Genomic DNA, 72,089 nt, shown 5'->3' with positions numbered 1-72,089 from the left:
CTTATATTTAGCTTCATTGTTCGTCGCTGAGAAGCCAAGCCTCAGAGACTTTTCCAATGTGGTCCCTTCAGGCAAGATTATCACGATACCAATTCCTGACCCTTTTTTGGTTGGCTACGCTGTTGACAAATAATTGCTAAGTCTATTGAGTGGTTACCAAGTTGATTCTAGTTGCCTCTTCAAGTGTTCCTACTTCTTCGGGACCACCTTGAACTAACTTCTCAGTGAATTATGCTACCTGGTCTGCGAGGACTTTTCCTTTCACAGCCATGTGAGGCAAATACTTGATATCAAATCCACCCAACATGGTTCCTCACTTTGCCACTCTTCCAGCATAGTTGGATCCCCGAAGTAATGCCTGCAAAGGCAGTTGAGTAAGGATGACCATTGTGTGAGCTTGGAAGTAGTGAGGAAGCTTTTTAGTGGCATGAGTGATAGCCAGGACAACCTTCTCAAGAGGAAGATACCTAACTTTGGCCTTTTAGAGAGATTTACTGACATAATACACTAGTTTTGAATCCCCTCCTCAACTCGTACCAAGACTAGACTTACTGCATGTGGTGTAACGGCTATGTAAGCATACAAAATCTCCTCTTTTTCTGGCCTAGACAAAATTGGAGGATGAGCCAGATATGCCTTCAAATCTTCGAAAGCCTTATCACAATATTTGGACCAAGAAAAATATTTCCACTTACGCAACAATTGAAAAAATGGAGGATGCAAATTGTGAATAGCTCTAATCTGGTTGGGGTTAACTTCAATTCCTTGATGGGTGATCATGTAACTCAGGAATTTCCTAGACCTTACACCAAAAGAAAACTTGGAGGCATTCAAACTTACATTGTGTCTTCTCAATATTGCAAAAGTTTCGTTAAGGTCTGTCAGGTGCTCGGACACTTCTTTACTTTTTACCACCATGTCATCAATATATGCCTCCACATTTTTTCCCAACTGGTTTTCAAACATCCTTGTGACCATTCTTTGATAAGTAGACCTAGCATTCTTCAAACAGAAGGGCATTACTTGGTAATGGTAGTATCCTGTTGGGGTAAGGAAAGTTGTTTTATCCTAATCAGACAATGCCAAAGGGATTTGATGATATCCTTGAAAAGCATCCAGGAAAATCATTCTAGGGTGTCCAAATGTTGCATCAATTGATCGATCCTTCAAACTAGGAAAGGATCTTTGGGGTAGACCTTATTAAGATCTGTAAAATCGACACACACTTTCCACTTCCCTGATTTCTTCCTTACTACTATAGTATTGGCCAACCATTCGGCATAAAACACTTCCTTGATTGCCCTTGCTTGTTTAAGCTTCCAAACCTCCTCCTTCACTACCTCGACATGCTCTTTAGAAGACCGCCAAGGTTGCTGCTTCCTCGGGACCATTTTGGGATTAACATTCAAATGATGATAGATAAATTCTAGGTTAACTCCCGGTGTTTCATACGCACTCCAAGCAAAAATATTTGAATTTTTCTTTAGGAAATCTATTAATTATCCTTTCTTGTCAGGTGGGAGTTCAGTCCTGACATAGAAGTACATTTCCTCACCCTCTCCAATAACAACTTTTTCCAGCTTCTCACATGATACTGAATAATCCGAGGAGACCGTCAGCTCGGGCTGTGATTGCTATAAGGTTGGACTTATTTCCGAAGAACCCACCTCAGACACCTGGTGATTAATCGCTGCTACCATACATTGTCTGGCCACTGCTTGGCATTCCGACAGTTCGACTATTCCTTCATCAGTGAGGTATTTCAACTTCACGTGTAAAGTTGAAGATACAACCCCCATCGCATGCAGCCATGGCCTAGCAAGAGTGGCCGTATACGGGGAAAAAGCATTCACTACTATAAAGTCCACGTTTACCACTTTATCTTTCGTCTGTACCGGTAATCGAATCATCCCCATCGGGTTGGTAGTGTTCCCATAAAACCCAATTAAAGGGGCATCATACTTGCTTAGGTCGTCTGGTTTAACCCTTAGACCTTTGAACAAATTAGGATACATGATTTCAGCCCTACTTCCTTGATCGATCATTACTCTCTTGACATTGGTGCCTCTCCCTCACTTCCCCCTGACTATGAGGATATCATCATTACTCCACGGACCCAGCTGGAGTCCTTCCTCAGAGATGCAAAGATAACATTTATTTTCCCCAAGGAAGACCGAGAGGCTCCACTTCTCTGGGATCCCGTTGTTGGCTGTCCTTCTTGACGGGTAGGCTAGTGCAAAAATTGTTTCAACTTTCTAGCTTTTACTAACTGATCAAGAAAGACTTGTAGGCTCTTGCAATCCTCAGTAGTATGACCTCGGTCCTGGTGGTACTGGCAATATAAGTTCTGATTTCTTTTGGTGGGATCTCCTCCCATTCAATTTGGCCATTTAAAATAAAGCTTGTTCCTAATTTTTTCTAGCACTCAGTATATTGGCTCCTTGAATATCGAGTTTACTGTTTGGAGACCAACAGCGTTATGAGGCATCTGATTAAAAAACTCCCTCCTCGATTGAAATGGCATAAACCGACCAGCTGAGTTATCTTTTCAGTCTGGGGTAAAAGCCTTTGCCTTTCCCTGTCCCAAATTCTAGTTGTCCTCAACCTTCTTATGTTCCTCTATTCGATCCATTAACTGATGCATGCTTCGATGTGGTTTCATGGTAAGCGGCTTCTAAAGGTTGGAGTGTGTAGGGAGGCCCACCTTGAAGGTTCTAACAGCAACATCTTCAAAATCACCATCAATCTCATTATAAGTCTCCCAATATCTATCAGCGTAATTTTTCAGGGTCTCACCTTCTTTCATTGACATCGAGAGTAAAGAGTCCAAAGGCATTGGAACCCGGCTGCATATCACAAATCTCACCCCAAATGCCCATGTTAATTCTTCAAAAGAGTGTATGGATCCCTCTTCAAGACCATCAAACCATCTCATGGCTAGTGGGTCGAGGCTCGAAGGGAAGACTTTGCACATCAAGGCCTATTTCTTGGAATGGATGGTCATTCTTTAATTAAAATAGCTTACATGTTCGAAAAGGTCGGTCCTGCCATTATAAATGATAAAAATAAGCTAGTTGAAAAGACAAGGGAGCTCGGCTTGCTTGATACATTGAGAAAAAGGGGAGCGAGATATTTGGAGGAGAGCTTTTCCCATGGCATCATTTTTTTGGCCTCTCCTTGGTGGGGTCTTAGACCTCCTATGATAATGTTTTCTTCTAGAGGTGTGGTATGATGATGATGTGAACGATTCACTATGTGGAGTTCTACTCCAAGGTCGGTAACTTCCATCACTTTCTGAGCTAGAACTTTGATCTGGGGTAGGAGTCCTTCGCTCCCTTATGTGTGTTTTGCGACAAAGTCGTTGGCACAATCGTTCCACTTTCTTCTCAAGATTATACACTTCCCCATCTTGTGAGTTATGACTAGCTTGATGCTGGCTAGTTCGCTCAGAATGGACAGGTAGTGCCCTTTCACTATGAGTATGTGTTGCGTGACGGTCCTTCCTTCGCTCAAGATTAACAAAGTGGTCCCTGCGTTGGGACCCCATGGACTCCAGTGATCCACTTCGCTTGGGACTGGCCATGTTATGAAGTCTTTCAAGGGTATTTAGGGGAAATTTCCCACAAATGGCACCAATTATGGCGGGCAAAAATTAAGTAATGTACAGATGCCACTACTTTTACTCTCACAATTAATTTTTAAGAGGTAAGATGCTCAACCAACCATAAACACCTTAAGGAAAGAAGAAATATTTATAAATAGTGTGTTAGACTTGATTCCAAATATAGACAAAAGGTCTTAAGTAAGAAACATTTTTTAAATGTTGATTATTGGGTCCTTAGGTTTAGTTTGAGGAAGAGATTACAGAGAGTTTCTAAGTTCTCAATCCAAAAGTCCCCTAGATCCAGGGACTTCTTAGCTTTATATAATCAGTCAAGATGCATCTGAACTCTACATTTGAAGGGTTAGGATCGGATTTCCCTGATACTTGTCCCATCAAGGCCTTGCCAGAAGGTTTTTACACTAAGGTATGAGCTGTGTGGATACTGTTCACAAGTCATTTCCTTATTAATATGACCAGCTAAGTGGTTGCAGTGCATTTAATGTGGAGGGGATTATCCCTCTCCTTTATTTTCTTCTTTGCTTTGCACTGAGTAACCCTTTTCACCCTCGATCCACATCCAACTTCCTTTAGCTTTTGTTCTCGGCTTACAGAGGGTAAGTTGGTGTCCTCGGAGTCCTTGTTTGCTGTAATCTTTCTGCCTTCGCACAAGGTCGCTAGTATCTTTCCAAGGACATTCTGCTGATCCTTCTCAAGATTCGCTTCCTTGGGAACGTCTTTAATGATTTTATTTGTATTCTTGGATCCTCATCCCCTCACAGAAGATATCGTTGCAATAACTTGACCCAAGTTATTTTTGCTAATTATTTTCAATCTATTGCAATAAATTTTGTGAAATAATAGCCTATTACTACAAGCTATTCGAGGTAATAAATTGTTTATTACAACAACAAATATATTATTACATCAAAATTGTTATTAAAATATTTAAAGTTTATTTCAACGAAATTTTTTGTAGTTGTGAGAGACCAGGGAACTTGGGTATTCTCAAAAAAGAGATTTGGGTACTTTAAGGCACCTCTCTTTTTGGGTAAGTGGTGTGGAGTCGCCACTTATTTTTTTATACAAAAAAATAAGAAAAAATAAATACAATTACATATGCAAAATACTTCAAATGTCATTGATTGAATAAATAAAGTACAATTTGGTAGATTAACCTTACAAGGCTTTGGTCCTAGTTACAATCCATGCAAAAAAGGAAAATACAAAGCTTTAGTCCTAGTTACATTCTACCAAAATTAAAGACAAAACACTAGTCTACCTATCCAAAATCCTAAGTTCAGGGGCTAGGTTACGGAATGGGAAGGTGTTAGGCACCCATTCCACCCAAACAGAGTCTGGTCTTCTAGACTCTAATGACCATTATATACCCTTTTTGTATGATGTTGAATGATATGTTATAATACACATGACAAATACTTGACAAAATTAATTTAAACAAATTTGTCTTATGAACATGTCCTCTTTTTAAAGAAAAATCAGACATGTCATGAAATTTTTTTTTAAAAAAAAAAAAAAGATTTGATTTGTAAAAATCAGATCGGTTTTTGTAAATTAAAAATAAAAAGAGAGAGAGAGAGAGAGAGAGAAAGAGAGAGAGATTTGGTTTGTAAAAATTAGATTTGTTTCGAAAAGTTAAAAAAATAAGATTTAATTTGTAAAAAAAGATATGTTTTGAAAAAGTAAATAAAAAAAAGACTTTTAAAAGAAGATTCACATTCATGAGACAAACTTACTATGCATGCATCACATATTAAAAGGAAAGACTTTAACCTAACTCTTAATTTCTTCTTTGAGATTTCAAAATCTGCAATTTTATAAAAAAAGAAAACTTTTTCAGGAAAAAAAAATCAAATCAGCTTTATGACCAAAAAAATACAGATTTGTATCTAAGGAACATACAGATCAGTTTTGTGTTTGAAAAAAATTCAGATTTGCATCTAAGGAAGAGACAGATCTGTTTTGTGTTTGAAAAGAATTCAGATCTGCATCTAAGGAAGATACAGATCAGTTTTGTGTTTGAAAAAAGGGTTTTGATGATCATTAATAGATTTTGAAATCAAAGAAAAAATTAAAACAAACAATCAACTAAAGAACATGTCAAAGAAAATTTCAACTAAATATCTAAGCATAGCAAATATGAATTTAGAACAAGGCAAAATAAAAATTAAACATATTAACTACATTCATGCAACAAACAATCACAACATATTAACTAATGGAAAAGAAAAAAACATATAGAAGAATGAAACTAGATACCTCTTGCATGAGCGTGCTCTTTGACAGAAGTATATTTTAGAAATCAAAGAAGTTTTCACCTCTTTAAGGTCTAAAATACTTTTCTTACAAAAAAGAAGTTTTTAAAGCCAAAGCCTCCAGAACGTCTTTAACGTAAGGGGAGCAAAGAAGAGCCCCTAATTCTGATCTTTTTCCTCTATTTATAGAGGTTGGGATGCTTAAAAAATAAGCTGAATGAGAACATATACGAATTGGAACGTGTCCTTATCTCTAAAAAGTCGAAAAAGATAGGGTTTATCTCAATTAGGAAGCTCCCAAGCCGGAAAAGATAGGTTTCCTCTTTTTCGAATTCAAATAAATAACAGATGATAAAATATTAGAGATGGTGTACTTTGATGTTCCAACTCCGCTAGAGGCATTGGTGGTAAACGGAATATCAAGCTAATAGCACCAATCAACAAAACAGTGCTGACAAAGTGACTAGAGGTTGATCTAAACACTGATGAGAATATCTAAGTTGTTGGACAATTGAGAAAGAGAGAGACAGGGAGATCATGTCACAACCGTGTCTCAGCCATGTCTAAAATAACACTTTGATGAGACTCTCTTTATTTATTTATTTTTTTTGGTTTAGTGTTTTAATTTTTCATTCATCTCAATTTGGGGTGTCATATTTTTCGATCACAAAATAGATTCCCTTATTTTTTACTGATGTTCAAAGGTTAATAATTACACAATCATTGAATTAAAAATTTGAAATTAGCTCGAGTGACAAATCTAATCAAAGTAGCCGTAGCATAGTTAAGAAATTAATTTCCATAGTGCTAAATAACTAAACAGAATAATCGTTGATGGACAGCGAGGGTAAAGTTCTTATGCCTTCTTTTTAAATCTAATCAACAACATTCAAAGGAAAATATAATTCTGAAAACTATTAAACTAAAACTTTATCTAAGCAAATACGTCGAAGTACAAAAAAAAAAAATGGCCAGTGAAGTACTAAGAAAAAACAATGGATCTTTGAAAAGAAATATGAACAAATTTTGATAAAGACAGAATATTAAAAACCATCCAATGAGTGTTTGTATTGTTAATTATCTCATTAGATAATGACATTAATAAAAAGAAATGTTTTATTAAATACCTTCAAATTCTATTTGCGTTGTTGCCTCAACTCATTCTTCTCATTACTTTGTGTGTTTTTTGGAATTTGCAGGAGACTTGAGGATAGATATTGGACAACATTGTAACTTCTTGATGATAATAAGAAATTTGAAATTCTAAAAGAGTGGAAGACTGAACATTTAAATTTCAATTTGTAAACTGATGGGAGAGTACAATAGTCAGACATTTTTTTGGGGGGGTGTTAATAGGTGTATTTTTACTGCTTTATCCTCAATTATTTTCATTCATTTAAACATTGGATGCAAATGTATTTTTGAACCACAAAAAAATATAATTCGAATAAGGAAATCCTGTTATGAATAGTACAGATACATACTTATACTTTTTCCTATTTGCATATTAGCGACATGCAATTGTAACATGCAATTGTGTCTGCAACATACTCAGTGTCCGACATAGACACAGGAGATTTTGCCATGCCCTTGCTTCAAAGCTTTATTTACATGCTTTACATGCTTCCCGTTTAGTCAGTTAAAACCATCTTATTAGTCCATTGAAGACCCATAACTGGCCCCAAAAGTTTGGGGGATTAATACTTTGTTGTTGTTGATGCATACCTTACTGCTTCAACCAATTGGTGCATCAAAGATGAAGATCCAGAATATCAATTGGTGTTGCTTCCCTCATAACTAAATCATTTAGAAACTTAATTTTCTATAACTAGAAATAAATTAAACAACTAGATAGTATCATTTTTTTTTTTGGGGGCTAATTTAGAATAGTGTCATTAACAATATAAAAAAATATTAATTATAAATTCTTAAAAAAGAAAAGTTGTATTCTAATGCTTTTAATACAAACACGAGCATTTACATCAGTTCGTCAAAAGTTTTCCATCTATTTTAGCATAAAAACCCACTTTTTCTATTTTACACACACTTTTTAAAAACACCTACATCAGTTTATCTATTATACACACTCTTTAATTTAAATAATATTTTTTTACTTTTGTTTTAATTTTTTCTCACCTACTCCCACCTCACACTCTTTCTCCCTTTTTTCTCTGAACACTCTCTTTCTTCTTTTCCTTATCTCTATTTTCCCTGAACGTGCCTCTCTTTCTTCTCCTCCTCCTTTTGCAATTTGGGTTTTATTATAGAGGATGATTTTGGCCTCTCTTTCTTCTCCTCCTCCTTTTGCAATTTGGGTTTTATTATAGAGGATGATTTTGGTCTGCAATTTGGGTTTGATTATGGGTAGTGATTTTGGGCAGAGAAAGCAAAGATATTGGGTGGAGAAAATGGTGATGGGCAGAGAAAGCAAAGATTTTGGGCAGAGAAAATGATGATTTTGGGCGGATTTGCACTTGCTTCTTCTTCTTCGGCATCTTCTACTTTCTTTCTTCTCCCTCTCCTTTTTTTTCCAATTTGGGTGTGATTATTTATATGAATTTGATGAATTTGGGTCTAGATTTAGAACGATTTTGATGATTTGTAATAACTTGCTGTTGCTAGATTGAAGAAAAGGTAAAGGAGGAAGAGGGTAGAGGAAGAGAGAGCATTGGAGGAGAGAGAAAATAAAGTAAAATAATCATTTAGAAAGCTACAGTAACCGTGCATATTTGCACAGTTACTGTAGCAATATTAGATATAAACAGTAATATAAATGGACTGATGTAGCTAGATTTTGAGCAACATGTGTAAAATTATGCACTTTTTTTATTTTACACCTACTGGTGCAAGAGCTCTTAATTTTTAGTTTTAACATGAATGATGAAACACAGTTATCTTACATGGCAGGATGTGGTACTCTATGACAAACAAATAGACATAGCAACAGTTACAAATAATATAATCCAATATGCAAGGATCAGGTAAGCTTAAATGCAAGAGAACATATGCAACATGCTTAACAACCAGACCATTATAATACTCCACACTGCTGCTGCTAGTCTAACCTCTTAACAGACTAGTCCAACCCAGGAGCATCATTCTATTTGCAAAAAATTGAAGAAATCACTTAGCCTCAAACTAATTTCAAACCGAAAAGGTAAAGATAAAGAAAACAGCTAAACCATCCATAAATTGAACAAACAGAAAAAACAAACAAAAGTCCAAAGGAAACTGCAATAATGCAAAATTCCTGAGTTAAGATTTTCAAATGCTTTTGAGGGGTCATATCCTCCTAGAACCTAGTGGATGACCAGGCCCAATCCCATTAGAAATTAAGTACTTCAACTACTGAGAAAAAGCACAAAATAAAGCAAAAACTCATTCTCTCTAGTAACCATTTGACATGTTGGTCCAGGTCCCATTTTCACAGGTCTTGCACGCTCAAACCTGCAAACAAGAAAGCCAGGAAAAGTCAGCTAATTGTCAATAGAAATAAGGTCTTTCAGTACCCAAAGATGAAAGGTAAGAAACCAAAATAAGACACCAAATGCACCCATCATGCCCATTAATAAAAAATAATTGTTTCATACTGACCGGGAGGGAGAGATTGCTTCAACTTTTCAGCCTTCTCTGCATCAAACACACAAAGTGTGTACAGGTACTTGGAGCAACGGACCTTGAACTTGACAACATCCTTGCCCTTCTTGATTTTCACAGAACGTGCATCTTTCCTTCTTGCAGTGAGAAGGAAATCTTTAATCTCGTGGATTTGCTTAGGCTGTGTATTGGAACAGATAACAGAAACAATTAGCGAAATAATTGACAAGGCAATCAAATAAGTAAATGAAGAGTTGGCAACTCAAGAATAATATAAATCACTTTGAATTGCATCAAAAGAAGGATAATCAGATAACAAAAGATATGGTACAATATCTTACGCCTCTCAAGCATTCATTTTTTTTATTAGTACGCCTCTCAAGAATTCATTAGAGCAAGATGTATTAGTAAATATCGCCATGATCAAGATATAATTTAAATTTTAAAATCAAAGTTCTCTTTCAACTTCAAGATAATTTGACACTAAAATTATGACTTCTGTGGTTATGAGTAGAGAACATCCTAAGCCTTTAAGAAGGAAATTTTGATAAGAGTGTAACAATTTCAGCAATTGGACATTGATCCCAATGCAAAATTTAGAATCCAACTGAAATCAGGAAGATTTGAATTGTAGGATAAAATTCACAGCAATAAGAGATAGGTGATGTCTTCTAAATTAAAAACCACAATTTCAACCTGTTAGAATGCTCCACTATGTCTAAACCTCAGAATAGGAACAAAAGCTACTGCTATCCAGCAGATATATCTGGAAAGATGTAGTAGATAGTGCTCGAACTTAACTTCAGATATCCCTGCATCTACAGACTCTATTATACATTTGTGTGACGGGAAGTTGTATATAAGAAAGAAAAACCTCTCTGTATCACTCATCAAGTTTCTTTTTACATTACCAAGCACCCATCTACGTCTATCCAACAAAACAATACAGGGAAATAGAATTGATTAGTCAAAGGATGATGACAAGAAAGTGTGAGGTAACGCAAGAGCACAACACAAGCATGTGCCACTTCCCTCTTTGTCTCGTGCCTGTAACCACACCACACAAAAGAAGAGCCCCACTGACCAACAAAGAAAGACAATGCGCTATCCTAGGAAGCCAACACTCGTTCATACATCTGTAAGCATCCACCAACATATGCCTGCCTAAAAAAATTAAAACATCCATACAATTTTCCTATAGCACTCTGCTCATTGGAACAACAATCCTCTAATAATCCACTACTCCCACTATTTATTGTAATCTACAGACAGAGTCAAGGTATTCAGATTATCCCAAGAGACTAATTTGTTAAGTTTATCTTGCTTATAACTAGACTTCTTCTTCTTTTTTCATAAAGATATTTTTGGAACAACTAAATCAGTCTCCATTTTTGTAGTTCAATTTATGAATTTTGAAATTTTGACCTCTGAACTACATCAATCCTAGCTATAATATTTAAGACTTAGATCTAATTTTTTATTTTAACTGAAAGAAATTAATGGGTCTGAATCCCACACACAAAATCAGCATAACAAAGCTTCCAATAAAATAAACCCAAAACAATAACTACTAATCCCAACCAATACCCATGCTTTCATTTTCCACACTTCAAATCACAAATCACAAAAACAAAAACAAAAACAAAAACAAAAACAAAACAAAACATATCAAACCAAAACCAATATGACAACTGAAACATCATACAACACAAGTTATTATTATGATTGACAAAAAGAAGAGAAGATAGAGTAGAAAGATACCATGTTGCTGTGAAGCTGGGACTAGGGGCGCCGAAATTGAAAACCCTAGTTCGGAGATATTGAGGCAAATAAAGACACAACGATATGTACATATAAGCTGGGCTATCTGTGTTTTTTGCTTGGGCTGGTGTGGCTTTTCGTGGGCTGAGTTCCATTTGATACGTGTGTTAGTGGGCCTCTTTAAATTATTCTCGTATTAGGGTCCGTTTGTTAAAAACCTTTACACGAAAAACTAATTAAAAACCCGATAAAAGGAGAAATATGGTGATGTTCGAAACCACGTAGATTGGTAATTTGTATCACAAAATATAACCATTAATGGGTCTATGAAACTCATCAAACATCATGAACACTTTACTTTTTTTTTTCTTTTTTTCTTTTTTTAATTTAGACAATTCAAAGATCGTTTATTGAGCTCTAAAAGTAAAAATAAACATTTAGTTAGGAATTGAAATAGATATACGGTCCCATGTGACTTACTTTTTTAGATAAATTACAACTTACTCACTTGTGATTTGACCAAAATTTAAATTACTTACTTATGGTTTGAAATTTAACACTTTATCTACTTAAGATTAGCTTAGTTAGAATTTTATAACCTATTTATGCTAAAAATAGGGCAAATATATAATTTTGCTCCACTTTATGTCTCTCTCCTCCAAAAACACAAAAACATAAAAATACAAAATCAAATAAGATCAAAAATAACTCAGCAGAACACTTGCATCATGGGATTTCAAATCACAAATAGACAACTTAAATTTCAATCAAACCACAGACAAGCAACTTAAATTTCTGTCAAATCATAAGTGGGATGCGAGGAATTTTCCAGAGCTTGGATCGTGAGGAAAGCGAGTGGTGGTGGTTGAAGATGATAACAACGACAGAGACGACGTCGTAGTTGGGTCTTGTTGAGGGTCCAACATGAGAGATTGGATTCGGGTCTTTCATTTCATTTCGATCTATCTTTGCCTTCAGTTTTTCTTTTTCTAAGTGTAAGGAGAGAGAGAGAGAGAGAGAGAGAGAAATCTATTCGTGCTTCCCACCAAGTATATATATTCACTTCTTTTTTTTTTTTTGGTACATCTTACGTGTCTTTTTTTCTTTTTCTTTTTTTTTTTTTGGGGGGTGGGGGGGCCTGAATCTGTTTCTAGATTACAGACTACAGAGACCAAATAAAGCAATGTTGGGCCTCATTTGCATGGAAAAGTATCCTCAAAGGGAGAGAGAGCTAATCTTAAAAGGAGCTTTATGGAGAGTGGGAGATGGAAAGCAAATAAAATTTGGGGTGACAACTGGTTACCAACAAAAATCCAACCAAAAATTACCTCTCCGATGATATTTGGACAACAAAACTCATCAGTGGAGGTCTTGATAAATCAATCTACCCAAAGATGGAGAGAAGAGGTGATTGATTACTGTTTTGGCACGGTATAGGCAGCAATAATAAAAAGTATCCCGTTAAGCTCATCATCACAGCGAGACACACTTACCCCTACTGGGCAGTACTCTGTCAAATCTAGATTCAGGTTTCTTTATGAAGGAAGTAGCATAAACTCACTCACAAATCACGCCTCAACACAACTCTCGGGTTGCTGGAAAAAGTTGTGGAAGATGGAGTTCCCCAACAAAGTGAAGAATTTTGTTTGGCGCACTTGCAGAGAAGCACTCCCAACCAAAGTCAATCTGTGCAAACGGAAAAACCATGTGTGTGTATATATATATTCCCCCTAAAAATCGGATACTTTTTTTGAATAGAAAAACCACATGGCATACCTACACTTTAGAGTTTAGACCCACATACATGAAATGACCAAAGATTAGTGTACAATGATTTTATTGATTTGCTTGAGGTCCTACGCAACTCTCCACTGAAAATAAAATAAAATTTCTAATTGAAGAATTTATCTTCGACAACAGTGCTATTCGCACTCCACATTTTAATCATTCCACCGTGTGATGTGAATCGATCGAGTCACTCGATAGATCATAGATCAACTCGACTTGAAGATCAACACTATTATTAAAAAAAAAAAAAAAATTCATATATTTTATATGTATTTTTATTGATAATTTATAAAAATAAAATTAATCGGACAAGATTTCAGTGGGGCTAAAATACAATTTAATCAGTCAGAAGTTCATACAAGTTCTTATATAGAAGAGTTTCATTTTTGGAGTTGCTTTATATATATATATATATATGTGTGTGTGTGTTTAATAGATTACTATTTTTTTTTTTTTTTGATTATTTAGCTTTTTCTATAATTATTTAGCTTGGTCCTTGCAATTTTTTTTTTTTTTTTTTTTACTCCACCAGTGCTTTTGAAGAACATGAAATGGCTCTGACATAGGGTGAAAATTCTATAAAAAGACGTAACATAATTTGCTCAAACTTGACTCATTTATTAAACAAAACTAGAGAGTAAAATAAGTTGATTTTAGAGATGACAATGAAGAAGATATGGGGCAGGCTTTCTCTTTCCCCTCTCTTAGTCTCTTCGTCTTTGAGGGTATGCCACATTCAAGTTATATATATATATATATATATATATATATATACATACACACAAACTAAAAGTTTATTTTGAATACATTGAATTAAAACTAATAAAACATTATAAAAAAAAAGTTCTAACATTATAAAACTTTCTCAAATCACAACAATATAACAATTAAAAAATATAAACGATTTAAATTTTAAAACATAAAATATAAGTTCAATAATACAACATAAAAAATAAAATAAAAAAGTCATAAATTTAAAGTTTGCGGGCTAAAGCCACACACACACACACACACACATATATATATATATATATATATTCCTTATTAAAAAAATCACAAAAAATAATTTTTCATGGACTAAATATAAACAAGTAGGATGTGATGAAACTTTTTAACCCCAATATAATTTTTAATAGGGTTGTTGTTGCAAATAAGTGTAGGTAAGAGGGCACGGTTTGGCGGTGCGAAGAGGGGAAAAATCTATTTTGAGGTTCTTGCTAGAGCTCTTTTGGGGGAAGTGTCCTGCTGGGATGACATACCACTTAAAGGAGCAAAACTGAGTTGGAACCACTAGGTGCATGTCATGAGGGATAGGGAGAGAGAATTCATCCACACTATAGCAGGAAAGGGTACCACGGTAGACAAACAAACAAAATAGTTTTCTTTTGTTTGGCGATGGGGGGTGGCACACAGACGGACCAGTGATGGTCGGCAGGTACACCCAGACCAGACAAAAGTGGTTAAGGGCTAAAATAGTAAAATCCGGTCACGGTAGGCACTATAAAGAGGCCTTTGCCATGTACAGGAAAGGGACAACAGACACCACGGTATTAGAAATTTAAAAACCAGGAAATAGAAATCAAGGATTAAAAAAAAGAAGTAGAAAGAAAAAAGATAAGAAATGGGAATATTAGAAAAGAGGGAAAGAAAAAGATAGAAAGTTAGAACAGTAGGCCTACACCAATAGGTGGATTCCCTCCCTCCCTTTCAAAATCTTGCTCTCTGTCAGAAACAAAGAGTGTTCTTTGTCTGGTGATGGGGGGTGGCACACAAACGAACCAGTGGTGGTCGGCAAGTACACCCAGACCAGACAAAAGTGGTTAAGGGCTAAAATAGTAAAATTTGGTCACAGCAGGCACTATAAAGAGGCCCTTACTATGTACAGGAAAGGGACAACAGGCACCATGGTATTAGAAATTTAAAAACCAGGAAATAGAAACAAGGATTAAAAAAAAGAAGTAGAAAGAAAAAAGATAAGAAATGGGAATATTAGAAAAGAGGGAAAGAAAAAGATAGAAAGTTAGAACGGCAGGCATGCACTAATAGGTGGATTCCCTCTCTCCCTCTCAAAATCTTGCTTTCTGCCATAAACAAAGAGTGTTCCTGTGTACCAACCATTCAGGTCCGCTTCCCTCAAAGTGATTAATTTTCACGGTAGGATCTCCCTGAGAGATTATTCACTTTGAGAAGAGGCATTCTTCCCTCTCTGGTTTTGGTCCTGTGGATCAGACTTTATCTGATTTATTTCCTCTCTCAATCAACTCATATACCACCCCCTTGTTTCCCTTACTTTTCTTATAGAATAATTGTTGTTAAACTGTAATTATCTTTTCTTAAGTAGGGATTATCTGTTTACCTTAATAAAAATGTCAAAGTACTTTATTTTATCTTATTATTATCATATCTGCCTGTCGCAATCCATCTAAAATAGTTTTGCCCACCGTAAGCGTGCTCCTGGCAGACGAGGCATAGTTTGCGTATAAGCCGGACCAAATTGAGTTGCAGTTGGACCAATCTCAACGGAGGCAGCCCAACCCACTTTAACCACGAAAGGCCTACTACATACGGCGATGCAGACGAAAATCTGACTCCATCTGGATGTGTTCATTATAACTGACGAATTTAAACTTCATCAATAACTATAAGCCATTTTCTAGTACAAGTCATTTTGGTCCTCTTCTTTATTCCCTCTTATGCCAGCTGGACTTGGCCAACTTGGAGAGAATATCTGTGCATCTTGGATGATATTCATAATTATAGCGAAGAACATAAATGCTTTAAGTGGGAAAAATATTGTACATCTATACCTATATATTGAAATTAAAGATTAAATGATATACTCAGAGAAGTAAGAAGGGAGTATACAAAGAAGAGTATATACCCATATAGACTTTCTTTTTGTTTATATATGTATAAGGAAAAATCCTAGAAAATCGAGCAAAGTATACATAATTTAAATACTTATTTCATAACTTTTGTTCCATTTTATCTTTAAGTTAAGCTTAACAAATTATAGCACGTATGACACGTTACTGTTGACTCTTTCCACTCTTAAATTTCCAAAAAATTGGATGGAAAGTGAGTATGGATTGTATACTTGTATGATGTATCCCAACAAATTAAGACTTTTATCCCTCAAAAATAAAATACCTTAAAAGTTCTAATTTCACTGAACTCCTAAAACTAAATCAGATATGGGTATTGGCCCAAAACAGCCACAAAACAAGCATCACACTATCCCCTAGGTTGATTGAAGGGACATGTACCTAGGTTGGCATACCGGAGCTTACCTAGTGATGGATCCTCTCTTGTAGCATAAAATGCATATGACAATTGGTGTGAGCATTAAATGAGGCTACAACAAAATAAATAATCTCCGACTAGACAAATTTTTAGGTGGGAGTGTTTTGTCAATCTTCACGTGGTATTAATATTATCTTTACCATCACATGATGTGGAGTTGATAAGTCTATGTCAGAAACTCTATTTCTTTTTATTCAACCAAAAAAAAAAAATGATCCTTTTCTGTGACCCAATGTACTTTGTTCCCAAGCAAATAGCTTGACAACTCTTGAACTACGTTCAACTTTCCTAAATTGTTTGGTTAACAAGAAATCAAATAGGTGCAACACCTCATGTTTATCCTAGAGTCATGGTGTCAAGTTAGGCCCCAAGTAATTGGGCCTACCTGGGCTAGGCCTAGCAATGCGGGGCCTATGAGGGTTTCTTCCTTACAGATCACTTCAAAAATACATGTTCCTACGTTTCTTTCTTGGTCTCACAAAGATGATAATTGGTAATAGAATGCAATGGAAATCTATCATCAATCTAACACATTTAGTAACAATCTACAAAGTGTCTTGTTATTGAAATTTTAAATGATAAGGCCTTTATTTATATTAATATATATATATATATATATATTTCTTTTTTGGCATATAAACTTAGGTTAGAACCTTAGCCTCCCCAACAAACAAGAGAAATAAAAAAAGAAAGTAAAATGGTCAGGCCTAAAGATGTATAAGTTGGCATGTGAACTTTCTTTGTTGTTGTTGTTGTTTTTTTTTTTTTTTCTTTTTTTTTTCCATATAAACTTTTCATTTATTCTAACTGCACAACTATTAAAGTGAGAGTATATACTCATATTATAGGTATTTATCACTTATATATATATTGTGTGGGGGGGGGGGGGGGGGAATAGGGGAAACAATCATCTTTTATTTTATTTTTATTATTTTTTATAATTTGGTAGTAATAACAATGGAGAAGGGAATTCAAAGAGAAATTCTCATAATTGCCATTGAGTTATAAGACCGTACCCTTTGGTCAATATTCAATTTTTATGCCAAAGGAAAAAATAATACTAATAAAATTAGATAAAATACTATTTTTATTTTTAAACTTTATAAAAAAATTGCTTTTCATCTCTAATTTTTTTTTAATATCTAAACTTTGTAAAGATTTTTTTTTTTTAAATAAATTAGAGACAAAAGAGGGAATGAAAAAAGTACATTTTTCAATAGTTTAAGGATAAAAAAATATTTTTAAAATTTAAGGGTATAAAGTGAAATATTTTCAATAATTAGGAAAGAAATACAAAATTTTTCAATAGTTTAGAAATGAAAAACAAATTTTTAATAATATTCAAAAACAAAAGTAGCATTTTACCCAATGAAATTTTCACTTCAGTAACGTAAGTAAAATTCTTATATCAGAAAACAAATTAACATGTCAGTTTATGTCAACTTTACTTGTCTTTAACGTCTTTCATTGAGTGGGGTTTTTTTTTTTTTTGGCTGAACATTGAGTGGTTACTCTTAAGCTTCATAACTAGAATATTAAATGCTTCAATAACTTTCAATATTGGCCGACTTATTCTTACTTTGCTACAAATATATATATATATATATATATATATATATATCCACCAAGAACCAGCATCGATCACAACAAGAAGCTTAAGTGCATTGTTAAAGATGGAAGTCTCTAGTGGCACCAACAGAATTATAAGGCATTCTCTATTACTAGTCATTTTGTTCGTCTTCCTTGTTCCCTCTGATGCCCGGAAATGGAATAAGGTAGACTATTGGAATGAAGTTAAGTGCATCTTAAAAAATTTGAACCCTTTCAGAGATTATACCTGTTGGGTCTGAGCATCATCATGAATGGATATACCTAAAGCTTGAAGGGTTGTTTTTATAATAAATAAATAAATATTGACATAAACCTTGAAGGTTAAATGATATATTTAGAGAAGTAAGATGGGACTATATACAAAAAGAAAAAAGATATACCCATGTAGAATTTCTCTATTTTATTATGTATGTATAAGGAAAAATTCAAGGAAATTGAGTAAAGTATAATTTAAATTAGTGCTTCTTTCATAACTCTTGTTCCATTTTATCTTTATGGTAAACTTAACAAATAATAGCACATATATATAACACGTTATTTATTTATTTTTTTTAGAGATAGTTTCAACTTAAGGCGTTTATTCATGATGATTACTTTTATTATTATATTAAGACATTAATTAATTTTGGAGAAGTTGGGGATCAAACCCCAGATCTTTTATTCTATAATAAGAAACTTTATCAGTTAAGCTAACTAACATACAACACGTTAATATTAAGGCTTCGCTTGGGAGTTCATAAAGGAAGGGAATTGAATAATAATAAGGGAATGGAAAGGAAATGAATGGAATGAAATGTATTTAAGTAAGGGAAAGGAATGGAAAAGAATGGAATGGAATGGAATTAAGTAACTTTGATTGGATGTTTTTAAAATAAAGGAATGGAAATGAATGGAATGTAAGTAATCTTATTTGGGAGTAACATGGAGGGAATGGAACGGAATCATTTTATGACAATATTACTATTAGATCCCTATTTTAAAATAAAGAGTTGAATATACGGGGGTATTTTGGGAGTTTTAGTAAAAAAATCATTAAATATAATTTCATTCCCTCCAATTCCTTCCAATTTTGGGGGGAATGAAAATTTGAGGTTTTAAGACTCCGCTTGAGAGGAGGGAATGGAATGGAATGGAAAGGAATGAAAAGAATCGTTTTAGAATATTCTTCCCTTCCCTTGTTTGGGAGTTTTAATGGAGGGAATGGAAAGTCTATTCCCTTATTTGAGAGTTTAAGTAGGAGGAATGAAATGGGTAGGAGGGAACACTCATTCCTCTTTATTCCCTTAAAACCTCAAATTTTCATTCTCCCCAAAATTGGGAGAAATTTGAGGGAATGAAATTATATTTAATAATTTTTTTACTAAAACTCCCAAAATACCCCCATATATTCAACTCTTTATTTTAAAATAGGGATCTAATAGTAATATTGTCATAAAATGATTCCGTTCCATTCCCTCCATGTTACTCCCAAATAAGATTACTTACATTCCATTCATTTTCATTCCTTTATTTTAAAAACATCCAATCAAAGTTACTTAATTCCATTACATTCCATTCTTTTTCATTCCTTTCCCTTACTTAAATACATTCTATTCCTTTCCTTTCCTTTCCATTCCCTTATTATTATTCAATTTCATTTCATTCCCTTCCTTTATGAACTCCCAAGCGAAACCTAAGTATTAACTCTTTCCACTCCTAAATTTATTAAAAAAGGAAAAGAAAAAAAAGAAAAAAAAAAAAAAAAAAAAAAAAAAAAAAAGATGGAAACTGAACATAGTCTGTAACTTGTATTCCAACAAATTACGACTTTTATTCCTCAAAAGTTCAATTTCACTAAACTCCTAAAACTAAATCAGATATGGGTATTGGCCCCAAATAGCCTACAAAACAAGCATCACACTATTCACTTTGGTCAATTGAAGGGACATGTACCTAGGTTGGCATACCCAAGCTTACCAAGTGATGGATCATCTCTTGTAGCATGACATGCATACGACCGTCGATGTGAGCACTAAATGAGGCTACGACAAAATAAATGCTATCCTATTAGAACAAAATTTTAGGTGGGGGTTCTGCCATTCTTCATGTGGTGTTACCCTTACAGTCAAGGGCGGCTCCACATTATGTTCAGGTGGGTCACACGACTATCTGACTTGGAAAAAAAAAATTAATTCATTATTATATATAAATTTAAAAAAAATAAAAAATTATGACCACCTTAAATTTTTTTGACCCAATATAATTAAACTTTGAACAAAATTTGGCAACAAATTTAATTGTAGTATTGTAGACTAAGGTTACAATTTTACTAATATTTTTTTCTTAGATGTGAAATTTGACATGTGTTTTAAGAACATGCAATTCAATAGTTAGATTTTCAAAATATGTAGCCATATTAATTTATTTAGTGAGAATTATAGCCTTAGGTTATAACTAAGTTTGTAGCTAAACATTGTTTTTAAACTTTTGTCCACTTAACAATATATTATGACTTTACAAACAAAAAGAAAAGGCCCAACAAAAATTTTATTTAACTAAAATTTTTAAAGAGATGTAGCTTGCAGTATCAATAATGAGACTATCATGCAAAATTTTCAAATTCTAAAAAAAAAAAAAAAAAAATTCTTAGAAGGAAATTATAAGACTTTTTGTATTTGCGTTTTTTTTTTTTTTTTTGTCAATATATGAAGTTATCTTTTTATTAGATTTTATATAATTTAAATTTCTTAATGACTTCCCTAGAAAAATTCCTGGAGCTGCCACTAGGGTTGTTCATGGTGCAGCGCAGTTTTTGGCCATTTTTAGCACAACACTTTGCGGTGTAATTTACCCAAAACCATAACCACATTGCACTTCATTTTTGCAGTCACATGTGCAGTGCTGTGTGGTTTAGAGTTTAACTAAAACCATAATTGCACAACACCTCATTTTTGCGGTTATATATATAGTGTGGTGTACAAGATGTGGTTTGAAGCCGTTATATTTTTCAAATTTTGGGTTTTTCCTGCTCAATCCAAAACTAATTTTTCCCTCTATTTTGGTCCAAGTTTTAAACTATTAAGCTAGTTTTTTCTTTATTTTGGGCTGACTTTCCTAATCAACACTTGTTAGGGTTATTAAACCTTTTTTTTTTTTGAAAATTAGGGTTATTAAACTATTAATAATATATTTAATATTAAAAAAATAAATATATTAATATATAGAGAGGGTGTGATGTGATTTGTGTAGTTTTCTTATTATAAAACCACAAATTGCATAGTTGCAATGCACTATTACGTACGGTGAGATACGGTTATGTCATTTTACAAGTCATTTTTGCAGTTTGTGCAATTTGGTGAACACCCTTAGTTGCTACTACTTATGGTCACATGACGGAAGTCGATGAGTCCACATTTCAGAGACTTAGGATACTTTGTTCTCAAGCAAATGGCTTGCTAACTCTCGAACTATGTTCGGCTTTCCTAAATTATTTGGTTAATAAGGAATCAACTAGATGCAGCCTCATGTTTATCCTAGAGTCGTGGACTCGTGGTGTCAATTTAGGCCCAAGTAATTGGGCCTACTTGGGCTAGGCCTAGCAATACGGGGCCCATGAGGGTTTCTTCCTTACAGAGTACTTCAAAAATACATGTTCCTATATGTGTTTCTTTCTCGGTCTCACAGAGAAGATAAAAGGTAATAGAATGCAATGGAAATCTATCCATTTAGAGCCTAGCATGTTGACGGCATTATCCAAACTAATTTCCACGACAACTACTTCAACCTCTTATGCATCTAACATATTTAGTAACAATCTACAGAGAGTCTTGTTATTCAAATTTTAAATGATTATACACCTCTTCTTCTTCTTTTTTTTAATTAAGAAATTAAGAAAGTAAAATGATCAGGCGGGCCTAAAGATGTATATACAAGTGAAGTTGGCAACTTTTATATATATAATTTTATTTTATTATCCACTCAAGTCATTTAAACTAAAGCTTTAAATCTAAATCCTTCTTTCTTTCTTTCTTTTTCCTAAAGGTTTTGTACAAGAAATTCTCCTTGAGAAAACTTTTACTGAACTGTTGATTGGCTTGTGTGAACATTTTCTTAGCACAGTTAAGTACAAATAAAGCAACCTTCTCAATCAGCCAATGGTGGACAGTGTTAGCTGGTCTCCTAGTACTTGGGGTCTATCACAATGAAAATAGCAAAACTTCTCGAGCAAAAGTCAAAATTTGTCTTATCTATTTCAGGTAAATTGATTCTCGTACTCTCATACTGATTAGTTTATTCACAAATATATTATTATGTTTTGATGAAATTATTCACAAATATATTATTATGTTTCGACTTGATTTGTTAAATAGTTATTTGTTAAATAACTAATTTAAACAAGTTTTTTCTTGAACTGAACTCATATTTTTGATAAACGACCTAGTTTATTTACCGCCCTAAATGTTGGATCGCCTTAAGCTTTGGAAGACATATTCATGAAAGAATAAAGCTCTTTGGCTAAAGCTTTGGAAGACATATTCATGAAAGATTAAAGCTCTTCACATGGAGGCTAGCATAGGAAATTAGTCCCATGAACAACATCCTTAACATGCATTGGTGGGGGTCAAAAACTGCCACCTCTACAATTCCTCAATCCTATCCTTGAAACATTGTAAATTATTAAGGGTCCATTTGGATGGAGGAGGGAAAGAGAAAGTAGAGAGGAATAGAGTAGAGTTAGTTGAAAATAGGCTAATTTTGAGTCAAATCTACTCTACTCTCCCTCCCTCCCTTCCCTCAATCCAAACGGACTATAAGAAAGCTTGGCTTAGTTGTCCTAGGCCATCGTTCCATCATAATCAACACAATAAAAATACTAAAGTTGGTATAAATTTTATTACAAAATGCATATAAGTTAATGTGATAATAAATATGATTGATCACATTGGTGTCACAACAATAATATAATATAATATAAATATTTTTCTAACAAAATTATAAGAAAGCTTGGCTTAGTTGTCCTAGGCCATCGTTCCATCATAATCAACACAATAAAAATACTAAAGTTGGTATAAATTTTATTACAAAATGCATATAAGTTAATGTGATAATAAATATGATTGATCACATTGGTGTCACAACAATAATATAATATAATATAAATATTTTTCTAACAAAATTATAAGAAAGCTTGGCTTAGTTGTCCTAGGCCATCGTTCCATCGTAATCAACACAATAAAAATACTAAAGTTGGTATAAATTTTATTACAAAATGCATATAAGTTAATGTGATAATAAATATGATTGGTCACATTGGTGTCACAACAATAATATAATATAATATAATATAAATATTTTTCTAACAAAATTATCTTATTATTTTGTGTTTTAATAATTAATTTACAATTGGTGAAATATCTGTAGTGAATTTGTAGGAATATATTAATTTGTCAGAAAAATCAATTTCAATATCTCAATAAATTTATATAGACTATAACACTTACTAAAGTAGCTCGTACATATTTATATGTATATTACTATTTAACTATCCCATCAACCCTATATAGGAAGCTATAAAATTACATAGTAAACAAAATTGAACGTACAGATCGATCCAGTTCTCCAATAGACAATAGTAAAATATATATATATATATATATATATATATATTCAGTTTATGTTAGATTTAATTAGATATGTTAGTTTATGATAGATTTAATTTTCTTTAACGTACTCGGTACTTAATTGAGCGTTTACTACCAGTCCTCATAACTTAACTTAACCTCCTCAATTTAATTTCATTTATGACTGACTTATTTATTTGTGCTATATATTTTCACTTGAACCATTGTCACTGTCACTGCCACGGCCTTGAGTTCATTCATACTCAAAAGAATTAAAAAAATCAAATGAAAAAATGGCAGCCTCTAGCCTAAGCAAAAAATTTATATTTATCAGCTATTTTCTAATATTTCTTGTTTTGGCCCTTTTCTTTGTTCCCACAAATGCCTACGGGATGAGTCTAATTGCCCGTTTGGATTGAGGGAGAGAGAGAGGGAGTAGAGTAGAGTAGAGTAGATTTAGCACAAAATTAGCTTATTTTTAGCTAACTCTACTCTACTTCCCTCTACTCCCCCTCCTTCCCCCCTCCATCCAAACAGGTCATAAAGGGCCTAGATGCAGGGTTAGTCATTGATGGCGCGAAGGTGTTTGTGGAAACCTTGAAAATGGCCTTGGATAGGTTTCTTCCAAAGGACAAAAAAGAGTAGTTTGTTTTGGAGTCTAGAGAGAATTAAAAAGTACGATGGAATGGCCAGAGGATCAAATAAGAAAAGAGCATATAAACTCTCTCAATTTGGCTAATCAGGTGCTCATAAAGATAAATTATCTTTATGACATTTATTTTTTTCATAAGGTTTATCGTGAAATTACAACTTAATTACATCATTAATTGTTCTTTTTTTCTTTCTTTATGAACCTGGATATAATTTATATTCATGTGGAAAGTGAAGTGGCTGAATTTGAGGTTTTCGTTCCTTTTTAATCTTTTTATTTTTATTTCACGCTTGAGTTATTAATTTCTAAAAAATAGATTTTTCTATCTCTATCATATATATTTGTCTTATTATTTTTTTTTTTTTTGAGAAGAGAGGGGAGACACATTGAACCCACAACATGTATTATAGAAATAATCACGAAACGATGCATTGATATTATCCAATATCAAAAATATTTTGTCCTCTAACCAAATAGAAAATGGCCTAATATCATTTATTATTATTATTTTTTTAAATTTGACAATACAATGGAGGAGAGGGGATTTGAACCCTAGTTCTCATAATAAAAGAGAAAAAATTATATCATTATACAATTGAGTTACAAGACTTTTGGTAATATTTCTTGTTTAATTAACTATATGTATAATCATCCAAATAAAAATTAATTATTTCTCAAAAATATCATTTAATTATATCATAACATATTCTTTACGAATCCTTAGAACCTATAGAGAAATGTTATGTGCATAACATTTTCACAACACTTTCATAATAAATCATAGGTGGTAGGTTGTTATTAGTTATTATGAGTGTGCAAAACAATAATTTAAGTTTTGGATTCAAATTAGAACCAATAACAACTCATCACCTATGATTTGTTGTTAAAATGTTATGGACATAACACTTTTCTAACTTATAACGATCTAAATATCATATTTGTCACCATCACTTGTTACTATGATAATCTTTTAAATGATCAACTAAATAAAAAATTTATATTGTTAGCATAACATAATGATTTCTCAAATGAAGTATTTAATATAAGAGGATTTTACATATAAATTATTTTATAAGTACATTATTTTACATATCATTTGGAAAATCACTTGAATAATATAGGAATATTTACAATATTCTTCACATACCTTTGTTTTCCATTTGGAATATAATGTGAATATTAGAAGAATTTAAAATGTTTCTTCACTAATTTAATCTAGGTTGAACCGTTTAAAGAATAACCATTAAAAGGAGAGGTTTAAGTTTTTTGAAGTTAGATTAGTGTTTGACCTAGGTCGAATCATGAGAATGTAAAAATAATTTAATAATAAAATAAAATGCAAAATAGAACAAATTTATAAAAATGAGCAATCTTGATTTAAAATGTTTTTTAAAAAATCAAATATATTTTCATAAATTTTATATAAGAAAATTGAAATTAATAAAACATAAAAAAGACAGTAAATTACAATTATCTTTCAAGTGTATTAGTTATAATGAGAAATGCTAAATATCTTTCAAGAATAAAATATAATGATAAATGTTAATATATTATTATTAATATAAAGTAATATGAACATTGTTATTTTATGGGATATGGTGTTATTCAATATTAATAGATATTCTTAAAATGAATTTCAATACAATAATTTTCCATCAATGATCAACAAAAGCATGTAGTCCAGTTGTTATGAAGTAGGACTTGTCAATGAACATCTTGAATGGAGGTTCCAGTCTTTCTAGCCGAGAAGCCTATACCTTTTTTATCAAACCAAAAAAAAAAAAATCTTTTGACTCTCTTATAGGCATTTTTTTTTGGAAGAGAATTCTTATAGGCAATTGAGTGTATTGTTCTTTAGAGAAATAAAAATAAAGAAATTTGGATATTATATATTAATCACTCAATAACATAATGAGTGATTCTAGAAATATTGCAAAATTTATCAATCTTTTTTGAGAAAAGCAAAATTTATCAATCTAATGTATCACCAATTACCATAAAAAGGAACAATACAAAAGTGATGTTAGAAATATTACAAATTTTATCATATAATATTTTACAAACATTTATATTACTGTTTACCAAAAGAAAAATTATATATTTATTTATTACATTGTTGAGATATACCAAGCATATTTATAGCTAAGCCATATATATATTGTTAAGCTTGTAATTATAAGACCTATAAGGTTGTGTTTGGCATTGGCTGAAAAATGCATTTTTTTTTTTACTATTTAGCTTATTTTTTATACTATTCAGCTTATTTTTGCTATTATTCATAGGTCTCATTGCACTTTTTGGTACTATAAAAACATGATCTGCTCCAAAGCCCAAGTAGATGGTCAATGGTCCAATGAGTTCAAAAAAATAAATTTGTTATAGAGTGGGCTTGAACCTGAACTTTCAATGAGTTAGGTGGATAAGGATCACAGTAGGTTAGTTATTAATGGAAAGAGTGAAACAAACAGTTTTGAACAAGAAAAGTTCCCCAATCTCACTGTAGCACTTGACGACCCTCACATCTTGAAGGTCCTCACCCTCAACATCAAAACCCATGGAACTTTCTTGTTACATGGAACCAGACAGCTTGCCCTTATATACAGAGTGTATTATAAGTGCATGAGAACAAACATGTCTATCCAAGCCATAGACAAGAGAAAGGTTGGTGAAACCACCCTTATCCAAACCTCAGACATTAGATCCACAATTCAGGTACCTAGAACCTTGAAATGGTCTGAAGTCACTTTTCCTGCACATTGGACTATAGATAATGAGAACCATCATCTACAGATCCAAAACCCAGTTAGGAACCCAGATCTAGATTTTGTCCAACAGCTAGCCGATGGAACGGTTAGACTTGATCTAGATTTTGTCCAATAGCTAGCCGATGGAACGGTTAGACTTAGTTTTGACCAATCTAGGTATAGGACACCCTTTGAATATGATGAACCTAGGCCCAGATCTTCGGTATATATATATATATATATATGTATGTATTTCTCTCTCCTTTGAACAAATATGTCAGCTCTAGGTTTCAAAGTTTCTTTCTTTTTCTCTTTTCTGGATCCCCTCCATAAGGATCTCCATTTTTCTTTTATATTTACACATAGATTATCTTAGTCCTACACTTGGAGGGTTGAGATTGCATTCCTAGTACTTTTGTCTCATCAGGTATATACTATTAGTAAGCTTTTGCTTTGCAATTTGAGCTGTGTTACCACTGTTCATGGTCATTTCCTCATTAATGCGGCCAGAGGAATAGTTGTCTTGCATTTAATGCGAAGGGGATGGCTTCTACACCCTTCTCCCTTCATCCTCCTCGTAACATGTGCCAAATCTCTATGCTATTTTAAATTTATGCGCCTCTCATGGTTGATGCTCGTCCCCAAGGTTAGCTGGTGCTCATCCCCGAGATCCGAGGTGTATCCTCGGAAATAATCTTGGCAATCCATTTAAGTGGGATTAGGGATCCTCGGCCTCACAGGTACAATTCATAAGTCGCACTATACTATTTCATTTTCAACTAGTTTTTAGCTTTATTTACAGTATTTTTAGCAAATGTACTCAATGTGTTTAGAATTTTTCATAGTGAAACCATAAACACGCCCATTTAGCGAGGAAAAAAAAGAAAAAAAAAAGAGAGTACTTTACTGCCCAGTGATTAAAACAAATTAATGAAATAAGAAGAAGACAAAAATGGATGAAAGTAAGAGGAAACTTGTAACAAAAAGATAGAATCATAGAAGCTAAAGACAAAAACAAATTAACCAAGAAAAAGACAAAAATTGATGAAAGTTGGCTGAACCAGCAACCAACCGTTTGGTACGTGTGTTTAAACAGTTTTCAGTTTTTTTTTGAAATACGTGTGGATGAAAAAGTATATAGAAATACGTGTAATATTGTTTAAAAACTAAAAACATATATTTAAACACATGTAGTTTTCTATCATGTTTTTTCTCCATCTTGAAAAGACTTGTTTTATGGGATTAACCAAGTTTTAAATCAAAGATTATAAAATTCTCTTTATATGACTATCATTGAACAAAAACCATGCTTAAATTGGACAAGGTATGGTGGGAATATGAGAATTGTTCCATGGACATTTCTTTCATGGAAGACGCATTACAGCTTAAAAATTATATTGTTTTCCCTTGAATGGTATTAGTTTGCACTTTTAGTTGATTTGGATATATGCTCTAAAGTCACATTTTAATTCTCAAAATTAATTTATTTTCCATGGAATGCGTGTAATTACATTTATAGTTGTTTCTAAAGCAACTATCACATTTTAACTGAATTTAGTCTCACAATTTTTTTGGAGTGCGTGTTCCTTAAAAATTCATTTAATTTTCCATTTTATTGAGCATGTCCAAATTCAATTAAACCGGGGTCATTGCAATTTTATTCAACATTTTAAGTTAGTATAGACCCTAACCATGCCAAGTGGCAGCATCTAGTTGGAGCACTTGCCTAAATTGCTCTAACAAATTTTGTTAAGGTTACAACTAATTTGGTTGTCCCTCAAAAAAAAAGAAAAAAAAGAAAAAAAAAAACCAATTTGGTTTCTCAAGGCACAACCGAATTTCCCCCTTTCTCCAAACAATTTGCAGCCAGCAAGAGAAGGAAACTCTTCCATTAAAATCACCATGCTTTCATACAAATGGGTATGAGAGCATCTATAAAGTACACAAGGGTATCTTCGTCTGTGCCTTTTCACGAGCTTTTTCCTCTTTGTTGATTTAATCAAGATGATTATTTCAAATTAAATTGTTGAGAATATTTACAATTTATACGTAGATTATTGTATTTATTTAAAAAAAAAAAAACTATATATTTTTTATTGCAAAGTTTTTAAAAATAAATGTATTATTCCCTTATCACACGCGTATCATTCTTTCCTTGTTTCTGTATTTTTATGCTGGATTTTTAAAATGTAATTTTCATAAAAATTACTGTATAATACCTATAGGCTTTCCCTTCTCCCCACCGCCAAACCATACCCTCTTTTATCTCTAATCCATGACCCACCACTCTTGTATTGGCTGGGTATAGGCTGGTGGTGTCTAGGCCTTACGCGTGCTCCACTTCTGTATGCATCCAAAGCTTGTCTGTTGCTCATGCGTTTGCCATGGTCTAGAGGCTCGTTTGTGCATTTTGTTGCTCATCCTTTACCTCTTATTGCATGAACTGTTTTTCTGATTTCCCATTCTTTATGGCTTGCTCCTTTCAAGGGCTAGGCTTTACTTGATTGTGGGCTTTTCTCTCTTCAGCCTACTCTTTGCTCCTTCCGTAGTCTTGCTACCATTCTTGCCATGCCACTCTACTAATCCTACTGTGGTGTTATTTAACCCATGCTTGCTGGGCCTCTTTTAAGCCTGCTGCATGCTCTTCTGTCAATTGGTTACAATGACCCAGTATAGTCGTTAGATTTATACTTATGCTAATTTGGGCTTTCTTAACCCATTACACTGCAAGTGGGCTTCTTTGGCTCATTTCTTTCTCCTTGGGCATTCTCGGCCCATTTTCTAATTTTGTATTCCCATGGGCTTTTACTAACTCTTTTGGACTTCTCTGGCCCAATTATCATATCCTTCATTCTTGGGGCTCATGGGCTTTCCATCAACCCCTTACTTTCTTACTTCATTACTTTGGGCCTGCTGTATCCCATTCTCACTTTTCTACATCACATAATGCTCATGGGTTTACTACTTTCTCTGGCCTCCTTTAGGCCCATTTGCTTTCCTCAAGGCCTATTTACTTATTATATGGGCCTATGATTCATTATTTTTGCCATTCGGGCTTAGTAGTTTCTCTCTCAATTTATTAACTCTTTTTTGCCCATATTGTTGGGCTTCTTCCTGTTATTGGACTTCTTTAAAATGAGCATCAACACTACCAAACATAGCCAAACAAAACACCAATCTAAAAATCCCAACCAAAATCTACCAGCAGAGAATCTTCTAGTTTCACTTCTTCTTTCTTTTAGCAAATCTCTTTGCTACACTACTCTTTTCTGGTGAAATTTCAGCAGGGTTTCAGCCTTTACTTTTTCACAGGATTTGCTCTCGTTTATTGAAGTGCTGCCCTCAGGGACGGACCCAGGTACAAGGCAAAGGGGGCCCGAGCCCCCCCTGGGCCCAAAAAAAAAATTTTTTAGCAAGTAAAATTTTTTCAAAATAAAAAAATAGGGGCTTGGGCCCCCCTGAAATTTTTGCTCCGGCCCCCCTTCCCCTAGCCCATCATCCGGCATGAACCCCCTTCCCCAGTTCCCCTAGCCCATAATCCGGCCCCCTAGCCCATAATCCGGCCAGCTCAGAGCAGAGCAGAGCCCATAAGGCCATAACCCAATCCACAACAAAATAAAAAAAAAAAAAAAAAAAAAAAAAATTAGAGAAAAATCTCAACCTCAGCAGTCCAAAACCAAACGGAGAATGCAAAAACCAAAGGAAAAAAAAGAAAAAAAAAAAAAGAAAGGAAAGTGAGACCGTGACGGAGCGAGACGAGAGCGAGAGAGACGAGCGAGACGAGAGCGAGAGAGACGCTGAGTCACGCGGCGAGAGCGAGACCCACGCCGGCGAGACCCACGCCGACGAGAGCGAACCCAGCTGCTTCCAGCGAGACCCACGCCGACGAGACTCGAGAGCGAACCCAGCTGCTTCGGCCTTCGAGCGAGAGTCGAGAGTCGAGACCCACGCCGGCGAGAGCGAACCCAGCTGCTTCGAGCGAGACCCACGCCGGCGAGAGCGAGACCCACGCGGGCCACGCCGCCACGCGAGACGAGATCAACTTGCTGCTGCTGCCGCCGGTTGCCGTTTCCCGATCTGCCCAGCCCAGCTTCACAGAATCACAGGTATTTGAGCTTTAACTCTTATCTTTTCCTTCAAATTTCAAAACCTTGTGTTGTGAATCTGTGATCTGAGATTCTGAGAATCAAAGAAATTAAGAAACTGTGCAGCTGTGCTACTGCTTGTGGTGTTTGAGTGCTTGTGTTGTGCTGATTTGGTGCTTGTGTTGTGCTGTGTTGTGCTGATTTGGTGCTTGTGTTGTGTGTATTTTTTTTTTTTTTTTTTGGGTTTTTGGCTTTGTGACTGTGTTTATGGGCTGTGGCTCTTGCTGCCTTGCATTATATAGATAAAAGAAATAGAAAAGAGATAGAGTCAGATGCTTTGTGGCTTTGTGCCTTTGTTGACCGGTAGTTGAAGTGTTGGACATTAGTTGGACATAATAATAGGGAATAGGGAAAAGTGGTGTGGAGTTGCTGTTGGGCAAAGACAAGCGACAGGGGAGAAAACAAAAAAAAAAAAAAAAACAAAAAAGTAAAGTTAAAAAAAGTTTTTGTGAGTAGTGCTTGACTGTAGTGGGATTTATTGGATATTTGGGTTAGTGGGTCAAAATTAGAAAGATGAAGATGAAGACAAGAGACAATACAAAGATACAAAAAACATAAAAGATATAATTATATAAAGAAAGGAAGAGACAACACATAGACATAAATAAAGGCAGTTTAAACACAAATATATTAAAGGCAGACAAAAGACAAAAAGAAAAAAAAATAAATCATATAATATAAGAAATTATCACACAAATTTAAAAAAATAACGGTAATTCTTATATAATTTTTATTTTATTTGTAGATCATGAAAAAATCAAGTACAATGCTTGATTTTTTCAAAAGAAAGGGTTCAACTTCAAATTCTTCTGAAGTCAACGTGGAATTGCCAACAACTAATGTTGCTATTCCAATTCCGGAAAATGCGGAAGTTCCAATTCCGGAAAATGCGAATGTTCCAATCTCTCAAACACAATTTCAAAGAATTGACCTTGATTCTTTGGATTATGATCCTGGAACACGCAAACAGATATGGGAATATCATGTTAATCAACGTGATGAAATTCGACGGGCTTACATTAAAAAAGGTCCGCACCAACCTCCTCTAGAGACATTCAAAAAAAGTGGAAAGCAGAATCGTAGTTTTCAAGCTTCTTGGTATAGAAATAATTCAAAATGGCTTGAATATTCTCCTACAACAGATGCAGCTTATTGTCTACCCTGCTTTGTCTTTCATAATCCAAATGTGGTTGTGGGACAAAATACATTTATTGTTGGTGGATTTAGAAATTGGAAAAAGGTTGGGGGCAAAGATTGTTCTTTTCAAGTTCATATAGGAAAAGATCCTAACTCAGCTCATAGAGTTGCTGAACAAATGTGTAAGGATTTGATGAACCAATCGCAGCATTTGCAAAGAGTAGTTGATCATTTCACTACTGAACAAATTGCAAATAATCGGTTGCAATTGAAGGCCACAATTTTTATTGTGCGATATCTTGCCTTTCAAGCTATAGCTTTTAGAGGTCGAGATGAAAGTTTTAGTTCGTTAAATCGTGGGAACTTTCATGAATCATTGGGTATTGTGACTTTTTGGAATGAGAAGGTTGCTGAAATAATAGAAAAAGCTCCAAAAAATGCAACCTACACATCACCTAGGATTCAAAAGGAAATTCTACATGTTTTCTCAGCCAAAGTGAAGAAGGCCATTCGGGAAGAAATTGGTGATGCAAAGTTTTGTATAATGGTTGATGAAGCTCGTGATGAGTCCATGAAAGAGCAAATGGCTGTGGTGTTTAGATATGTTGATGCAGAAGGCTTTGTGAAAGAACGCTTTTTTGGGCTTATTCATGTTGTTGACACTGCAGCTTTGACTCTAAAGAAGGGGATATATTCTTTGTTATCTCAATATTGCTTAGATATACAAAATATTCGAGGGCAAGGATATGATGGAGCAAGCAACATGCGAGGTATGTGGAATGGATTACAAGCTTTGATTTTGAATGATTGCCCATATGCTTACTATATCCATTGTTTTGCACATCGCTTACAATTGGCATTAGTAAAAGCATCAAAACAAGTTGTTCCCATTAGTCATTTTTTTCTTACATTGCTTTTTCTGATCAAAATTGTTAGTGCTTCATGCAAGCGCAATGAGCAATTGAAAGTTGCCAATGCTAATGAAATAGCACGTTTGATTGATCTTGAAGAGCTTGAGACTGGAAGTGGACTTAATCAAATTGGCACTTTACAACGACCTGGAGAAACACGTTGGAGTTCACATTTTAGATCAGTTTCTAGCTTATTAAGGATGTTTAGTTCAACTGTTGAAGTTTTACAAAATATAATTGATGGTGCAATTGATGGAGAAAATCGGGCAGAAGGAGAGTCAGCTTATGAAGGTTTAACTTCATTTGAATTTGTTTTCATCTTGCATCTTGAGAAGGAAACTATGGAGATCACTGATAAACTTTGTCAAGCTTTGCAAAGCCAATCTCAAGACATTTTAAATGCTATGCATTTAGTTTCATCTACTAAAACACTTATCCAAAAATTTAGAGATGATGGATGGGATGGCTTACTCACCACTGTGATATCATTTTGTGAGAAGCATCGCATTGATGTCCTGGATATGAATGCTCGTTATGTTGCGAGGCGAGGTCGAGCTCGTAATCAACCAGATAACGTTACAAATGAGCATCATTATCGAGTAAATATTTTTTATGCTACAATAGATTCTCAACTACAGGAACTAAATTATCGGTTTAATGAAGATGCAATGGAGTTGCTTAGGCTTAGCTCAGCTTTAGAACCTTGAGAGGCATTAAAATCTTTCAGAATTAGTGATCTTTGTTTGTTGGTAAAGAATTTCTATCCACAAGATTTCACAGATTATGACAAACAAGTGTTGGAGAAGGAGCTTTATCATTTTGAGCATAATGTAGTCCAAGATCCAGAGTTCAAAAAATTGAAAAGTTTATCTGAGTTATCTCAATGGTTAGTGAGAACTGGAAATTCAGAACACTACAAACTTGTTTATAGAATGGTGATACTTGTGCTTACTCTTCCAGTTTCTACTGCTACTACAGAGCGAGCATTTTCAGCTATGAAACTTGTCAAAACTGAACTTCGAAACAAAATGGAAGATGACTTTTTGAATGACTCTTTGATGTTATACATTGAAAAGGATATAGCTTTGACATTTAGTTTGGATTCAATAGTAGATGATTTTGAAGATTTGAAAGAGCGTCGAGTTCCCTTTTCATAGATGATTGTATAAAGAAACAATAGTGTTTCGCATCTTTTGTTTTTGTTAGTAGATTGTATCTTAATATATTAAGAAACAATAGTGTTTCGCATCTTTTGTTTTTGTTAGTAGATTGTATCTTAATATACTAAGAAACAATGATTTTTGGGTATTTGTCTTGGTTGATCATTTATTAATACTATATGGATGCGTATTTGAAAAAAAAAAAAATTTTGCTTATCTCTAGCCCCCCCCGGCTTAAAATCCTGCGTTCGTCCCTGGCTGCCCTCTAATTATGGGGTATAAGCTGGTAGAGGCCAATATGAAATTAAGCCAATTAGATTGTGTTTAATTTTGATTGTTTATGATGAGTTTCTCATCCACTAGGACTTCATTTTTTGATCAACTAGCTGCTACAACTATGGTTTATGTCATCCAGAACAGCACTCTCAAGTCCTACGTGCTTTGGGAATCTACGAGGAAATCTCTTTTGATCCCAGAACATATATGGAGCTTGTGGGACATAAAATGGGCTTATTGTAGCTGCTAGAAAATCTCTATTTATGGGCTTTGAACCATGTCCATATTTTATTTTGGTTGGGATTTTCAGATTGGTGTATTGTTTGGCTGTGTTTGGTAGCTAAGAAAGTGCAAGAAGACACAAGAAAATTAAAGAAATTAAGGATTTAAAAAAAAAAAAATTTCTTTATTTTTTTAAAATTAATTTTTTCAGATTATTTTTTGGTCTGACATGGATTTTTCTGTTGTTATTGAAATGCTTAAGTGGCATTTTAAATGTTAAATATTTGATTGTATATATATTTTTTGCCATGCGTATGACAATAAAGCACACCACTAACCATGTAGGTATTTTTCGTTAATGAGTTACGGTAAGAGTCAAATTGACTCTAAGTTAAAAATAATAGGGATTAAATTGACTATTACTTAAAAAAAGAAAGGAGAAAAATGAATTTTTTTTTTTTTTTTTTGGGAAAACTTTCAAATTTCAAAGTTCAAAGTTCAACTTAAACACTCTCATCTTACACTTTCAACCAATAACAGAACCATCATGTGGCACCTAATCCGTAGAATCGCACCAAATCTCCGTTGCAAACCATTTATCGGATCCAGTAATTCGGATCCTGCCCGGACCCGACATTATTACACCTCCGTCGTCGCTCCACGTCAAAGCGGAGCCTCCACCGGCCTCTACGGCTTCGATCATCTGAAATCTCCCAATGGCTTTCAACGCTTCGTCGACGAAGCCATCGAAAGGTACACTCTCTTTATAAACGTTGATTTTCAAAAATGCATTTCTAAATCATTGTGAAATTATTTAAATTATTTATTTATTTTTGAATAAATTTTGTTTGTATTATTGTTAGGTCTACGGAGCTTGTTTCATACATCTCAGCCATGCCTGAGTCCTCCGAAATCATCCGAGCTATGGATGAAATTTCCGATACGGTACTTTCATCATTTTATATATGTGTGTACGTGTTTTTGTTATTGTTGTTGTTTCACTTTGAATATAGTAATAGCTTATTTTTCATCAACTTCACTGTTCATGTTTGACTGTGCTTTGTGCTTGTTTAAAGTGAAATAAGCCAATGAAAATAGTGTACACAGTGTGCGTGTGTGTGTGTGTGTGTTTTTTTTTTTTTTTTAAATTTAAAAATTTAAGTACTTAATTACCTTATTTGATTATTCACAACTTTTTGAGTAAAATAAATTAATGAAAACATAAATAAGCTATATCAAACCAAGTTTTGTTCCTAATTTTTTTTGCCATTGAAATTTAGAGAGTTCAATTTTTATCTTTGAAATATTATAGGTTATGTAATAATATGTCCATTTCGTTTATTTTCTTTTAAATTTATTATAGGTTATGTAATCTGCCTGATATTTATGCAATTTTTTTCAACAAAAAGACTAAATTGATATCTTTTAGTCTTCTAGGGACTAAATTGTAAAATGATAATCGAATTTGGACCTAATTTCGCAGATGAGAAGTATATTTTAAAAGAAGAATCTGTATGCTTGTATTGATATTTATGTTGTATTGTTATTCGATATTTAAAGAGCTATTATTTGTTTTTGTTGTTGGATTTGATAGGTTTGTTCGGTGGTTGACTCGGCGGAGCTTTGTAGAAATACTCATCCAGACAGGTTGATTATTTGTCTAATGTTATAATAAAGATTTAAAAAAAAAAAAAAAAAATCATTCTAATGTGTTTGTGTTTTGTTGCTTTGGTAAATCAGGGAGTTCGTCGAGGAGGCTAACAAGGCATCAATGAGAATCAATGAGTATCTACATGTGAGGTGACTGGCAATCTATTTATTTCCGGATAAATCATAATAAGTATTTTGCAGCTTCTTCTCTGTCATTGTTCTCATGCTTGTAAACTTTTATATTATCATCGTATGTTTGTGTGTGCGTGAACAAATACAAAATCTTAATGACAAAATGTTGAATACGGCCCATCTAAGAGGATTAAGAAGATGAGCCTAAGATCTGATGTTAACTATGGTGAAGAGTGGTAGCTTGGGCGATAATGTGTTACAGCAGAGGATATTATTGATAATGACAATATACTTTGGCTTGCTGGTTAATGGGTAATGAGTGTTTTGTAACTTTTTGATGCATTCCCCGGAACTAATTTTCACTTTTTAGCTTTGAGGCTTTTTTCTCTATCTAATTTGATTATGTCAAAAAAAAAAAAAAAAAAAAAAACGATTTGATTGGCTGCACAACTATTAAGTTGGAGTCTCATATGTTGTGGTGATATTGTTATACAAGTATATCAAAGCTTTAGACCATATGTTAAATGGAAAGTTGGGTGCCCACTTTTAGGGATTTTGTATTGGAAATTCTTGATTGTTCTTGTAGTTGGCTTTGAGACAACTTGAAGTTCTGAACTACTGATTCATTGTGTGAACGTTTTTTTAGAATAGATGTTACCATCTTTAGTACTGAACTCGAGTTGCACTTTAGTGAAATGATATGCCATGTTTGGCTGAATATCAAAAGCATTAGGGGAAGCGAATTGTCCTCATTGATAAGGTTTTAGAGGAAGCTAGGTTTTTAGAGAGAGAGAGAGAGAGAGAGAGCCACTGTCACTGCTGTAACCTTAGAGTTCATACTTAAAGATGGAAGCCTTTGGATGGAAGCCTTTGGTGGAACCAAGTTTATCAGCCACTTTCTAATATTGCTTATTTTAGCCCTCTTCTTTATTCCCTCATATGGGATCAACTGGGATGCACTTTGGACTGCAATCATAAAGGGGACTGGAATCTCAAAGCTTTTCGCACCAATGTAGCACCTGTTGTTATTATTAGGTCGATCGAATTAAAAGAAAATTGCCGCCAGATTGACCAGTAGTAGAGTCTTTACCCTTCAAACTGTAATTGAGCGCACATTTGAATCAGAGCAAGCTTTAAGTATAGCTTGTGAGGGTCTTACTGACAGTAAATGTAGGGCAGTAGCTTGTCACTTAAGCAGTGAGTTCTGTGCATGACTGTTGCACCTGCTTCATTTTGCATGTGGTTAGATGCCATACCCCATGGTGGCAAAATTCCATATGATCCCATATCAAGAAGTGAAACTCTTTTTGTGTTCTAGTGATATGAGACACCTTAAAACTTATCTTTTAATATTTTATCTCTATTCTGACCTTTATTTGTTATCAAAAGCCCATCTATATTCTTATCAAGCAAAACTCATAATTCCCATTTCCAAGCTCAAGTTTACATCTAGCCTGCCCTGACTTGGCTTATAGACTGCCTTGTCTGTCTGATTTTAGCGGATGAGCTCAAGCTCAAATCACATCAGTGAGGTTGTAAGTTCAAGACCCTCCAAGTGCATGTAATTACCAATAAAAAACAAAAAAATTTAATTGACTGTCTTGTGTCACTTAGGTTTCTCAGCTCGCAGTTATCAAACTATGTTTTTCTTTTATTCTAGATATCCTAAGTTCAGATTTCATGTAAATATTGAAAATTTTAAATTAACTGCCAAAATATCCTAAATGTGTGATAAACATTTTAATTACAAAAGAGGAAACCATTTCTAGCAAATACAAGAAGAAAAGTTTAAAAGTTGATGAAGACTCATTTAACCTTGGTGCAGCTATGGTTTGGACATGTTGTCAATGTCATAATTTTATGCTTGTTGGTCATGAGCTATTGCATTGACGCTTTGGTATTTTTCTGCTGCATGCAGTATCTAAATACAAATCATACTCTGTATGATGCAGTCAGAAAAGCTGAGCAAGAGAATCATCTGCTTACGGAAGAAGCTCAAAGGGCAGCCCATTACCTACGTGTTGACTTTGAGAGGGGTGGAATCCATCTTTCTGCTGGTATGTTTTTTTTTTTAGTTGTTGACATCCATTGCTATCACAGCCAGTATTTTCTCTTTTTGAAAGTTATTCTTTCCTTTGCTTTGCAGATAAATTAGATCGGGTGAATCAGCTAAATATAGAAATATCTCAGTTGTGCAGGGAGTAAGTATGATGTTTTAATCAATCTTCACATTGCTTTGTTGACACTCTCTGATTATAGTTCTCTTATGAGAGACACAAGAGTAGTCATTAACCGTCCAAATTATTGCCAAATTGACAGCGTTCCATCTTGTATGTATTTGGTTTTGGTCAGGTTCAATGAAAATATTATCATTGACCCAGGTTCTGTGGATATATTTCCTTCCTCGCGCATGCCTAAAAGTGTGCACCATCTCCTCAAGCCCATCTACCGTTCCACACCTGGTATATTAAGGGAAACAGTGTTGCCAAGGGACACCATGAAAGAGAAGGGATTTCGAATAACTACAGACCCACAGAATTTATCTTCTGTTCTGCAACATGTATCAGATGATGAGGTAGCTTTTATTGTATTTTGAAAAAAAATATGGTAATTTTGATATAGACTCTGCATACTTTTGGATGAACTTAGCCAGACACTGGTTTATGGTTGCTAGAATTTGGCAAATTGCTTAATACTCTTGTTGTATTATTAGTTTCTTGTATGGTTTTACTTAGTAAAAGAACTTAGGACCCCTTTGAGATAACTGAGCATTTTTTGCATTAGCTGCCACTTTCTAGCTGTAGTTAATAATATTTATTTTCTTTTTTCCCATGTATTTGTTTCCAGGTTAGAAAAATGGCATATATCCAAGGAAACTCTGTCCCAGTTGCAAACCTTGGCATTCTTGATAAGCTTATAGCTACCCGCCATGAGCTAGCTCAGGTTCTTTACCTTATTTGCAGCATCTGACAGTTATTGGCTTTATTTGGTATCACTTTTTATTGAATATGCTTGTGAACTTACTGTATTTGAATTTATTGTGACCTTTAAATTGACACTTTAAATTTGCCACATTGGATAAATTTTCTTTATTCACTCATTTTTTGCCCGGTTGAATTACACATTAGCTGGTGACAAGTTATACATTATGACTGGAAGGTGGTATCTAAAACCTGGGTAAATTTTGTTGCCTTACTTCAGCATGCTGAGGTTTCTGTTCTAAATGTTTATAGCCAACTTATGTACAGTATATACATATGTATACATAATTAAAAGTTTATTGCCTATTTAAAAAAGGTGGTCAACTTATGTATAGCATTGTGAAGTTGTGTGTGCGCATTTGTGTATTCAAAAAGCATCATATGACAAATGAAATATGCAATAGCCTGTAATTTATGCCATTGATACAAATTCAACAAGATATGTATTTATCACCCAAAAAAAAAAAAAAAAAAGAACAATAAAATATGTCATTGGTACTACATTACTTTGTCAAATAATCTGCAGATATTTAAACTATTGTTTAAGTTATTATATTAATTAAAACTTTATCCATCCTTAAAAATGGTTTAACACATAATGCCAATGAGCTCTAGCTTAGCTGGCATCTCCTCCCCTTATGCTCTAGGGGAAGGGTGAGGTCATGGGTTCAAGACCCTTTGGGTGCATGTGTAACTTATCAATCAAAAATAAAATAAAATAAATGATTTAACACATAACATGATCTGTTCTGAATAGAAAATGATTCTTCTATTGTACCTTCGGGTATATACCCACTTTGATTATAAAAAAAATTTCATTTTTAAGCATGCGTTTGGCTTCAAATTAAAAAGCTAACTTATTTTACTATTCAGCTTATTTTTGCTACTATTTATGGCCCCATTGCACTTTTTGATACTATTCATGGGTCCCATTGTAATATTGCAGCTAACTTTTACCTTTATCGAATAAAAAATGAAGGAAGAAAAGAAAGAACAAAACATTATGTTGTTGATGGCTAATCCACAGAAAGTCATGCAAGTTTCTCAAGCTCATACTCTAGGTCTTACTGTGTTATGCCGAAATATATATGGAATAATGAAATTGGTGAAACATCATGAGGAAAGAAATTTTAAATTCTATGAATGAGAAGTTCATAAAAAAAATTTGTTAATGAGAAGAAAATTTCAAGGACCGTAAAAGTTTAGAAATAAAGCAGAAAGAACCATTAACTAAGTAGTTTTGGCCTTAAATTTATGCCTCTCATGTCTCTTTATAGAATCGAAGAAGAGAGCATTTTAGAGCTCTCAAATCATCTTTCATGTAAACCTAGTCATACTAGATTAAATAAGCCTATGTTTTGAATTTTATTGTAGAATAAATTAGCACATAAACTTTTTAAGGGATAGGAAGTGTCTCACAAGATCCATGCAATCATGTTAAGGTAATAGGATACATACTAAAATGTGTAAAATATGTACCATAATAGGTAGTGTTTGTAAGATTTAATCATTCTGCTGCAGTTCTCCTGGGAAGTCCTCGTATTGCACCCCTTTCTTTTACTTATCAAAAACAAAAAAGAAAAAAAAAAAAAAAAAGAGAAAAATATCTGCTACAGTTGGTTAAAAATTTAACCTTTTCTATGTTGAGTTTTCTGTTGTGCTTCATTACTGAATTGTTGGGCGATGTTTGACGATCTTAACATATTAACCTAATATTGTACATGATTATGTTGGGTTGTGCTTGATAATAGACATTATACATGTATTATGTACTATTTTCTTTATGTTGTCTTTCCGATGTTTTAGATGATGTATCAGAATTCTTAAAATTTAAAGTTGTTGATAATATGTTAATAAAAGCTTGTAGATTAATTTAAATAATAGAGAAATAATCACGGGAATGTAGTGGATACCTAACCAAGGTGGAGGGCACAGATTTCTGATTTTTGTGGTTGTTTGCTTAGATATCCTTGTTGGCATGCATGGATGATAACTGGTAAGTGTGAGAGATTCTATATGGTGAATATGGACTGATTTTGTTGGTCAGTAAGGGATATAAATCACTTATTAACTTTGATTTCATTATTATGTTTAAAAGCTTATGTGGTTTACGAACTTGATCAAATGATATTCAATATTGTTTTTAAACTTACGATTATTGCAATGTTCATGGACAATTAGCTGTCTGGAATTGTACACATCCTGAGTGAAAAAATTGATGCATTGAAAAAGTGAAGCTTAGCCAATACTTCATTTAAATTCTTATAGAGCTATATTCATAGTTGAATGAAAACATATTTTTATTCATTGCATGGTAAATATGACCTGATTGTAAGTTTTACGTTATGTACCAATAAAAAAACTGAGAGTTTTGTCATGTTAGTAAGCCATTAACTTTTCTTACTATTGGTGAAAGCAGATAATGGGGTACAGATCTTATGCTGAGTTTACCATGAAGCCTAACATGGCTTCATCACCAGCGGTTGTGATGTCCTTTTTGCATGAGATTGGTAAGATGGTCCGGCCCAGAGCTGATGAGGTATGATGTTCCTTTTAGACATTCTGAGGTGTGGAACTGTTTCTACTCATAATGGCTGTCAAATATGTTGCAGTGTTTGTAATCTAACGAAACATTTATTTTCACTTTAGGAGTTTAGGAAAATTAGGGATTTTAAAAGAGAAAAAAGTGGAAGAGAATCTGGAGATTTGGAGCCATGGGATGAAGCATACTACACAGCATTGATGAAATCTTCCACCTATAACTTGGATTCTTCTGTAAGTCTTGCACTCCAGTTTGTTTTGCATGTCATATAATGGGCAGGGTTCCTTTTTGCTGCTTCTATGGTGATTGGAAACTTTCAATGTTAAGTTTGTTTTTTTGTATCCTTGACCTTGACCTGAGAATCACTTTGCTTTTTTTATTGAAACATTCTATTCTTGATTCTTTCAAATTTGCAGGTTGTAGCTTCATATTTTCCTTTGCCACAATGTATAGAGGGTTTGAAAGTAATGGTGGAGTCATTGTTTGGTGCAACATTTCATAGCATTCCCCTGGCACCAGGTGAATCATGGCATGAAGATGTGCTTAAACTGTCTCTTCATCATCCTGAAGAGGTATCTACATGAATGATAGGAAGTGTAAATTCTTCTTGCTGTCTTGAAAAACTTTCAAGTAATTTGTGAGCAATTTCAAATGTACACAACAATATCTATGTATCTTGAGTCTGTTGTGTAGAATACAATATATTTTATGAGAATTGTTGAAGTTTCAAATAATTCCCAAATCACTTCTCAATAACTTTTAAGGCAACATCTGCTTGTTTTTATAACTTTTAAGATGTTAAAAGAAAAGAATGTAAGCAAATAAATGAAGGAAATGATAACGGAAGAAAAGAGAAAATGGTTTTATGTAATTTTTCGAGTAAAATAGCTGTAACAACTTTGGTTGCATGAGCTTTGGAAGCGGTTGAAGAAAGGGTCTAGGCATGTAGCCAATCATTATAGATTTAGGAGGGAGGTTTAAGAACTATTGCAGTCACAGCTGGGTTTCTGCAGCAATCACAATTGAGAGAGATAATGACCACAATTGTCTTGGCCCTTGATGAGGTCAAGGCATTTAATCTTAAAACTAGAGGCCTGCATATTTGGCAGACCAACTAATGCTTGGCCATAATGCAAACTTCACATGTGACTGCTATTTCTTCTTCTTCTTCTTCTTCTCTCTCTCTAAAATGATTTCATATATTATTTGCTGTTTCACTCGTGCATTTCTGAATATGTTTGCCTATTCTTCCACATATTTTATTCTGGAATTATGTTATTGTACTTATGTTTCAGGGTGACTTGGGGTATCTGTACCTTGATTTGTATTCAAGGAAGGGGAAATATCCAGGTTTTGCTCATTTTGCAATCAAAGGGGGCCGCAGGATTTCTGAAACAGAGTATCAACTTCCCGTATGTAAAAATAGATAATGATTCTTCAAGTCAAGGTTTATTACATGTTCTGTTTTTTGTCTACATACAATCAATCCTTAATTATCAGTTCACTAGTACTTGCCCCAGATGCTATTGTCAATAATTAAAGTTACATGAATATGTATATAACATCTAGCAACTATTGATGGATGTTGGTGCTGTCCTAATTATTTGAGGTTTATGAATTCTGAGGTCTCTCAGTCTCCATTTGGAAGAAGGGAAAAATTAGGAGGGAGCAATAGAAGGCAAGGTGGTTTTTTTTAAGGGGTTGATATTTGATTGAAGCAAAGATAATTAAATTTAGTCTTTTGCTGTTATACCCTTGCATGCTTAGGGAATAAGGGTGAAGCTGATTAGAACACAATGCCCTCATCACTTCCACGTTTTTATTGCCTAAACCTATCTTTGGGTTAAAACAGAAACAAAGGAGATTTGAAAATCCACCCACCAACTTTACCACTCATTCTTGTGTTCCCCTCCACTAAACAAAATTCAATGACTACCTACTCTTCATTTTCCTTCCCTTCTATTTTGTCCTTCCGTTTCTCTTTCTTACCAAATAGACCTTAAGTAGTGGCACATATCATGATCATCATGGTTTCAATGTTGCACCTGTGTGTCGAAATTGAGTTTGAAAATGATGTTTGATGATTTGCTGTTTATGTTCATGGATGCAAGAAATGTTTGAGATACACATGAAATAATCATTGATGGATGTGGGTACTACAGATATGTTTGACACACCAATTACTGTACATGTATGTAAGAGGTTTAACTAAGAAAAAGAAGAGCATGTCCCTCAATTCACTATATGTTCAGTCTTTTGCATTTTTATGTGCTCTTTGTTGAACTCCTTATTCCTATGGTCCTTATATGATGGAAGCTGGCTGGCTGCCCTTCTTCAGCAGATTTTTCGCATTCATAGAAGCTGAATTTTAGATGTCTTTCTTTTACTTCATTTGCATTTTTTTTTCTCTTACGGCACTTTTTTTGCATACTTCCCATTTACTAGAGTTGCACCCCACTTTTTTTGCACTTTAAATGCATTTTATTTACTTATAAAAAGAACGAAAGAATGTAATTATGCTTGATATGTATTTTATATATATAGTTGTTTTACTATCAACACATGAACTGTAGGTTACAGTATTGATGATGTCTCCTTTGATTTCTTAACATCTATGAGGCAATGGCTTCTTTAATGTGAACAATATGGGAATTCATTTTCTGGAAGATGGACAAAGTCTAGGGGATAGATGTAGTGGCTTGTACATGAGATCTAGACTTGATGTGATGTACAAAGTAAGGGGGTAGATGTAGTGACTAGTGACTTATCAAAAAAGTATTACCTCTTTCCATCCGTTACCTTTGAACTGGAAAGCATTTGTTATTTGACACCCAGTGGGTTTTTTTTTTTTTTTTTTTTTTTTTTTTTTTTAAATTTTTAAAATTTTTTTATCAGGGTAATGTGTGTAATTGGGATACATGATTTCAATTTTATATATAAAGTCGTTGGATGATCTTTTAAGTTATACTATTACATCTTGATTAGCTTTGGTTTTTGATGATTCTGCAGGTTGTAGCACTTGTTTGCAATTTTTCTGGTTCACGCAATTCATCAACTGCGAGGCTTAACCATTGGGAACTAGAAACTCTTTTTCATGAGTTTGGACATGCTCTTCATTCATTACTCTCACGAACGGTATTCCACCATTATTATCTTCTTGATAAGTGATTCTATTATTACCTTACTACAAGCAAACCATATCAGCATTGTTTACCTTATAACACATCTTTCAATTGATCTTGTAGGATTACCAGCATTTTTCTGGTACCAGGGTGGTTCTTGATTTAGCTGAAACACCTTCAAATCTCTTTGAGTGAGTAGAATGCTGAAATTACCCGAATATAAACTGTTATACTTTCCTTTTAGCTTATGAAGATTGCTATAAAAATGTGTTAAATTACTGATTGTCCCAAAAGCTTAAACTTTTGGGACAATCGGTAATTTAACATGGTATCAGAGCATGAGATCCTGAGTTCGATCCTTGTGTCCTCCACTCTACCTTCCATTTAAAATCCCATGTGTTGGGCCTTACCTATTAAAGGTAGTTTCAGCCCGCATGTGAGGGGAAGCGTTGGAATTGTGGTTAAATGATTAAATTTACCATATCTGAATAACTTAAGCTTTTGGGACAATTGGTAATTTAACAATATGAAATACAATGTATTTGAATAGTTTTAGTAGGTGCTACTTGTTATGCTACCATGCAGTAGTGTGTTTTTTCTGAATTGTTGCAGAACTTACTTTCCTGACAAGGGATTAACCAGTCCATGGGAAATATATGAACATAAATTTTATATAATTAGTGGGGGATAAGATTTTATTTTATTTTATATTTTTAAGTTTACACATTCATCTAGTGGGTTTGAACCCATGACCTTACTGTCCACCCTTTCTTATGGGGGGGAGAGAAGTTGCTGTTTGAGGGTGACCTAGTTACATGCCAAATTAATAATGCAATCAATGCTGTAATTTTGATGGTGGGATGCATCGGATAGTGTCTTATTGGCAAAGGGAGAGAATAAAGTTTATGCACACCCCATTATATATATATATATATATATAAATAATACATAAATACAAATTTTATGACATGCTAAAATTTAACTTTCCACCCTTTGTTTGTTAAAATCATCGTCATCACCCTTGTATTTAAGTAATCTTTTAAATAATGATTATTCTATTGTGGAAACCTTAGATTACATGATTGAGTTCAACTTACTAGAACAGCAGATTTAACATCATATAACCTTTTTTCCCTCCAGTTTGCATCTGACATCATATAACAAATCTAAGCCTTTTGCATTCAAACTGTGGCATATTTGATTTGAATCTTACTAGTGGAAGAGGGAACACCTAAACACCTCATCTGCTTATCCTCTTCAAACCCTTGTTGCAATCATCATACATTCATATGTATGTTTGTATCCTAATGCTATTACGAATTTTTCATGTATCAAGTATGGTGAAGCTGTAGGTGGATTATTGCCTTGATAGTAGTGAGCCCCTCATATTCTGGTGATTTGTCTAGGTACTTTGCATGGGATTATCGAGTCTTGAAGACATTTGCTAGACATTATTCAACTGGTGAAATAATTCCTGAGAAATTGGTCAAGTCAATGCAGGGTGCCAGAAAGATGTTTGCTGCAACTGAATTGCAACGTCAGGTTTACATTTCTAAGGCCAAAATAAATCTACAATTCCTTTAAGCAAATGTATCTTTGTAAAAAATGAAACAGTGACAAATTGTTGCTTGTTTGTATGCATTTTGTCAGATTTTCTATGCCCTAATTGATCAGACACTTTTTGGGGAACAGCCAGCTACTCCAAGAGATACAAGTTCTATTGTTGCAGATCTGAAAAGACAATATACTAGTTGGAACCATGTGGAGGGCACACATTGGCAGACTCGATTCAATCACCTCCTGAATTATGGTGCAGGTACGTCTGTAATTGTTCAAACTTCTAGAATTGCATTGGAGATTGAAAATCTGATATAATGGTTGTCACTTAATAATCTTGAACACACTAATGGTTTTCTTGGCTAGTAGCACTTATCTTCATTTGTGGAGTGGAGATATATATTGTCTGGAAAAGTACTTGCCATATTTTTGTTTCCATTGATTCTTGCTTCTTGTATGCTAAATGTTAGCACTATCTTATCTGAGTGCTTGGACCTGGCTAGAGCTGTGAAAGTTCTAATGAAACTGTGGGAAATATGGATCCGATAATACCCCATTTCCACTTACTCCTAGGGAAATGATAAAATGTTAACTTGCATAAAGAAGTCTCCAATTTGCTGTTGCAAGTAATCCTTTTATACCATATAAAAATATGTGTAAGATATGTATATCTCTCTCTGAAAATGGATTACCCAGTAAAATGATCATGACTGGGGGAAAAAAAAAGGACTGCTTTTGTGGCTAGGGCATGCTTTAGATTCTGGAACGAAAACTGTAGACCACTATCTTCTTATCCTGCTGCATTTCATTTTGATATTTTTTTAATCCTTTCATCCTCTTATAAGATTAATTTTCACTGTGTTTTAGGTTATTATAGCTACTTGTATGCCAAATGTTTTGCTGCCACCATATGGCAGAAGCTGTGCCGGGAGGATCCATTATCTTTAACCACAGGGACTGCTCTAAGAACAATTCTATTACAGCATGGGGGAGCCAGAGAACCAGCTAGTTTGTTGAATGGTCTTGTAGGAGAAGGTATTTTAAGGCATTGCAATGGAGGAATTGTTCCTGACATAACGAGTCTTTGTGAGGAGATGAAACTGGGTGAAAATATTTAAGAGCAGCTCCCCTGTCACTGCATGGATTTCAAAATTGAAAAATCAACCAGTGATGATGAACTAAACAGAGGAAAAAGGAAGGAAAGGTGGAAAGAAGGGGTTGTGAGGGGGAGAGGTTGGAGGTACAAAGCAGCTGCTCGGATGTGGAGTGATGGTGATTTCTGTAAAGATGTCGCCAGGAGTTGCTTCATGGTGACATCCCTGATCAAATTGAGCAAGGGAAACAATTTTCTAGCAAAATGCTTGACTATGTGCGGAGACTCAGACTAATTCTTTGTCTAAAAGGAATGTGTCTAAGTTTAATTCTTTTGAGGCTAGAAACAGAAGGGCTGCTGTGTTAGTGATTGTATGTACAATATTTTATTTTTTGGGTAATTAAAGGCCTGCTTGGTAAGAAATTTCTAGTAACGCTGTTTAAATATCGTGAAAATATATGTTGTGTTTAAACAACAGTAACTATCAAGGGTAAGGCTTGTGTCCAGTGAAAATTTTCACTGGACACAGCAAGATTTGGACATGAATTTTCACTGGACACAGCAAGATTTGGACATGTGTCCAAGAGTGGACATGTGTCTAGTGAAAACTTTCACTGGACACAGGCCGGACCCAACAATCAAACCCTAACTACTTGCGCGCACACTTTTAGGTACACTTTTTTTCTGTTTAAATACAAGCTATGAGCAAATCGAGCATTTATATCAACTTAGAGCATTTTAAAATAAAAATAAATTTATCCACTTTTTATCTTTAGTTTTTTTTTTTAAAAAAAGATCTTATATTTGTTGATGGCAAATAAATTTGTTATTCCATACTCGGTTACTCCTATTTCCTACGGAATATTTAATTTACTGACATAGTTGCTAACATGCCATGTTTATATAGATCATTATTATGAAGTATATGGCATAATGGTATGAATCCCGTGGCAAGCTCCATTGTGTACGGGTGGTCTCATTGGTCTCATACCATAACACGATGCATTTACACTCGAGTCATTTCTGAAAGGGCTCACCTAAAGGGGAGAGCTCTTCCTGCTTACCGCAGATTGTTGAAAATCATTTGCAATGAGAATCTAAAAATTAAGAGTTATGGAGATGAGATTAGAGACAGTTATTGTGAACAAATACAATTGAACATTTACCTTAAAGGTGGTCATCAAATGTTTGGACCTATATTATAAATAACCAATTTCTCTTTTCTATTTTACTTTGACCTGGCTCATATGATCTGAATATGGATGATTGATTAATTTCAATGAAATTGAAAGGTTAAAAAAAAAAAAAATGATGGCAAAGGACATAAGGAACAAATAGGAAATGAGGCCAAAAGCTGAAATTTTTTCCCTTTGGACAGTGGCCTAGCACCAATTATATCTGTGAAAGGCTCTCAGCAGGAAGTTTACTTTGGACTGATGCTACCCATTCACAGATCATAGAATTCACATCTTCTGGCAGCTCATCATGAGGGCAATGGCCTGGGATATCAACATCAAAAACAAGAAATTTGATCATATTGGAATGTACAATACTATTTTACCAGTGCCCATGGAGGACCGGGAAAAAAATGAAGTGGGAAATTTTCAGGATAAATTTTTTAGTTACCCGCATCCAATTCCTTGATTGCGACTCCTGCACAATGCTCTTTAAGCATAGCCAGTTTAGACTTTGAGTCAGAGATTGGATCTTTCATCCCCTGGTAGTAAAAAAAATTGACGTAAAAAGGAGGAAAAAAAGTTAGATAAACAAGTAAGAAGTCATTTTCACGGACACTGCCCAGAGAGACTGAGAGAGGTTGTTTACTCTTTTCTGCAAGTCAAGAGTTACCTGTATAATTAAAACCTTCTCCTCAATTCCTTCCAAGAGGAAATTTAAAGGAATTGAGAGATTAAAGCTGAATATACTTTCCAAAACCACTGGCACACCAGGATCATATGACTAATTTATGTTAAGGTCACGCTTTTGTTAAAGCAGACATGTTTCTTTCTTCAGAGTCTATAGGAACTAGAAGTTATAACTGATTGTTATACATATTGATAAAAATATATGAAATTTCCATTAATTAAAGAGGATACTGCTCTTAGCATTTCATTAACTAGCCAATCATCAACTCGTTCTGGTTTCTGCAAAGCAAGACATAGTAAGATCAACTGGCACAGAACTTCCAGAAGCAACATTTGAAAGTTTGCACAGAAATGAAGCCATACTTACAGTTGGATAGTAACTCTTCATTATGTCCTTAAGTCTCAACCTCAAGAAGAACAAAAGTAGTCGAGCACCCAACCATGAAGCCCCTGAAGTTTGTCTCTCCTGAAACAATTTTGAATGACTAATACATGAAATATTTAAATATTACAACCGGACTAATGTAATATGAAAATATTCTGTGAAGCGAAGTTAAAGTGCTGGCTTAAAGTACATTGGAAATAATAAAATAGCCCTAGAATACAGTATTTAGCACCTGGTCTAAGTTTTAGGCTAGCAAAATAATAATTATAACTGACATACATAATCCTTTGATTTGTATCTCAATGATAGGCTGATTTCCCCCATCCATCTCGTCTTGCATATTCCTTTACATTATAATGCATACTCATACATAATCCATCCAGTAATATTCATGCAGTTATAAATACATACATGTATATATAAAAATAGGACCTAAACATGAATATGATGGAAAGGATATTTCATTTTAAATAGTACCAGTCTCAACATTGTTTGGTATGCTTCATGTTTGGAGGGCCATACGAAAGAACTGAATTGAGTGTAATTCTTAGTTTGTAATTGTTTCAATAAACATCTAGTCAACATTTAAATATTTTATTGCAACAGGCAAAAATCATGGCAAGTTCAGATAGGAACTGTTACTGTTAGAGAATGAGCAGTATATTACTCATAAAAATACTGATCTAACAGTGAGATGGAGCAAAATTGGCAGTTATCAGTTATCACACATAACAAAGAAATAACTCAAAAGGTTTTGATATAAATCTTTTTGGTATAGAGCTTAAATAGTTTTCATGTAGACTTACTTTGGTGAATGGCACAAAAGAGTATCCTGGAATAACATTGCCAGCACTATTGATAAGGACAACGGATTTTACCAAAGCATGCCATAAACAAGCAGCAATAGCAACGATATAACCTGGACAAAGATGATGGTAACAATTAGATTACCAACAGATGGCAATTATAAACATATGAGAGACATGATAACAGTGTATATGCATGTGTGCCGTACATTTGAAAGAGAGAGAGGAGTTAGAGCAGATGTTTTATGCAAGTTACAGATGTACTTTAGGACATACCACCAATTGAGTTACCAACAAGATGCACTGGTTCACCAACAACTTCAACAATAAAATCTCTGAGCAATTCAGCCCACATGACTTCAGTGTACACAGTATTTGGCTTTTCTGATTTGCCAAATCCCAAAATTGTAAGGGCCCAAACTCTGTTTCCACCTTCAGCGATACCATATATATTATCACGGTAATGTTCCAAAAATGCACCAAAACCATGCACAAGAAGAATGGCAGGACCTTCATGACCGAAAACAGTATACTGAAAAAAGAATAATTCTTCAATGGAAGGTTAAATTGCATAAATATACAGCCTATCTTGATAGGCATAAAATCACTTTGACAAAATAACACAGGAAACCAATTACCAAAATGTGCGAATGATATTCCAATAGCATACCTGAATTAGATGGCCCTTCCATCTCCAAATTTGAATTGAATATCTTCCATCGTAACTTGCAAGACTTTTTAGACACATGAGCCAATACCACTGTGACAAATAGATAAATGAAATTAAAACCCACACACACACAAACACAAAATTGAGATGATTATTTCTATGAAAAACCATAGCTCATCACATAACTAACATTCTTGAAAGGTACATATCATAGAGCCACACCAAATAAATTACAATATAAATATCACCAATACAGAATACTGTAAAAACTAACACCTCCATTGAGCAGACAGCATCAGCTGCTGCACCAATAGTGACTGCCGAATATCCAAAAGGAGATAGAAATCCAGCATTTCGATCTTTCTCATACGTGATAGCTTCATAATGCACTCTTCTTTTGGATATGATGCCAAGACAAAGGGCAGGGCCAAAGAGTGCTGTAAATGATGCCCCATCCCGAGTTTCAGCATTGCGGACCTGTTCATGTACCCTGCAAAAGAAATCAAGCAAAAAGAACATGTCCCTTAATGTACTGTTCGAATGATTATTAAGTAATTAAATCACCCTTTACTATCAGCTTAAACTTTTGGGAAAAGTGGTTATCATGTACATCCAAAGTCTTAATAGCATGTGATATTTTAAATTGCTAATTCAATCCATCAAAGAACTTTTTTCCTTTCAAAATCATAGAATATGAAATAAAATCCAATCATTCACTAAGGCATACCAGGAAAAATAGAAACATGACATCCTTTGGTTACCCAGCTGAAACTAATTAATCAATAGGAGGTCTCAATAGCCAAGGAAGTAGTCAAAATTGATTACGCATCAAACTTCAATTACAAAAAACAATGCCTGAACCCTTTGAAGCCCAAGCATCAAACTAAGTGTTTCTAATACAGTTGTGCATCCCCCAACATTTAGGGAAAAAAGAAAAGGAAAAATCATCTTATTTTTGGTTGGAAACACTTTTCCTGCAAAAAAGTAATTCAAAGATTACAAAGAGAAGAACACCTTCACTCGTATAAACACTCAACAAGATTAATAAGACCTAGGTTAATGAAACACCTCACATGCAAATACTAACTATATATATATAATGACACAGTCAAATTCATATTCAATCATCTGTATAGTCCAAAGATAAAATAAATCAACACTTACTCCTGCCAGTCATCTCGAGCAGTTCCCTCCAAATATCTTAAGTAAGCAGCCAAGGCATTTAAAACGGTGTTTGTCCCACCTCCTACAATATTTCCTTTTTGTGTGACAAAAGCAGATTTATCTACTTGTTTTCTTGGGGTGCGGCTTACCCTTAAATCATTTCCGTTGCTTTTATCAGGCTTCCGTAATTTCTTCTGCAATATACTTTCAGCTGACATCTCCTTGATTAAATTCCATCCTTTTTGTGGATTGCATCCATTTTTATTCATAAATTCCTTCAAAACATCAAAAGTGGGTAGAGGACCTAATTCATAGCACAATTATCATATTCCTTAGCATTAGTCATATTGCATATTAGCAACTCTTGGGAAATCAACATCTAAAGTTTGAGGTTTTAGAGGAAGGAAAAGTGAGAGAAGATGAGTTCATGCATAAATGCTAACAACTTAGGAGCTTACCCCAATCCAGTTCCAATTTTGCACTAGGTAATGTTGGGGGTGGAGCCGGTGAAGTTATAGAGAATTGAAGTTTCTGAAAGTCATCATGTGATGCAGGAAGGTCCTTCAAGGTCTATAATAAAAAAATCATGAATGAACAAATTACTATACATATTCAACACTTAATAAAACAATATTGAAATTTCAGATAACCAGCCAAAATTGGAGCAAGTCAAACATAATTATTACCTTTATATCATAGAATGGAGTCTGCCATAGCACAAGTCTTGCGCTCCTCTCCTCAGAATACACTGTTTCCAAGGTCTCCCTCACTACATCCATAATCACGCGAACATCATACTCTACTTCTTCTTCAGCATATACATTCGTAGCTTTCACCTGTTTGAATCCTCGGTGATGAATTTAACAAAACAATCGATGAGTGGTTGAAGTACTCCTCATGCTGGGATCATTAAATATCACAATAAGCAAACCTAACATGTAACAACCTCTTTCACAAGTTCTTGAATGACATTTTCTGCACTGCCAAACCTGATCATCAGATCCAAACCCAGTTCCTTCAGTGACTTTCTCAGATCCTCCACTGCAAAGAGAACCATTTCTTGCATTTCATCAGAAAAACCTGCAAATTAATTGCAATAATCAACACACCAAGTTTCACTCATATCAACACTCAAATAAAGCAAATAGTATGATGAAAAACAGAGGCTTTGCAAAAGTTATTAAGCTGTTATTCTAACGTAGCATCTGCATCCCAAATTCTTTTGGATTTTCTTAAATCTGTCTTTTCTTCACTCCTCCTAGAATGCTTAATTTCCCATTTCTCTCATTCATATTATATTCACTAAGTCACTAACTGACTCTCTCTCTCTCATATACAAACAAAATGTAGAGAGAGCAAGGACTGTTGCATGAAAAAAATATATGATACTGCAAGACCAATATATCTTTAAGTGCAGGTCATGAGTTTGAATCCGTGAACTTGTCCCAATAAAGTGGGAGCCGTGTGCATTAGGTATGACCTTATTTATTACTTACTAATCAAGTAAATTGATTAACTTCCTTTGGCCTAATTAGCCATTAAGTTTTGTTACATGTTTAAGAGAAGTGATCTAAATATTAAGAACCAATATATAATAGATCTTGGTGTATAGTTTTCGAGCAACAACAACAACAACAAAGCCTTAGTCCCAAAACTTTGCGACTCGCTATGAATCGTCAACAAACTAATCAAAATTGACCACATCTAAGTTTTTGAGCAACAAGTATGAAATAAATACAAAGCCAAGCATTGGTATATGCTTCAATCAATTTCACCTTGACATGCTACATTCACTTCTGTACTTAGTTCAATTCATAGACATAATTTGGACTACATTGCTATCATATTATACAAAATCAAAATTTGGAATACATTGCTATCATATTATACAAAATCAATGAGTTTCTACAACCAAACGCAATTAGTTCCTATCCAAATTTAGTTGTTCCAAATCTAAAATCCAAAATTGCAAATCCATACCATAGCTAACTTCAATTTCACTATTCCATTACAATTCCTTATATATGCACATATATATATAAACACACACACACACACACATGTAAGTATGTATGCATGGATGTGAAGTGAAACTCACGGGAGAGAATGCGGTGATCGAAGACGTAGAGAGGGAGGAGAGATTGAGAATTGGAGGCGGCGGCGATGAGGCCTGGATGATCGTCGACGCGGAGGTCGTGCTTGAACCACAGGATCGACGAGGAGGACGAAGCAACACCATTTCTCGGTTCTCTTTTGTCAGTCTCTGTGATTTTGGCACGGAGAGAGAGGCGAGCGAGTCGTGGAGTTGAAGAGGGAAGGAGGCGAGTGTTTGGGAGGAAGGAAAGTGAGGGAAAGTGCGGGAAAATGGTGGTGGTGAGACTGAGAAGCGGCATCGAGAGAGAAGGAAAGAAATAGAAGAGAAGTGAAGTGTGGAATACTGGAATTGAATGTCCATTTGAAAAAAGAGAGAGGAGAGATTTTTTATTTTATTTTAAATAATAATAAAAAAGAGGGATTTGGATTTGAAGAAGGAGATGAAATTGTTTCGTGTGTATGGTGGAGAATTGATTTTAAATAGATTTTGTGTTTGTGTTGTGTGTATGAGGGAGAGAGTGAGGAACTGTGAGTCTGAGAGTGCTTGTTTTGGAAACTTTTTTTTATTTATTTTTTTTTTATTATTTTTTTTTGGTGAATGTGAGGAAAGAAATGAACCACGACAACAGTGAGGGATTCTTCTATCACTCTCAAAATCTCAGTGTCGTTTCTAAAAAGGGTTTGAGTAATGTTATTGGAGTGTTTTTGATATATGTGTTGGTAAAAAAATGTATTAAAATGTGTGTAAAATTATTTAAAATATAAAAATATGAGTTTAAGTTGGCTTACCAAACAGCCCAAATGTCTGATTTGCACCTGGCCCAGAAATATGCTGCTAATTATCCATTTATATTTCATTCATTTTTTTGGGCTATCCATTTCAATTTATTCAATAAACCCAAGCCCCTGAAAGAATGTCTGATCAATTGCTTAATACATAATATAAGTTTTTTTTGGTCAATGTTGAAGATAATTTGTATGATAAATTTAACCAATTTAAGATTCAAACTCATAGGGGGGGGGGGGGGTGTTTGCCATTTTTTGACAAACTGAAAATTATAAAAAATGAAATACATGGGGGATAACCATGTTTCTTTTTTTGGTAAAACTGAAACATTTATTAAAAAACAAAGGCAGAACAATAATCTATCCTGCAAGCCTCTACAACAATAATTAACTTTAAGAGAAGCAACTAATTTGGTCACAGCATAATCCATGGAATTTAACAATCTCCTAATCTAGTAAAATTCACACTCGACAAAGGAACTACTAACTACTAAGTTCTAAAATATTGCCAATAATTGTAACAATGGGTCAATCAGACTTGTGGGAAGGTGTCAATTAGTTAAGCTACAAGATTATTTTTTTATGTCTTATTCTAATTTTCTTATAAAAGAAATGGGTGACACGAAATTTTTTATAATTCTTTTAATTAATGTTGAAGTAATACGTTGTGATTAATACATGATAAAAGTGGGGATCCAAGTAATCTAATGTTGCACTAAATCCATATATAAATAATGTTGCCCTACTTACAAATTTACAATTTATCTCCTTAAGCAAATTCCGGTTGAAAAAAAAGAAAAAGAAAAAAAAAGGCAGCTTCCTAAAATAGAAAACTATAGATGTTGAGGAAAGTCTAAATTATCATAAACCACATGGGTGGCATGTGCTATTGTCAAAAACTTCAGGGGAGCCCAATGCCATTATCAGAAACAAACACCACCACACAAAACCCAACACCTCATTAACCAACTAAACTGAAAATGGCGCTACATCTCCACTCTGCAACTTCCTTCACAAAACAACCTTATCATCGTCATCATCATCTTCCTCACACGCCTCACCTCCACTGCCCCACAAGACTCAAACTCATTGTCAAGTCTCAAAACCCCTCAGAAACCCAAAAACCCAACACCAACCTGAATGAGACAACCTCTGAACCAACCCCACCAAAGAAAACCAGCTCACCTGGTCTGGGGTTTGGTTCTTCTTCATCATCATCACCTTCTAGTAAACCAAATTTGAGTGCTAGTGCCACTAGCAACAAGAAGCAGAAGAGTAAAAAAGAGAGAGCATCGATAATTAGGCGGTCACCGGTTGAGAAACCAGCTGCTTTTGTGGACCAAGAAGATAAGGCTAAGGCTAAGGAGAACAGTAGGAATGAGAGTGCTTTTCTTCTTACTTGGTTGGGTCTTGGTGCGATCATTCTTGTCGAGGGCATTGCTCTCGCTGCTTCAGGTATGAATTGAATTGTTGAATGCATTAAATTCTTTAGTGGTGGAAGTGAATTCTGAATTGGCCTTTTGAAATTGTGTTATTGGTATCTTTTTTTTGCATGTTTGTGGGTCTTAATGTATTTTATTTGTTATAGGATTGAAAATTGTTGACACTAATGTTGAATGTGAAATTTTTTAGTAGTGGTAGTGTACTATAAATTAGGCTTTGAAATTGTGTTATAGCAATATAGGTATTGTTTGTATGGTTTTGGGCCTTGTGGCATAGAGTTTCAAGGATTGTAGATGTTTTTTGGCTACTTATTTTGAAGATGAGCAGCTTTTTTGATTGGTATGCCTTGCGGTAGTTCAGCTGGGATTTCTGGAAATTAAGTTAGGATTTGGTGGAATTCAACTTAGTTATAACTTATAAAGAGTTAAGAGTTCAGATCATCCAACTTGGGCCAAAAAAGGAAAAATGAAACAAATTGGGATTGGGGATTGAGATTTTGAATTAGTTTATTATTGAGGGTTTGCTAGCTTAGCCTGTGAGTAATGTTAGGAATATTACAAATTTTACTGCTGTATAAATTGGTGTGGCATTAATCATAAAAAATAAAAAATAATTCATACATTTAGTTATTAAGGTAGTGTTTGGATTGCGATTTTGGGCAGCATTTCAGCGTTTGCATTTTCCTTTCTTTTTTTTTTTTTTTTTAATTGAGAATAGTGTTTTCACGTGGGATATTGTTTGTTAGTGGGTTCCGTGCATTGTGCACGAGACCTACTACCTCTTTGACCAGCAAATTTTGCACTGAAATGTGTTTGTCAGTGGATCCCGTGTACTGTTCACAAGACCCACAAACCTTTTTTTCACACAAACTTTCATTAAAAATGAGTTCCACGGTACTATTCACATATTTAAAAATTATTTTGCTACAGTGTTTTCAGTTTTCAATTTTCAGCAAAATAACCCGTGTACTACACAAGACCCACAAACTTTTTTTTTCACACAAACTTTCATTAAAAATGAGTTACACAGTACTATTCACATATTTAAAAATTATTTTGCTACAGTGTTTTCAGTTTTCAATTTTCAGTAAAATAAGCGGTATTCAAACGGACACTAAGTTGTAAAGTGACACTTAAATTCATTATCACGTTAATTTGTAAGTCTTTTGCAGTAAAATTGGTAATAGTTTTAGCATTTTCCTTAGCCAATTTTGGTCTTTTTCAATCATTAATGGTTCCTCTTCTTGTTTCTTTATGTAGACTGGTTTCATTCAATTATATACTATCACTACCTAATTCGTTTTACCTACCATAGTTGTGTAGTCTAGCTATGACTTTACTGAAACCTCTTTGAGACATCTAATGCAAGTTTCATTTATAATCCTATTGTTATACTGATACTGGCTATCTGGTTGGTGAATACTTTTCTTTTCCAATTTTTTGCTGAGCTGTTTGATCCCTTACCACACCTGTTGTGGATCTGGATAAGCCATTTCATTTATGTATTAGGGTTGTTGCTAATAAATATTTTCATCTAGGTATCTTATGGTTTTTCAGTTAAGTTTTTCACCTAATTGATTTTGCATATTCTGTAACTTTTTGTTTTCCATAGAGGACTTGTACTGCTTTAGTTTTTGGACCCAATTTTGACCTGGATGGTCTTAGCATCTAAAATTGTGTTTTTAAGGATTGCTAGCTATGTATTTCTTATCTGGAGATAGTATAAGTTTCTCTTGTCTCTAAATTTGTCTAGTTCAAAAACCAACAGTTTTGTAACCCTCAAACTCTCTGAAGATGAATTGTAAAATACCTTCCTCCCACCTCTCAAATTTGCCACAACATTCTTGTGGGCTTGTGGCTATGCCTACAATGATTAAATTACTCAGGAAAAGACTATCAACTACTTCAATTTAGCCCACAATACAAAGGCATTTATTATGGTCACATGGATGCAAAATAAATTTTCAGCAATGAATATGGCTTGCAAAGTAACTTCAACATTGAATATGCTGAGGCCATTCCTTATTTAATTAGAGGCAACTGGTGCAGCAGTTCTGTTAACCTGTTTGGAAGCTGATTTTTAGCTATTGCACTAATGAGTTTGAGCCATACTTCCATTAAAGTCACTGAGTTTACATAAGCTTTTTACAGTTCTCCTACCATTCTGGAGTCTATGAGACATTTTTTGGGGTTAATGGCTGAATTCATTGTTTCTAAATGTTTAGTACAATAACTGGTGTTAACTTTTTACATTCATGTTAGATTTCAAATTAATTCATAGTGCCCATTTTGCATTTTACTGCCTGTTAGATTTCGGTTTATTTTTATTTGTGCATATCCAAGTTTGTTGGGACTGGTCACACATGCTGGAGAGCATTGACTCAGCCAACAACATATTTTCACTTTCTTTAAAGCATATACCTATAAATGCTTCTCACTATTCTTTTAAGTTGCTTCAAAGCTCTTGTATAAGGAAACATAGGCGCTTTTATAGACTTATAATTATATGATTAAAGTTAATAATATACTCCTTCTGTCCCAATTTGTCTGAATATAAATCCTCATCTTATTTTTAATATCCACTTCATGCTCCACCAATTGCAGTATGTCATGTGTCAAATTGTTTTTCATTTTAAACTTTAGTTACTTTATAAGGGAAAAAAATGTTTGCCAAGTTGCGATTGATGGAGCATAAAGTAGAACACTTGTGCTCTATTGCCTCCAAACATATAACAAAAGCAATTTTTTCTCAAGTATGGTTGCCTTCAATTAAAAAAAAAAAAAAAAAAAATCCTAAATCAGGCAAATGATCTTTTTTTGGGTTATCTTAGTTATTATCATTTATTTTTCTTGTATTGTGTAACTGATTAGCTAATTTGAATTTACAGGGTTCCTGCCAGAAGAGTGGGATAAATTCTTTGTGAAGTATTTGTATCCATCCTTCACTCCAACAGTCTTCTTGTTTGTTGCTGGAACAGTAGCTTATGGAGTGCTCAAGTACCTGCAGAATGAGAATCTTGGAGATCAGAAATGATATATTTAGTTAATTTAAAATAATAATTTCAGGTTCTATAAGGAGAAATTTGTCATAGTTTCTAAGTAGCATTTCTTTAGTTTCTTTAGATTGTATGAGGGCCTTTCATGCTTGATACAAAGATGAATACCAAAAGAAAATTAGAGTCTTTTGCAAACATGTCAATGACACACACTCTCTCTCTCTTAATCAAAGTCTTTTTCTAGGGAATGGTTTACCTTAGGCAATTCTATGTGTCATAAATTGATTCGTTTGGCCTTTATGAGCAAAATGGTTCTCTTTCATTTGGAGACAGTCAGCTGAAAATGAGTACAATTCGTACTGAATGAATTTATTCATAGTGGTTGCTAGTTGCTAATTAATTTCTATAATGTTGATAGTATAATTGCTCAGAATAAAGTCCAAGAATAGTTGTAATTATTCTTATTTAGTTAGTTAGTTATATCCACTCCCAAAATTATTTTTAAAAATTTTAGGACACTCAAATTGCATTATTATAATAGATTTATATAATAGTTCAGATTAAATATTGTAAATGATGTCACTTTATATACAGTTAGATCTAGAAAATAAAATCATCACCAAAAAGTAGACTATTCTCATTTGAAGTGAAATAGAGAGGATATTGTTAGCTTGAAGTGAGAATATTATAGCCTTTCAGTTTAAGAATATGATGGCCATGATGTTCTTTTTAATCTATTGATGTAAATTCTTCAAGATATTGGCATTGTCACGGAATTACTCAAAGAAAGAAGATCTTGCAGATCTTGATATATATATATGTCAAAATAGCAAGTTGACCCGAACTTGATATTTTTTTTAATTTGATTGAATTTGTTAGAGATCATCATATTTCTTTTGGTGCACTCTAATTAAAGTCATTTTGTAGAGGACCACCCAACCATGGATCACCATCGCTCGCCACATTCCAGTTGGCTTCAATTTCTCAAAACTCAACCCATTCAATGTTGCTAGTGTCAATTCACCATAGTCGTGTGAGACTTTAAATGAAATTTAGACTATGGTCCCTCTTCTAATTATTGTTCCTACCACCTTGCCCTTATCCCCATTTAATGCTAATCAGCCTCTACCAATCATTACATATATGCCTTATTCCATTTTCTTTTTGGATCAGGATTAGGTCTAGTACTATTAGACCCATTGAGATGATGACATGTATTCATTTTTGGACATGTGTCATCATCTGATCGGGTCCAGTGCACTGGATGCATTGGACCTAAACCAAGTCCTTTCTTTTTTGGTATTTAATTTGTTTAGGTTCTATTAATATATGTTTTGTTAATAAATTTTTTTTTTTTTTAAATTAATACCCTGACTTTCATTGAAAATATAACAAAATTGTTAAAAGAGTTAAGAAAAAGTTTTTTTCCATAAAAACTTTCTAAAAAAAGTTTTTAAACTAATACTTTTAGGGCATCTGTTAACTTTTCTCAATTTGTTTTGTATGATAAGTTTTGATATAGGTATGATTGGTACCTAGTTCACAATCATCTACTCAATTTAGTTAAATCAAGATAAGTTCAGCAAATTACCTACTCAATCGGTACAATCTAAGAGAGAGAATACAAATCTCAGCTCAAAGACTAGTAAACCCATGAATTAATTGCGTTCTAAAGTTACATTCCGTACATTATTTGCTATTAATCATAACAATAAAATTTAAGAAAATATTTTTCCATAATTACCCACTAAAAAAACTTTTTTTTTTTAATTTTTTTATCTTATTATAAAATATACTAAGATTTGGTGTTAATAAATTGAGCTATAGGCCTCTTGGCTACCAAAAAAAAAAAAAACTTTTAACTAGATGTAAAGTCTTCAACAATGCGTGACACCAAAATCATCCAAAAATACTGACATAGCATTGGAGGATCGATCACACCGTTGACACTTTGGTTACTTCTTTTATAGGTGTCTATTTGTCAATTCAAACAACCAAACAACTCATTCATCTACTTTCAACTATTCCTAATACAACATGCAGCATAGGTACATACATATTTATACGTACGCATCCAATAAGCTAATTATTAAGATTCAAGTTTTTTTTTTTTGGCTGAAAGATTCAAGTATGTTCAATGCTAGCTTTATGACCCATTGAAGAGAGACACACTCTAAAAAAATCAAAATAAAATAAAAAACAATGTAATGATAATTAAAATAATAGAAAAGAGTGAACATTTTTTCTAAGCACGCCAGAGCTTAAGGTCAAAGACCAAGCCCAGCGCCGCTAATGCTTTTTGCGCCGGTGCCAACCATTGGTGATTGATGAGTCCTACAATATACATATACTATAATTAATGAAATGGCATATTTTTTTTCCTAGTGCACTTTGCCTTTACAGCCTATAATTCAACCTACTCTAGGAGACTAGGATTATTGGTTTCACTCGAGGTCAAATATATTTCTTTCAGTTTTGCAATTTGATTGATTTTGATACCACTAGTTGAAGAAGTGAGAGCCAGCTGGTTTTCCCAAACTACGTTTACCGATGACTTTGGTGAACTCAGATTATTTTTGTGTCTTCAATCCAAAATTTGTCTTTTTTTTTCTTTTATTGGTGGGGTTGCCTAAATTGGGTCGACAAGAATGCTACTAAGAACAATAATAATAGACAAATGCAACTTTATGTCTTGAACATTAGGTTTTTTGATAATCAAGCCTTGAACATTAGGTGAAGTGTTAAGTCCTCGGAATCTAATAATAGAGTAGAGCTGCTGATGTTTTTGTGATGTAATAGGGTGACAATTTTATCTTATTAAAATTGGGAATGTACAGAATCTAGAAATGTGTGGATTATAAATAGAAAGTTATTGTACTATTTTATTATTGTTTTCTAAAACTATATTTTTATCAATAAAGAGGAATGAAAATGAAAACCCTATAACATTTTAATATTAAAATATAATTTTAATAAATTAATTTGGTAGATTAAGTGAGAAGCAAAGTGAGTTTAATGTGGTTAATGAGTCTTAAGTGAAGAGTTAGTCTCTTTATCAAAATAAAAAAATTGAATCCCATGGTTAAAATTACCGAATAAGTGTATTATATTTCTTAAATAAGAGTATTTACAAGAGTACTTTTATATAGGAGGCAACTAGCAAATGTGTTATTCAAGTATGTGTGTTAAGCAAAACGAGCCTAAAACTCACAAACTTATTACACGTTAACACACAATGATAATGAGATAATATGTTTATTTATTTGTTAAGTATGGTGAATTATTCGTAAGTGTAATGTATGAGAAAATGGCTCTAATGAGTATGAAAAAAGAGCCTATAAATAGACAATATAAAAACTAAGAATGGCAATGGGGCGGGGCAGGGTGGGTACGAAGGATGGGGTCTTCGCCCCTGTCCTGCATGGTTTTGTCTTACCCCATTTCTGCCCCGCCCTGCATGATGGAGAAATTTTTCTTGCCCCATCCCCACTCCTTAGGGCCCCGCGAAGCCCCGCCCCATCCCATAAAACTCTACTTCTTGTTAATTTGCCCACAACTATTACAAATGTTTTTAATAAAACTTGTTTTGTTAATAAAAATATACTTGAAACTACAAATAAATTTATTCCATCAAATCAAACTAATTTTTAGCAAAAATTGAATAATATTATTAAAGTGTTTAGCAAGACAATATCACAACAAAAAGAAAAATCTCATAATACAAAATCAATGATTTAATAGTTTATAAATTTGTTTATAATAAAGACAAAAGAAAATTTTAAATGGGTAATTTATTTCCAACCTTGCTAAAAAGAAGAAGGCAAAAAGCCTTGTTGGGTAGAATAAAATAAGCTGATAATATGTTTGTTTAAATAGTAAGGTTTTAGAATATGAAAAAATTTACAATTTAACTCTTATCAATACGGGACGAGAATGGGCCGGATAGGGCGGGATGGATTGGGTTTAAAAAGTCTAGAAGAATCATATAGTATGAGGTGATAGGCAAAGCGTGGCGGTAAATGAGGTTGAGCTTTTCCACGTTGGATTTGCAAGAATTATACTTAAAAAATCATAAAGTAAAAACACTTCTATTCCTCCTCTAGGTGTTTTACCCTAGTTTTGGTTGAATTGATATGAACCATGCTGTTTTATTACCTACATAAATAACTAAATATTCATTTTGATGAATTGATAGCGTAAGATTCAGCCCCCTTAATTATTCAATTGTTACTGTCACAAATCACAATCCTCTCTTTGAACCCCTAACCCTAAGACAAACGTTTTTATTGGATTATATAGCAAATTCAATGACAACACATGCAATAATCTCAACATATAATCTTCTAGAAAATACTTTGCTTACTCATTCAGATAACGATGTGTATGAATGAGCATGCACTGAAAATGAAAGAGAATACTAGCTAGTAGCTGCAACTTGCTTGTCCATATCAATGGCAACAACAATAACTATAGCAATAATATATATACAGTATACTAAACTAAAATTTCATCCATGGAGTTCAACTTTTCGTCTTTTCCTTACTTGGAGACCCTCCTAATAATAGCACCGCACTTTAAGTCACCGTAGTAGTGTGAAAGTGAAACCATATATATATATATATATATACACACACTAACTTTGATTTGCTTTCGTTGATTTATATGTGAAATCTTTTTTTTTTTTTTTTTTTTGGGGGGGGGGGGGGGGGGGTTGTGGGGGTGGCTAAAAATACGTGTGAAATCAAATGCTACCACTTGCTGATCTTTACATTCTTCTCTGATGGGTTAAGCATTTGGTGATTACTACCAAACATAACGTGCCCAGTGCCCTTTAAAGAAAGGAAACTGAAAAATGAGTGTTCAAATTTGTCCCTCAAAATTAAAAGAAAAGAAAAGGATTGCATCACAAGCCTTAGCAGCTCAAATCCCAATAAAGCTAGCTTAGAAAATGGCAAAAAGAAGAGTAGATGGGTCCCATTTTAGATATGCAATAAAGAAAAGGTTTGCCCGGAGTTGTTAGATATATTAACCAGCATAGGTTTAGCTGAATATGACGCAAGTTTTTTTACTACAAGATATTTTTTTAACGAAAGAGATCTTCTGAGGTTATTGTACAACAAAATAGAGGAAGTCTCCTCCCAAAACATGTATAGGACTCGTTTTTTCAAGCTATATATTTAGCTTATTCGGTTCATGTAGTAGAATTTTATGAATCTTTACATATTTTTGTTACCCAATGAATCAATTAAAATATGCTCTCAAGTCTCAAATAAACACATAGCCAGTAACACATGAACTTACGCGTACTTAAAAGAGTATATCATTGATACAAAGTTTTAGCATAACCTACTTATCCATTATTCAAAGTATCTTATACAACTGAGATATTTATCATTTCTTGCAAAATATGCATTTCACAATTGCATGACATCCACGTACTCTAAGAAAGATGATAGATACATGATAGGTACATATATCGAATAGGTACACATATCGAATGCATAAGATAATCATGCATCACCAACATAATTTGGATGCACCCTAATTGAAATGAAAACAGAAAATGGAGTCAAATCCAAATCAAAATCGAGAGATATGAAATTTCACTACAAGTTACATATAGTGAAATAATGGCAAATAATTGACATTAAATCATGAAAGAAACAAAACAAATATAAACAATATATATATATATATATATATATAGAGGACAGAACTTCCGTCTAATACTCAAGTCGATTGTATCAAAATCATGTGTCGTGTCTGACGTGCATTATAAGCAAGCCAAACCAAGAGAAAAAACGTACTATAAACCTAAAAATCATAAGCAGCACAGTATAAATAGAGAACATAATATAACTCCAAACAGTAAAGAATCAAAAGAATGAATGACCACACGAGAGAGCATACAAAATCCTCTTTTCTCGTCTTTGTCTTTGTCGATTCCAGCACCAAAAACCTACGGCCCCATAACTTCTATAGTAAAGTGGGCCACCCACAATGCAATGTAAAATTTAATTCTATAACGATAAAAATATGTATCTTTTAAGCTCAGCACCATCACCACCTAACTCACTTAAAAATGAGGCGGGAACACCATCTATCTGTATACAAAGATCGTATACAATAATTTTTATAGTAATAACAATATGCTTATTACAGAATTAACAAACTTAACTAATCTTAACTAAATAAAAAACATTAACAAAAGTAACAAACCTCGCCAAAACCCAAACCCCCATTTAATAAAAACACCAAAAAAAAAAAAAAAAAAAACCCAAATACACGAAAAATAGAGAGAGTGGTGATGGACCAGTGGTATTACTATTACTATTACTGATCAAGCGCATTTGGTCCAGAACAATAATTAACCACGTGATTCCAAACCCACTGAACCAAGAACCGCCGTCTGATCCCATTCATGTTAAACGTGGCACCATCCTCACCGTTGAATAGTTGTCCAGTGTAAGACCCACCACCACCGGTACCATAGATACCTTCACACAAATCAGCAATCTCTACTGGGAAACTCGGGTCTTGCCCAGCGTACCATGCGTTCACCAACGGGTTCGTTGCCAGCTCAGCAATCTCATGCCCAATCACACTCACCATGCCATCAACACCCACGTCACCGTTCGGTGACTTTAGCGGCTTCAGCCCCGGGATATAATTCGGTACGGCGAACGGGTAAGCACACACGCCTGGGCAAAACTTCTGAGAGTTCCCCACCCACGCGTACGGGAGCGTGTACCCCACGATCGACGGGAATGTAAAATAGTGGAACCCACAAACTTGTCCGCAAAAATCCTGAACCACCACGTCATCAGATGTGAGCAACAGATACAAACCGCTTTTCGCGTTAACCGGTAACGGCTTCGTCCTGGCCGTTACGGCGCTCTTAATCACGCTCTGAATGGATAGGCGCGTGAGCGACTTTCCGTGCGAGTAAAACCTGTCGTTCTTCTCCTGCCCCAAACGCACCGTTTTGGAAATGTTCGAGCCGGTTTGGTCCGTGTACATCTGTACGGTCCTCCACCACCCAGCGACCGAAGGGTGCCGAGAATCGACGGCTGAGATCGAGTTGATGAACTCGCGGATGATCTTCTTCTGGCTGCGCTGCCACGTGCCGTACCAGATTGTGTGGACGGTTATGTTGGCGGTTAAGACAGGTCCCATGTGGTATTTCAAGTGGACAAACTCCGATGAGCCCTCGAATTTCTTCGAGTCTCCGAAGATTGAATCTTGAGCGTTGGTTTTGTTGTGGGGCCATGGACGCCACGCAAGCGTAGGGCTCAGAAAGAATAGCACTGTAACGGCGAGGAGCGCCGGATACAGAGTAACACAGGCTTGGCGCATTTTTGTGAGAGTGGAGAGACTGTGAGTGTTTTTTGTGTTTCTGAGGTTTTATACAATATAGACTACGAAATGTGAAGCAAACGAAACTGAGGCTTATATATAGTGGGGGGGGGGGGGGTTTGAATTTATGGTTTTGTTTTCGAAAAATAAATTATTTATTTATTTGTTAGTGTTTTTTGAAATTTTAAAAAAAGTTTGGGGCATTGATTTGCGGGTAATGGAGGACAGGTAGATTCTTAAAAGTGGGGAAGGAGGTGGGGCCTACTAGTCAGAGAGGTGGGGTCAGGAGAAAGGAGCGTCGTTGGGATTATCATGATCATCATAGTGGGTTGTCGTCATTTGATCTGATGTTATCTTAACTCCTGTAGTATTATTCCGTTTTTCTATCTCGTATGCTTAAGCTTAGCGCGGGAAACGGGCGGGAAGGGTAATTTGGGGATTAAGTTTTATGCCTGACGTACTTTAGAAATTCAATAAATTGCACACCTTTTTTTGCAATATTTTAATAAGTTTAGGATTACAATATTTTTCACATTAATTAAAGGCAATCAATCTCAAAAAAAAAGGAAAAAGAAAAAAGAAGGTATTAAAAACTAACGTTCTAGTGTTTTTTTATTATTTATTTTATGGAACTAACGTATTAAGTGTTGGTTTTAACTTTTAAATAAAAAATTGTGTTAGTGTTGAACTCATATGATAATAAATGGAGTAATAACTTTATAAACCCAATGGTTATAAAAAATATTTTGTCATCGTAGTATCACCTTAACCATTCAACTACTTGTTAAAGATATAGCTCATATTAATCTCTAGTCTAGAGGCTTGTGCAAATTTATACTCAAACTTGGGTCTTTTTTGATAGTGTAAATATGTTGTAAACTTAAAATTTTCATATAGTCAAATTCTTAATTGCTCACGGATGTAAGTATATAGTTGAACCACGTAATGAATGTTGAATTTTTACATAGAATGTCAATCTTCAACACCAATCAAGGTATCTCCTTACAATGGGCAATAAACACTTTCCCCCCATATTGCTCATATTTTTGTTAAATGTAACTCCAAAAATCAATTTTCATTACTTTTTTTACTTATTTAAATTTTAGTTGAATTTGATTGCAATTCCAAAAGTAGTTACAAAATGCTTATTACCAATATTCAAAAGAGAAAACCTTACTAAAGTAGTCAATTACGGGAGCTGGTTCAGTTGATAAGATTCAAGTGCTTCTTTCAAAAAGTCTAAATTCGAGTCTCGCTTCCATCAGTCGTCTTTGGTAGACGATCTATAAGTCCGATGTAAATCCTCTTTGAAGCATATGACTTACCTAGATAGTATAGAGTGGCCTCCCATCACCTAAATTTTTTTTTCTACCAAAAAAAAAACATTGCTCAAAGTATTTTTGAAGTTCAAGGGACGTTATAATTGTACCATACTACAAGTTAAAGACAAAATACAATTAACCCAAAGAGGAAAATTTTCTCTACAGGGGACCATGAGGTACAGTGTGTGGTCCGAGACTGAGGCTGAGCTAGAGAGGTGGTGTGTACCGACCCTGGACCAAACAAGGGTCCAAGTTTGACACCTGGCTAGCCACTATCTGTCAAGATCAGTTGGTGCTAAGATAAGCTGTTGGTTTGTTTCTTGGCACCAATTGAAAATTTAATAACCACTTTGTTTGCAAGCTCTGTGCGAAAGACACGTTTTCTTTGTTTTGTTATTGGATAATAAAATACATTTGACCCCTCAACCTTTTAGAATTAAGAAATTGAACTTGACCCGTAAAATCTTCCTCTCCACATATATAAGAGCACTATCTTAGAGAGAGTCATAGAGAAGAGAATCGTACATTGTTTAAATCTTATAGATGAGCTTTGTATAATTGCTTTAGCCCATAGGACATTGATTAAAAAAAACAGTGAGATTGAATAATGATTTTTATAGGTCAATTCAATAAGCATGTGAATAGCTTTTGAGAGGCTTTTGTTAAATGGAATGGGGGCTTCAAAAATCTATGAGAATGTTTATTGCGTTAATTAAGGAGTTCTGGATTAGGGCATCATTTTGTGAAAGATGATATTAGCAATACTTAGGGAATAACACACACTTGGTGTATATAAAATTTGCTTGTGTTTCGAAATTGGTGGAGAAATTATCCTTTTCCCCCACTAAATTTGCACCTCATTTAGAGTATTAGTATTGGTGATGCCAAAAATTTAGCAATTTGACACCACAAAAAACTATTTTATCTATTTTATCATTTCACTTTACAAAACACTCAACATCAGTGATTTTATTTTAGCATTTAACACAATAAAATAATATATTTATTACAATAAACAATAGTCACAACCATTAACACAATAGAATAATATAAATTTAAATAAAATATTGTTTTTTTTACCATCTTAGCTACAATATACTGTCATTTTTCGCTATGCATTGTAGCTCAACAACTAAATTTTTTGGCTTTCCCTCCACCATTACAGTATGCTTTTTAAGATTGGTGGTACTAAAAATAGCAATATGACTTTTTAGCACCACCAATGCTAAGATAAAATGAGAGAATTATATCAGTTTTCCCCATTATTTAAATTAAAGATAAAATGAGGTAGAAATAAGGTGTAATGACAAAATTACCCACACTAAATGAAATGAAAAATCCCCATATTCATTTCATTTAACATTTGATTTAGATAATAGAGAGTACATGATGTAATTCTCTTAAATTGGGTGTCAATCTTGTGAAAATGAGATAAAATTTTAGAATGGAATTTGAAAAGTATAAAGTATAAACAATCTTTTCAAAAATCATTGCGAATAATCGACACTGATGAATTTCAGTCTCTCTCTCTTCTTTTTTTTTTTTTTTTTTGGTGTTCAAATTCATCTATACAATACAATATGACCTCGTGAATGGTTGTTCTACGTCTTGTCCTCAATAATTTAACAAAACAAGGACAATCGGTACACCATTCACCGCCTTTGCAGTGATAGGATAACAGAAATAAGAATGGGGGTAGATGAAGGTAGATCCCACTTTGACTAGGCTATAAAGAAAAGTAGGGTAAGAATTTATAATAGGGTTTTATAAACGTATGTACTTTGAGAATATATTAATAAATTATTTAAAAAAAAATTTATGAAAAAATAATTAACTGTTTTTACAAAATTTTCAGTTCTTCATAAATTTTTTTCCAAAATAGATGGTGAATGTATGTCCTAAAGATATACATTAACTAGAGCCATCAAGATGTATTTTTTTAATCCTAAAATTCACATTCCTTTTCTTTTCACGCTTTTGTGTTACAATAATAAGAGGATCAAATAATTAATTTTGGAAGAATTTTGGATGAATCTCGCTTTTACCATTAAACTATAATTGTTATGACGTGATTATTTATCGTATATAAATGAAAGTAAACCTAAGAATATCCAGAGGGCCCCTTGTCAATGCCTGTGAACTGAAAAGAAGGGATTTCAATCGAGAATTAAGGTAAACGGTCGTAAATATCTTGACACCTAAATATATTATAAAATTGTGTATAAAACTAGATGAATCAACAAAGTTGTTGTTTGTGTTATGGTGAGCCCAAACGAGGTGCCAATGCCATGCAAAAGAGTGCGAATGTGAGTGCCTATAGCAAAATTGAAGAATTTAGATAGTATTGTTAGTTGTTTTTGAAATTCTCTATGCAGACAAGGGAATTACTTTTGCCACGTACCAATCGCAATTTAACACATTAATATATTATAAAATTGTGTAAAACTAGATGAATCAATGGAGTTGTAGTTTATGTTATGATGAGCCCAAATGAAGTACATGTAAATAAGCACAAATATATATATATATATATATATGTATGTATATTTTGTTTTTTTACAAGATAAAAATTCTATAATATTGTTAGTCATTTTTTGAAATTCTCTTAGCTCTTTTTTTTTCCCTACTTACTCATCTTTGACTATAATCCATTGTTAATTGCTAACGAGGGAATTATTTTTGTCACGTACCAATCACAATTTAACACATTAATATATTATAAAAGTGTGTAAAACTAGGTGAATTAATAGAGTTATTGTTTATGTTATGATGAGCCCAAATGAGGTACCATGTAAAAGAGTGCAAATATTCTTTAATTCTTTTATAAGATAAAAATTATACCCTATCCTAAACTCTGTGTATACGTGTGGGAAACTCTCTTCTGTAAACTTGAACTTCGTCTCTTAGATCCACGCCTCATAAGCGCTTATATTTGTAGGATTACCACTGTGCGCGCCAAAAATGAGTCTATTGGGCTAGGTCTCACTCGGACTCACAATCTATTTGTAAAGTGGGCTTGGATTTCCTACGTTGGGTTGTTTTTATCACAAAGACTCACCGAAATTGTATTTCTATCACTCTGGTTCACTCGCCTCCCTCTTATTCTCGGTTTTTTTACAAGCTTTTCCAACCCCTTTTCCTCCTTCAACTTCTCATATTTATAGCCAATCATTAGTGGAGAGATTATAATTGTTTTCAAAGTTAGTGCAATAGGAGGTCCAATATCGTTAATCGTAAGTGGGTGTTTAGATGGGAGTGGGGTGAGGTGAGAGTGGCCTTGGAACTGGTTCTCACTCTAGTAGGTATGCTCGACAATGATGTTCCCCGAAGCACTGCCAGGCA

At 34.0% G+C, this 72,089-nt stretch overlaps 6 protein-coding genes across 6 annotated transcripts; 3 read left to right on the top strand and 3 right to left on the bottom strand.

The window, feature by feature from the left end:
- Window positions 1-9,041: 9,041 nt before the first annotated feature.
- Window positions 9,042-11,398, bottom strand: LOC126699294 (60S ribosomal protein L38-like). Its single transcript, XM_050397021.1, has 3 exons — window positions 11,236-11,398; window positions 9,472-9,655; window positions 9,042-9,324 (listed from the first exon to the last, which is right to left on the bottom strand). Exons 1-3 carry the CDS (start codon window positions 11,236-11,238, stop codon window positions 9,302-9,304), a joined length of 210 nt encoding a protein of 69 aa, XP_050252978.1. The 5' UTR covers window positions 11,239-11,398; the 3' UTR covers window positions 9,042-9,301.
- A 15,422-nt stretch (window positions 11,399-26,820) lies between these two features.
- On the top strand, window positions 26,821-34,283 carry LOC126700817 (uncharacterized). The gene is made up of 3 exons (XM_050399001.1): window positions 26,821-27,039; window positions 31,869-33,725; window positions 33,882-34,283. Exons 1-3 carry the CDS (start codon window positions 26,821-26,823, stop codon window positions 34,281-34,283), a joined length of 2,478 nt encoding a protein of 825 aa, XP_050254958.1.
- Window positions 34,284-35,281: 998 nt separating this feature from the next.
- On the top strand, window positions 35,282-48,284 carry LOC126698912 (mitochondrial intermediate peptidase, mitochondrial). The gene is made up of 17 exons (XM_050396422.1): window positions 35,282-35,537; window positions 35,648-35,729; window positions 36,379-36,431; window positions 36,525-36,579; window positions 38,485-38,623; window positions 38,713-38,767; window positions 38,919-39,141; window positions 39,414-39,509; window positions 41,967-42,086; window positions 42,197-42,322; window positions 42,506-42,661; window positions 43,385-43,501; window positions 45,099-45,224; window positions 45,335-45,402; window positions 46,618-46,753; window positions 46,862-47,027; window positions 47,636-48,284. The coding sequence occupies exons 1-17, from the start codon at window positions 35,332-35,334 to the stop codon at window positions 47,884-47,886; spliced, it is 2,175 nt and encodes a 724-aa protein (XP_050252379.1). The 5' UTR covers window positions 35,282-35,331; the 3' UTR covers window positions 47,887-48,284.
- Window positions 48,285-48,959: 675 nt separating this feature from the next.
- On the bottom strand, window positions 48,960-55,321 carry LOC126699280 (uncharacterized). The gene is made up of 14 exons (XM_050397008.1): window positions 54,850-55,321; window positions 53,698-53,831; window positions 53,438-53,587; window positions 53,210-53,321; window positions 52,752-53,055; window positions 51,864-52,077; window positions 51,588-51,677; window positions 51,194-51,449; window positions 50,918-51,030; window positions 50,094-50,192; window positions 49,958-50,005; window positions 49,710-49,820; window positions 49,488-49,578; window positions 48,960-49,360 (listed from the first exon to the last, which is right to left on the bottom strand). Exons 1-14 carry the CDS (start codon window positions 55,142-55,144, stop codon window positions 49,254-49,256), a joined length of 2,124 nt encoding a protein of 707 aa, XP_050252965.1. The 5' UTR covers window positions 55,145-55,321; the 3' UTR covers window positions 48,960-49,253.
- A 1,200-nt stretch (window positions 55,322-56,521) lies between these two features.
- On the top strand, window positions 56,522-60,405 carry LOC126699638 (protein LPA2). Its single transcript, XM_050397580.1, has 2 exons — window positions 56,522-57,086; window positions 59,962-60,405. The coding sequence occupies exons 1-2, from the start codon at window positions 56,612-56,614 to the stop codon at window positions 60,105-60,107; spliced, it is 621 nt and encodes a 206-aa protein (XP_050253537.1). The 5' UTR covers window positions 56,522-56,611; the 3' UTR covers window positions 60,108-60,405.
- A 5,765-nt stretch (window positions 60,406-66,170) lies between these two features.
- Window positions 66,171-67,514, bottom strand: LOC126699325 (protein EXORDIUM-like 3). Its single transcript, XM_050397072.1, has one exon. The coding sequence runs from the start codon at window positions 67,423-67,425 to the stop codon at window positions 66,403-66,405; it is 1,023 nt and encodes a 340-aa protein (XP_050253029.1). The 5' UTR covers window positions 67,426-67,514; the 3' UTR covers window positions 66,171-66,402.
- Window positions 67,515-72,089: the final 4,575 nt, after the last annotated feature.

Source organism: Quercus robur, chromosome 9 (genome assembly GCF_932294415.1).
Source record: "Quercus robur chromosome 9, dhQueRobu3.1, whole genome shotgun sequence".
NCBI classification, from domain to species: domain Eukaryota; kingdom Viridiplantae; phylum Streptophyta; class Magnoliopsida; order Fagales; family Fagaceae; genus Quercus; species Quercus robur.
The sequence above is the reverse complement of the archived record's forward strand: the minus strand, read 5'-3'. Positions and strand labels throughout refer to the sequence as shown.

Excerpts from the sequence above, each read along its gene's own strand:
- LOC126699280 (XM_050397008.1), bottom strand. The coding sequence starts at position 55,144 with ATGCCGCTTCTCAGTCTCACCACCACCATTTTCCCGCACTTTCCCTCA. Across the intron at positions 53,588-53,697 it reads TTCAAGAACTTGTGAAAGAG|GTGAAAGCTACGAATGTATA; the intron begins GTTGTTACATGT and ends GGATTCAAACAG. Across the intron at positions 53,056-53,209 it reads AAAATTGGAACTGGATTGGG|GTCCTCTACCCACTTTTGAT; the intron begins GTAAGCTCCTAA and ends GCTATGAATTAG.
- LOC126699325 (XM_050397072.1), bottom strand. The coding sequence starts at position 67,425 with ATGCGCCAAGCCTGTGTTACTCTGTATCCGGCGCTCCTCGCCGTTACA.
- LOC126700817 (XM_050399001.1), top strand. The coding sequence starts at position 26,821 with ATGTCTATCCAAGCCATAGACAAGAGAAAGGTTGGTGAAACCACCCTT. Across the intron at positions 27,040-31,868 it reads AACAGCTAGCCGATGGAACG|GGTTCAACTTCAAATTCTTC; the intron begins GTTAGACTTGAT and ends TTCAAAAGAAAG. Across the intron at positions 33,726-33,881 it reads CAAATGAGCATCATTATCGA|AATTTCTATCCACAAGATTT; the intron begins GTAAATATTTTT and ends TTGTTGGTAAAG.
- LOC126699638 (XM_050397580.1), top strand. The coding sequence starts at position 56,612 with ATGGCGCTACATCTCCACTCTGCAACTTCCTTCACAAAACAACCTTAT. Across the intron at positions 57,087-59,961 it reads CATTGCTCTCGCTGCTTCAG|GGTTCCTGCCAGAAGAGTGG; the intron begins GTATGAATTGAA and ends TTGAATTTACAG.
- LOC126699294 (XM_050397021.1), bottom strand. Across the intron at positions 9,325-9,471 it reads GAAGCAATCTCTCCCTCCCG|GTTTGAGCGTGCAAGACCTG; the intron begins GTCAGTATGAAA and ends TCTTGTTTGCAG.
- LOC126698912 (XM_050396422.1), top strand. The coding sequence starts at position 35,332 with ATGTGGCACCTAATCCGTAGAATCGCACCAAATCTCCGTTGCAAACCA. Across the intron at positions 36,580-38,484 it reads GAATCAATGAGTATCTACAT|TATCTAAATACAAATCATAC; the intron begins GTGAGGTGACTG and ends TGCTGCATGCAG. Across the intron at positions 47,028-47,635 it reads CCTCCTGAATTATGGTGCAG|GTTATTATAGCTACTTGTAT; the intron begins GTACGTCTGTAA and ends ACTGTGTTTTAG.